Source organism: Lontra canadensis, unplaced genomic scaffold, assembly GCF_010015895.1.
Source record: "Lontra canadensis isolate GAN:19392208 unplaced genomic scaffold, GSC_riverotter_1.0 scaffold20, whole genome shotgun sequence".
Taxonomy (NCBI): domain Eukaryota; kingdom Metazoa; phylum Chordata; class Mammalia; order Carnivora; family Mustelidae; genus Lontra; species Lontra canadensis.
The window spans coordinates 16,013,427-16,085,515 of record NW_022631014.1 but is presented as its reverse complement, the minus strand read 5'-3'; the positions used below and the strand labels follow the sequence as shown (position 1 = coordinate 16,085,515).

At 40.3% G+C, this 72,089-nt stretch overlaps 2 protein-coding genes across 4 annotated transcripts in view; one reads left to right on the top strand and one right to left on the bottom strand.

The window, feature by feature from the left end:
* Positions 1-15,809: 15,809 nt before the first annotated feature.
* CTNNB1 (catenin beta 1) lies at positions 15,810-56,840 on the top strand. Of its 3 annotated transcripts, none has more exons than XM_032861111.1 (16): positions 15,810-15,977; positions 43,205-43,265; positions 43,702-43,929; positions 44,124-44,377; positions 44,503-44,741; positions 44,831-45,032; positions 46,127-46,271; positions 49,600-49,703; positions 49,786-50,124; positions 50,393-50,551; positions 52,246-52,365; positions 52,977-53,127; positions 53,217-53,338; positions 54,464-54,524; positions 55,543-55,763; positions 56,227-56,840. In XM_032861111.1, exons 2-15 carry the CDS (start codon positions 43,253-43,255, stop codon positions 55,749-55,751), a joined length of 2,346 nt encoding a protein of 781 aa, XP_032717002.1. In that variant the 5' UTR covers positions 15,810-15,977; positions 43,205-43,252; the 3' UTR covers positions 55,752-55,763; positions 56,227-56,840. The 3 variants fall into 3 exon arrangements, with proteins under 3 accessions (XP_032717002.1, XP_032717001.1, XP_032717000.1); XM_032861110.1 differs by having other exon boundaries at positions 56,068-56,840; XM_032861109.1 differs by having other exon boundaries at positions 55,543-56,840.
* Positions 56,841-61,646: 4,806 nt separating this feature from the next.
* Positions 61,647-72,089, bottom strand: part of ULK4 (unc-51 like kinase 4) — a 583,110-nt gene continuing 572,667 nt past the window's right edge. Inside the window, exons 36-37 of the mRNA XM_032861108.1 lie at positions 63,795-63,880; positions 61,647-61,800 (exon numbers count right to left, since the gene is read on the bottom strand). Of these exons, the coding sequence (XP_032716999.1) occupies positions 61,737-61,800; positions 63,795-63,880 (150 nt within the window). The 3' untranslated portion in view covers positions 61,647-61,736. The remainder of the gene's footprint in view (positions 61,801-63,794; positions 63,881-72,089) is intronic.

The following is a 72,089-nucleotide window of genomic DNA, read 5'->3' as shown; positions in this document are numbered from 1 at the left end:
TTGGCAGACTTAGGTCAGGCCCCCAAAGCAGCTTCTGGGACAAGAATTGGTGTGCAGGTGATTTGTACAGGACGTGCTGTCAGGGGAGACCTCTAAGGAACTTGGGAAGCCAGACAGGGAAGGAGAGGAAGCTAAACAGGAGTGGCATCCCAGGCAGAATGCCTCGGAGGATGGCCTCACCGGATCCCACGAAGAGCTCTGGGTTATTAGGGACATCTCACAGTTATCCAGGCCTGAGATGAGGAAGTTGGCGTTTTCAACTCTCCCCATCCGCACCCCTCAGTCATGGATTCAAGCCACTCCACGTGTGGGTGGGCACATAAACTGCCAGGTGCTGCTGGCTCTCTGTGCATATAGACAATCTATACCCCAAGAAACTAGGGACAATCTTCTAAAAAGAAATGCAATGCTACCTCCTGTAGATGAACACCAAAGTGTGGAACAAGGTGCCCCAAGTGGTACAGCCTTTCTAAGATGTGGGCAGAGCACATGCCTTGGTTCCATGACATCCTAGCAGACTGACTACCTGCAGCTGCTCTCATAAAATGCTGAAGGATGTGACCCTGAGGTTCCACTGAGCATATTCTTGTGTGATCTTTCCAGCCAATGAATCAGGAAGTAGTGGGTACTGGGCAAGTAGTGACTGGAAGATTCGATCTATTTCTGAGCTTTTATTTACCTAACATTTTTAAAAAAATTAATCTCAGGCTATCTGAGCATATGATGTAAAACTGATATTCCCGATTTTGAAATGAATTATTGCCTCACAATGTTGTAAGAACCGTATGAGCTGCTCAGTCTGTCACAGGAACAAACTTTGTACAAGGTCTGCTCATATCTTTTGACACCTGCACTTAGTCATGGGTGACTACATATTGCTCTTGAGAGATGCATATCATTTGCTTCATTAAGGATGGGCTCCTAGAAGAATAAGTTAATTATTAACAATAAGATATATGAATACATTTTTATTCATTTTGTTGAAGTATAATTCACATACCATACAATTCCCCGCTTCAGAGTTTACATCTCAGCCATTTTTAGTAGGGAAGACAAAGTAGTGCAATTTTAGGAGATTTTCACCACTCCAAAAAGAAACCCCATACCCATTAGCAGTCATTCCTGATCCCCAACCCCAAACTCCCCAAGCAAAAAAGTAGGTAGGGTTGATGGGCCAACCCTCTTGTTCTGGATCTCAGGAACCATCCAGAAAGCCCTATGGGAAAGAATACCTCTGGAAAGTCCCCTGTGATCTACAGGTGCTTGCTTGAGTCATGAGTTTAGAGTGCCTTTCTGATCCCCAAGCTCAGTGACTAAGAAATCAACAGAAAGAAAATAAAGGAGAGGCCATATCAACTCAATCGAGTCAAGCTAATGAATCTAGCCCAGTGTCACAGTCCAAGAGAAATGTGAGTGTTTGCCTACACAGCTATCCTGAGGGCAGCCGTAGCCTCTGGCACACGAAGGAGAGGTGTGGCTTCTTTCCTTCCTGAACACCAAGGTGATGTCAGGTCACTCCCTCCACAGGCCCCGCTTCTCCAGACTCAAGGTTGGAGAAAACAGAGCATTCCTTACCTAGGAAGCTGGCAATGCTGGTTGAACCAATTTATACACTTCTGTAAAAAGTCGCCTTTCATTTTAGGAGAAGGGAAAGGCGAGGGAACACTCAGCTAAGCATGTTAGAAAATCCTTTAAAAATAAGTTGAGAGCATTGCTAAGAGATTTCTGTCTGAACAAACATTTTTTTTTAATTCTTCTAACTGAGGCAAAGAGTTTAGAAAAAATCATCTACAAGACCCAAGGTCATTAAGTCAATTAAACATACACTTGTGTGCGTAGCTTTGCCATAGAAAAATCTTGGCTAGAGTGTGGTGTTACCGAGTTAGATACATTAAGTAAACACTCATTTGAAGACCTTTCCCACTGGATTGTAAGAATAAGGCAGTGAAAAGAATACATTTTCTGAACATCACATCGGCCCCATTAGGAGGGCTCTGTGATCACATTATTATGTGCTTTGTCTTCAAACAGAGACTTCCCTGTCTTTTTCACCCATAAGCAGGAAAAGTCCTCTCCATGCTCATTATCAGGCTCCCGGAGCCCGTTCTCTCTGATGTGCCTCCCTCCCTCACTTTGGAGCTCTACTTCCTTGAGATCTGTCATTGTCACCTTTATTATAATGGAGTCTTACAATCCCACAGCTAGTGACACTCAGAGGAGGAGTATTCTGATGAGGAGGGTGGGGGTGCCTGAGGGAGACGTTTGTGATGGAAGTTTCCGCAGAGGCTACACTGAAAACTCGCAGAGAGAATGGAGGACAGGTAGGAAGATGGGCATTTCACCACCCAGTTCCCCTCCCCTGGTCTCCTGCAAGAAAAGTCAGAAAGGCCCTGGAGAGTATCCATGAAAAGGGATCTTACATTATTCCAGTCACATTACTCTCTTCCCAGGTAAAGCAAGAGGGATTGTATATAGTTGAGTAAACAGGTGGAGATGATGCATTCTTTTTGCATCCTGTGTGGGCCAAAGGAGCGTAACACACCCATGGGATGAAGCAATGAAAGCTGGTTTCCTCTCCTCATGTTCAGTAGGGCCTCTGACTCAATGGTAGGACAGTTAATCAGACCAACAGAGCATGATGAGTCTTTCCTTCTAAGAAGAGACTGTGCCTCCGTGGGACATACTCAACTAAAAGAAAGTCGAAGATCAGTGTGTATGATTCACCCACACTTGGAGGGTAGAATTGGCTTGCACAATCAAAAAAAGAAGCACCAGAGGTGCAGGAACATTTTTAGAAGCATACCTAAGAAATGGCCAAACAGCAATAAATCCGAAAAAGTTTAATTTTTCCAGTTTGTCTGGTTTGGCCAAAACAACAAAATTTAATCAAGTTCATGTGCAGATGTGATTTGCCTGACTTGTTAAGCACTCTATGGATGAATACAGATCAGGCCTATTCACTGAATTTTTTTTTTTTTTTTTTGGTATTTTTCTCCCTAAGAGTGGACTATCAAGACAAAAAAACTGCAACGTGTTGAGCTGCAGAAGGATCCTGAAGATTTACAAAATTGTTAGTGGCCCTCTCAATCTTTTTTTTTCTTTCTTTTCTTTTCTTTTCTTTTCTTTTCTTTTTTTTTTTTTTGAGCTTGCAGTTAAAAACATGCTGCAACCTTAGGAGAGACTGGGTCCAATGCCATATGAAAATGGCACATGAGTTGTTCTGCAATTTTGAACAGAACAAAAGAAAAAATGCAGAGATGTGGGAAAGGAAAAAAAATACGTACTTTTAGATGAGATAAAATACGGGCTCAGTAAAGTGAAACATACAGGGAGGCTATTCCAGATAGAGAAATACTGCAGTGGGAAACTCTTCTGCTAATAAGGGTAGTAAAGACCAAGTTAAGAGGAAAGACAAGATACCCAGAGTCATCTGCAAGAGGAAAGAGGTTAGAGCAGTGAAATATGACACTTTGCTCAAAATAACCCAAGGGCAGTTTCAGAGCAGTGGGTGATCCTGGGAGAGATCATAGAGCAGAAAAAGCACAACAAAGGTAAAAGTTGATGAACATTTACTAGGATAAATTCCAAAGGGATTAAAGATATAATTAAATATTTTAAAAACTTACATGTTATCAGAAGACATGAATTTCTTCTTCTATATCTTAAGATGAAAGAAAGCATTTTACCATGACTCCAAATTCAGAAAAGACAAAAGAAAACATTGATTTGTCTACATAAAAATAAAAACTTCTGAACAGCAAGAAAAAGAAAGAAGAGGAGGCAGAAGAAAAGGTGGAGTGAGGAAAATAAAACAACATTTTACAAACCCCATAAGGACAAAGAACAAACTAGAATAAATATTCGTATCACAAAGAGCTAATCTCCCTGTCGATTTTATAGAAACTGAAGAGGCGGGCGCCTGGGTGGCTCAGTGGGTTAAGCCGCTGCCTTCGGCTCAGGTCATGATCTCAGGGTCCTGGGATCGAGTCCCGCATCGGGCTCTCTGCTCGGCGGGGAGCCTGCTTCCCTCTCTCTCTCTCTGCCTGCCTCCCTGTCTACTTGTGATCTCTGTCAAATAAATAAATAAAATCCCAAAAAAAAAAAAAGAAAAGAAAAGAAACTGAAGAGGCAATAGGCAAAAGATATGACCATCAGCACATAGAAGCAGAAATAAAAATAGTTCAGATATATGAAAATAATATTTGTAAGATAAATGCAAATTTAAATTACACTGAGATATTTCTAAAACTGCAAATGTTTGAGACCAGCTATTAGATTGGGTTTTCCCAAAAGCAGACCTTGAGACAAATAGTTTAGTGGAAGTAGTTTCTTTGGGAGGTGATCACTGGAATGGCCAGCAGGAAAGTGAGGAGAAGGGAAAGAAGTTGTGACTGGCTGTGTTATCAGACCAATTGCCAGGAAGGGCATCAAGAGCTAGACTTTTAAACTAGGAGACAGTGCAGAACACACATCCAATTTATCCCTTCCACAGGTGAGAAAGCAGGGAAGGTTATCTACCAATTGCTTGACCATTGCTTTTGGTGGCTACTTGTGGAGAATTAACTCTCAGGCATTTCTGCCCTTTCTTCCACATTCCCGCATGGACCAACCCAGCTTCCAGAAGCCAGAAAAAAGCCCTGGGGCAGAGCTGCAGCTACAATATAGAGATGACAGTCTAGAAGGGATGGGTGGGGCGAGGCATCCTCCTCCTCCTCCATCGACAAGGCTGCCGGCGAACAGGCACTCTCGTGTGTTGTTAGTGAGAATGGAAATTGTTACGACACCTATGGCAGTTGTGAGTGCCAGTGAGTTATTGGCAATCTGGCAGTTCCTAATAAGGACTCTTTTCTCATGGTGAAGATACCCTTTGACTCAGCAGTCCCACTTCTGGGAATTTGACAGTTAAGATTTGCTCACTTAGCAAGTGGGCACGTGGGCGAGATTATTCATGAAGCACTATTTGCAGTGACAAACTCTTGGAAACAACCTAATGTCCATCAGTGTGAAGGGGCCAGCTAAATGAAGCGACGTACGGTGGAGGGCCATGCAGCTATGAAAACAAACGAGGCACTACTCTGGGGTGTCGATGTGGTGAGATTTCCAAGATATGTTGTTAAGTGACGAAATGAAGGGAGAGAATTTTATACTATCTTTTCTGTAAGAAGGGTCGTGAAGGGTAAGCAACCCAAACTCATATTGACTTATATATGCATAGAGAAACTGGCAAGATACAGAAGAAATTAATAATGCAAAGGTGAGGGTTTTATGGGTATAAGTTGTGGATAGGGTGAAATATGTATAAAATTGTGAATACATTATTTAATTCAAAAACTAAACTTAACAAATGCCGATGAATGTGGATATGGGGGGATATGGAATTAGGCAGCACTTTTTCAGTCTGTGTTATATATTTCTGATTTGGTTCCCTCTGCCATCTTTAGGGGAATGGGAAGTCAGACCAGAAGTTTTAAATGCAGCACGGAGATATGGCAGCTTTTTTTTTTTTTTTTTTTTTTTGAGGGTGTGGAGTAGGTCAGCAGGCAGAGATGCAGATGTCCCAGAATTGGGCACAGTGAGGACATCAAAGGGACTAGATACTAAGATTGGAGGCAGATCCTTGAAGAGGACCCTAAGGTTGTGGAGTCCCACTATGCCCAAGAGAGTGATAGTCAGAGCATTCCAGCAGGAGAGCTGCCAACAAACCCACAAAAATGCCCATAACAGGGCCACCTTTCAACATTGGCCAGACCCAGAGAGCAGAAGCCAGTTTATGACAGTAACCAGTCTGCAAGGAAATGCCTCATCCCTCTTGGCCCTAACCCCAGAAGGGTGAACAACAGCAGCTAGGCAGTGAGGCAGATATGATGGGGAGAGGAAGGAGTCAACCCACTCTCTTCATAGTCCTAGCTGGGATAGGGAGGAGCATTTTTACCTTCAGTGGAAGATAAAATATAAACTGAGACCATGTTTTACAAGTTAATGACCATAGGACTTTGTCACCTGGAAAAGGCCAAAAAGGTCAGAGGCATTCATTTCATGTGGCTTCCAGAGGTAATGGCAGGTGGAGGAGGCTTAAGGGGGGAGGGGGTCGGGTTGGGTGGACAAAAATAAGGATGCCTGTAGGAATGCCCATCACAAGTCCAGCGAAATGATACTAGTGTAGGAGATGGATATTAAATGTGCTGTAGCTTCTTCCTCTCACTCGCTCCCGTTTCAAAGTCCCAAGCAGAAGCATCTTTCTGACTGAGCTGAGACCTCCTGCCCGGGTTCCAGCCACCATGTTGCTCACGATACTCTATGTGATGAATTGGGAAAACGGTTTAGAAGTTCGGTGAAACGGATATATGTGCCTTCTTATGGGAAGCTCTGCATTCACTTTTTTTTTTAACTGAAAATTGATTTTATTAAGGGATGATATGCCAAGCAATTAGGTTTTTTTTTTCCTACATTTTTTAAAAATTTTTTAAATTTATTTTCAGCGTAATAGTATTCATTGTTCTTGTACCACACCCAGTGCTCCATGCAATCCATGCCCTCTCCAATACCCACCACCTGGGTCCCCCAACCTCCCAACCCCTGCCCCTTCAAAACCCTCAGATTGTTTTTCAGAGTCCATAGTCTCTCATGGTTCACCTCCCCTTCCAATTTCCCTCAACTCCCTTCTCCTCTCTAATTCCCCTTGTCCTCCATGCTATTTGTTATGCTCCACAAATCAGTGAAACCATATAATTGACTCTCTCTGCTTGACTTATTTCACTCAGCATAATCTCTTCCAGTCCTGTCCATGTTGATACAAAATTTGGGTATTCATCCTTTCTGATGGAGGCATAATAGTGTATATGGACCACATCTTCCTTATCCATTCGTCTGTTGAAGGGTATCTTGGTTCTTTCCACAGTTTGGCGAACGTGGCCATTGCTGCTATAAACATTGGGGTACAGATGGCCCTTCTTTTCATTACATCTGTATCTTTGGGGTAAATACCCAGTAGTCTGCATTCACTTTTGATGGGAACTGCACCCTGCCGAGTGGCAGAGAGGCAAAAGGAGGACAGGACTCCAAGAAGATTAACAGAGACCCTGCCCTCAGTGAAGTGGAATCCCACTGCATTATAGCAACTACAACACAAGTATCGCACTTTTATCTAGAACCTTACAGCTTGAGAAGCTCTAATGTGTATTGCATTTGCTCTGGACAACACCACAATGAGACAACTCTCCAGTGTCCAACATGGTCCCTGGCAGGTAGTAAGTATTCAGTAGATGTTAGTTCAGTGAATGAGCAAAGGGACGAATGGGTAAGGAGGAGTTAAGTCCAGCAGTGAAAGTACAGGTTTGCTTTGCAGTTGGTCAGTCTAGTTCAGCCCTGTCCAGTGGATCTCCGTGACGATGGTTCTTTATCTGTGTTGTGCACTATGGTAGCCACACGTGGTTACTGAGTGCTTGCAATGTGCTAATGAGACTCAGGAACTGAATGTTAACTCTGCCTAATTTTAATCTATTTCCGTTTAAATTAAAAAGGCCACAAGCAGCTACTGGACCAGACAACACAGGTCTGGAGTTCTAATTCCAGTTCTTGTAATCTGAGCAAACTCTTTAACTTCCCTAAATCTCAGTTTCTCCAAATGTGAAACAGGGAAAATAACGTTCCCCTACCCCCTGTCTGAGATGGCTAAAAGAGGTCTTCTATGTGAAAACGTGAAGATCCCTGGTTTGTGAAAGGCAGAGCTTCGTATCTGGCAGAAGCTCAGCAAATGGAAGCTGCCATTTGGATTCCTGTGACTGCCACTGCAAAGGGGACGCCAAGACTCAGAGAGATTGAAGAGCCCGCCGGGGTCACAATGGCTTGTGCAAGCAGAGTAGAATCTGTGTCTCCTGTTTTCCTTACCACGGTGGTTTTCTCACTACCAAGTTAAGCACGAGCTCCAAAACCCCATAGGGGCTCTTCGAACGGTCTGTGCACTGCAAAATGTGTCTTCCCCATACGTTTGTGATTAGTATTCAAATTCAAGTCGATTCTACTGGGATTAATAAAACATAAATTTGTTTAAAGCATTACTGACTTTATAGGAGCTTTTTTATCACCATGTGGATTCTCAATCAATAGACACTAAAAGGAAAACTATTACCACATGAGGGATATCCGAAGGCACCCTCATCCTCCTGGTTGAAAAGGTTAACACCTTGTTGAAACAGAGTTAAAGGAGACACAGCTGACACCCATACAAAAGAGTTAAATACCAAGAGAAAATAGTGATGCAAGAGACTCCATCAACCAGTATATATTCCAGGTACATTGGCTAGAAACATGAATGGCAGTTTTTACCGGAGGGTTTATTTAAAGCCAGTTAACAGAAAGGATGAGTGTGTAATTCCCTAAAGAATTCTGCAATAATCAGCAACTATGATAAATAAAGCTCTGAGTTTAGTTTTAAAAAATGAATTGCACCCATTCAAATTGGGTGAAATAATGCCTTAAAAGCAGATTATACGAAAGATTTCAGAATTTTAACAAGCAGTCCTGAGTGGAGGGAATAAAACCCAGAAGGTGCACATGAGGATTCACTGGGAGGAAAAAGTAAAATACTGCAACTCTTATATTTACTTTTTATCTTAAAAAAAAAAAAAGAAGTCAAGCTTCACTGATATTTCATGTATGCATTTACAAAAGTACATGTGTTTCATTTAAATAAATATACATCTAGAGGGTGCATACTCATAGTTAATTTAGTAAGAAGACTAAATGCAAAATCATTAGAAATTTTTGTTTTACAAGACAACCCAGGTCAGGATCAACATTAGGAAATTAATCCTAATGATCAGTTAGTGGTAAAAACAAGCCCAAAATGGAACCATCTTAGCTATACTAGTCAGCTTTTCCCTGTGTAAAAAACCACCCCAAAAGGAGTTGGCTTTCAACAACAACCTTTTTTTTTTTTTTTCTGCTCAGAACCTGCATAGTGTCACTTGTCTTGACAATCTAAGAATACAGGTTCCGAAAACTAACTCATATGAGGCAGGGTTGAGAGACCAGCAGTCATTATGCTGTGAAAAGAGAACAGGAATGGGAAAGAGAAATGTGTGCGTTAGACATTTCCTACCTTGATTTCTTACAGCTTAGATTTGAATACAATTTATGGTAGGAGGAAAAATATTTTGAATGGATGATTGGTTGGAGTCAAAGAAATTAAAGCTTTTTTTTCTTTTCCCTAATTGATTTCAAAATCACTATTTTATAGAACGATATGATTTCGGAGGGTTACATTTGGGTGGAGTGACACAGTCAGCTGACATCAAAATTACTGGAAAATCCTGGAGGAGATATATATATTACAAACTTGTCAACTTTTCTCCTTTTTACCAAGGAATTGCCCATTTCTTTCTTCTCATTTAAAAAAAAAAAAAAAAATTCTTTTTTTTTTTTTCCCCCCCCCCAACTCAAATTCTCTAACTATAAATTCAAAATATGAGCAGATGTGAAGATGGCTAGTGAAGAAGCTTTGGTATAAACAAAAGAAAGATGGAATAAAATGCATGTCCGTTACCGCAGGAGAAATGGCAGGACAAACGTACGGCACTTCTGCGTCAGAATGATAGTGACAAGTACTGCTTCTCCACCCAAAAGGAACATGGGAAATAAAAATCTATTTTAAAGAAAACTTGTGCACATGCAATCTCCTTTCTGAGGATAGCTGGAACAGTGTTCTGTTAGAATAATCTTATATTATCTCCTGGAACTAAAATTTCTGCAAAGTCAAATCAAAATGCCATAGCACTCTATCCATTATTTAAGAAACTAATATCATTTATTATAAGATTTAGAATTGAAGCTGAAGATCATCTGATAAAATAGATTTTAATAACTAATAGCCTCGAATACTTAGACCCTGCTAAAATGTATACTTTTTGGCTTTTAACAAACAACGAACTGAGGCTGCAACGACAACAAAAATATCATTTCTTTCATGGCTTTATTGGAAGAAAAGTCAGAAATGACTAGATCCTTATTCAAGAGCATTTTTTTAGTCAGGTAGTTAGATAAAATTTAATCTGTATGTTTCTCCACTTTCCTAGGCCCCAAGTTCTTTTTTGCTGAGTGGTGCAAAAAAGAAAATGGGCATTTGCTTCTGGCACTGTGACCTTCTCCAGGCCCCTGTCCGAGCTGCCCTGACACAGTGTATTTTTGGCACATACTTGCAATATAACCAGCAACCATTCTCCATAAATGCTCAACTTGACAGCAAGTGAGAGTAAAAACAAAAAACAAAAACTCTCTTTTACATCAATGAAGAGTGCCACACTACAAACACATTTCTCTCTTATAAGATAAATGATTTTTTAAAAAGATTAATTCAGATGGGCAACTGCTCAACACTGTTATTTTTTCTTCCAGCTATACTCATGAATTCACCTAATTTTTGTTTTAAAACCAAGTGAGATCTTAAATATTATGAACTATCTCTAATTTTTTCAAAAGAAATCTATAGCTGGTCCATCCATTTTCCAACTAAGACATAGCATTAAACCTCCACATGCTTAAAAACGCCATCTCCTCCACCTCTGTACATACACACATACACACCCGATCCAACTCCACACTTACCACTGATGACTAAACCATTTGAGATGGCTTGATGGGGGCCAGGGGGAAAGTGGCTGGGGAGGATTTTATTTATTTATTTTTTCACAATAGGCATGCATTATATTTACCAAACAAGACATTTTGCTCTGTATTTTGTTATAGTGTGTGGGGGGAATCATAATTGTACTTAGACTTTATATGGCATGGGTTACTCAGTTCACAGCAGAGGCACCTGCAGCAAATTAATTTGTTGTAGCACATTAATTATCTCATAGCTTCTATTTAGGCTGCAGCTGTTGCTATTATGTTAATATTTTTTATCACCACTGTATACAACAGGTTATGGAAATAATAGAAATATCTCTTTTTTTGGTTTCCCCCCTGTCGTTTCCATTTTTCTATGTCAGAAGGGAAGACTGAAAGAAATTTAGGCAAATTAAGCCCCAAAGCGCACTATAATTTTCTATTTCTGAACCGATTTGTAAGAGAATGGGTAACTGAAATTAGCAAAGAATCACCCCACACAAAGATGGCGCGTGCAGAATTTGTGAAAGCGAAAAAGAAGACGAAGGAGAAGCAAAAGAGGGACGGAACACTGCAGTGCTGGGGTGGTGAGTGTTTGGATGGGGGCGGGGAAAATGCTGCAGTTTTCATGAAATAATAAGGTGGGGGAAAAGAGGCATACAAAGAGTAGGTTTTTCATTGTTTGTAAAATATAAACACAGATGAATTCTGTCTTTGGTTTGTTCATGCTTTTCACTCTGCACAGCAGGGATGTTCTTAAGAAGTTGCCCTCTGCGAAATTTCACTAAATGGGAACCGTGGACCCTGCATGATGGGATTATAATCACACCAGCCACTCCTTTTACATAATTTTTTGTTTAAGATCCAGTAAGACTCCCTGTTTTTAATATATATAAAGCAATAGACATGTATATGTCGATAAACTGAGAGTTTGCGTGCCCATAGCCCAGTGCAGGCTAAAACAAAAAACCGGTGATATCACATCTACAAATCTCAATGGATTCAAAAACAATATGAAAATTTTTAGCTGACAAGAACATGCCTGCTGCCTGGAGTCCCTGCAATAGCTCACCATGTTGCCTACTAACCGAAAGATCAAAAATTATCGATTTCATGGCGCTGCGTGCTCTGGAAAGAAAAGCTACTTTAAAATTTGCATTGTTTAAGAAATGAGTTAAAAGAAAAGAATCATTTTTTTCTGAACACTTTGGGATGTGAAAATGGCTTGTTTTAATCTTATCCATGATTTACTATAATTCTATTATTTTTAGCAGCTGGAGTCCAGAAATGATTTTTTTCGATGAATTTAGGATTTTGCCGCAGTATACATCTGCAGTCCCAGAATCCTCCGGTAAGTTAATCCTTCTTGCGATGGGAAACGCCTTTAACCTTCTTGTGAATGAGATATCTGCAACCATTTTGAAATTTTTAATAAAGGGGTATGTGTGTCTGTGTGTGTGTGTGTGTGTGTGTGTGTGTGTGTTGGGGGTGGGGGGAGTATGTCTCCAAAGCGTGATTTCTTTGCAATGCAGTGGTATCTGTCTTAACTCTTAGAAACATTGAGAAACATATACCTTTGTGTTCTTTGAATATCATGGATGATGTCTCCATTGATTTTCCTTCACACTTTGTATGGTAGCCATTAACTGTGCTTCCTTAGTATGGCAAGGACTGTTGTGTCAAACCAAGGAAGGCCTTGAGAACATGTAACTCCAAGCAGGAAGCCTGTTCCTGGCATAACTGAAGCCGCCATGATCATAGCTACCACTGCCGCTGCCACGGCCACCACCATGGCCATCGCCTCCCACCACCTTCACCGCCCCTCCCTCACTCTGCAGTGCACACCAGATGTAAGCTTTCCACAGTGGCTCTCCGCCCGAATTTGCCCAGTGGGTTCCTAGATTACTTCTGTGAGCGAGAATAGCCAACCATGTAGTCTGACAAGAGGTATTTACAACTACTTAGCCTGTTCAGCTGGAAAGAAATCAAAAGATAACACTGAACCCTGAGATGAGGTATTGCAAATCAAAAGTCCCAATCCATAAATAGCCCACTTGATGAGCTGCTAAATGAAAAGCTGATCTGATTTTTTGTCCAATGTTTTCACGTTGTCAGAAAGAAATATTTTTAACAGACCTTCTTAGAGAAATTGGGACTTAATGTTTGTAAGTGCATGGAATATTGTGTAGTCTTACCTTTCTGCTGGGAGAGGTTTCTTCCCAAGGAGGTTTGGATATAGAGTCTAGACGAGACCACACCCTTGCTTCACGGCTCTTATTTTTACTGTCTCTGTTTACTTTTAAGTTAGATTGATTAACAGCTACAATTATACATTAATATAAGGGACCTAGTCAAAAGAAGCCAGTCACTCATTTTCCTCTCTCTAAAGGAAGCTCATTGTCTTAGTGCTCAATAAATGTTTAATTAATGGATTTGATAGTTAACTATCCAAAAAGTGAATGGGCCTTCTTTACAGTGCTGACTTGATTAAGGTTTCTTTTGGAAGTACACAAACAATCTGGGCATTTATTTCTTTGCCTAAAGGTGATTCAAAAGCATGTGTTTTAGTGAAGGGGAGATTTACATTCAAGTTCCGTGTAGTCACTGCTTGATATGCCAATGGTTTAATATCATGACAAGTAATACTTCCTCTGTTAAACCAGCTGGAGACACTTTGGGTTTCTAGGCACAGAGCCTGAAATTTAAAACCATTTGTCCTTTGCAGTTTTTTTGTTTGTTTGTTGAATGCAGTCTTTTGCATTAAAATGGATTAATTTATGTCAAACCCAAATGGCTGGCTCTAGAAGAAAAAGGTGTAAAAAGATAACCAAGTGTTTTTTTATGAAACATATTGCCCAAGGTCAATTTTGAAAAATCATTTTTATAAAATCACTTATTTCAGCAGCTCATCAGGTATTTTGATGCTTGCATTTCTCCTTGGTTTAATGATAGCGTTTGTCTTCATTTCACAGAAGTTATTCACGTCATATTTTTGGTGAGACAATTGGAACAATTTCTGTTGTTTGAGAAAAGTAAAAAATTCTGAGCAATATGTTAAATTCAACAAAAATTTTTTTAAATGGTAGTCACCCAGTAATTCTTCAATACACTTCAATTTGATGGGAAAAACAGCTTACTGCATTGTTGCAAATTTTACATTTCCTTTAATAACACTGTGTTTGCTTAAAGCATTAGCAGGGATTTAAAAATCTTAATTTCAAATTTATATTAAGATATCTAAATGATAGAAAGCACTTCAGTTATTTCGGCATCTGAATAAAGAAATACAAACACAGAAGGGTTTTTATCCTTTAGAGGTACAAATGGTGCAAATTATGTCTTAGCCAGTTTTAACAGTGTCTTATTGAGGAAAGAAACAAAAACAAAAACACCACTAAAACAATATAGAAAAAGGAGACAACCGTAAAAAATTCCTCAAATATTGATTAATCAGTCATCTGATTTTAAATGTGACTCTAATCAATCAACTGTGTATTCTTTAATACTATATATAAGGGTTAAAATGGGGGGGTCAATGCCTGGAAATGCTATTTACACTTTTGAGTTTAAATGGGAAACACTGCTTTGATGAAATAACTTTTTCTGTTTGAATTCTGACTAGCAGAGTTAATCGCCACCATTAGCTTATTTAATTCTACAGAATCACTAGCAAAGGAACAAATGAGAAAGTAATTCTAGACAATGGATCTTACCGAACATCATCTTAAGTGTGTGTACTTTTTCCACTGGTATAGCAGTTAAACGTTACCACTGTATGTAGTTTTAAGACAAGGGGAAAAAACACAATTATTTAAAGAATATCTTGGCCCTGAAGCATTAGCTTGCCTAAAACTACATATTCTACTTCATGAGTGAAGAGTGATTAAGTAGGTTTCCTGCTTGTACCTATGTATAAAGATCTATTGTGTGCATGCATTAATTATAGGCATAAAAGCCTCCAGACAACTTTCACTGTTGCTTTTGCACTCTCCATTGTTTTGGAGGAAAAATAAGCATAAAACAATGGACCAAAGAAACTGAATCAATCATAATTGTTTCAGCTTTGACAAATAAATGCCAATCTTGCTGGATGACAATCATAACATTTCCAAAGGAAATGAAGACCCAGCTCCAGCTATTAAGACGAATTAAAAAAAATGTTTTTGAGGAATCGGAAATCAGTTTTAAAAAATCACAAACTAAATGATAACTCCTTCCATAAACAACATAATCGATTTCTCAAAAAAGTACTACCTTACAAATGTATTTCCTCCAAAGAAACATCCCCACAAATAAATCTATTGATAGCAGCACTGTGAAACCAAATAAAAATGGAATCTGTAAGAATTAACCTAATTGACAGGGCTCTAGAGCTAATTCATTTCCATCAGTCATTTGTTCACAGCGCGTACTCGTAAGGACTTGTTGAATTGCGGACTATGCGCCCCTTCTAAGGAGAGTTCACAGCCTTCGGAAGGGGGGATCGCAGGCGGTACGGCCCAGGGGTTCACTTCCAGATTGAGGCTGAGCAACCGGTCGGGATGTGGGATCCACGACCCGGACAGCGTGGGGCTTTGGGGCGATGTGCCGCGAGCCAGTCCTGCGGGGACTGTGAGGCCCAGACCGCAAACACCGCGGAAGCCCTAGCCCGCCGGAGTTCCCCGACCCGACAGCCGGGCGGCGGCGGCGCCCACCAGCGCCCAGGGCGGGCGGACCCGACCTCATCGCCAGCGCCACCGCCTCCCACCACCCCTGGCGACCGAAGCCGAGAGGCCGCCGCCCGCAGGCAGCGGGAAGCGCGCGGCAATCCCACGTCCGCTCTCACGGTCGGGGCCCGCGCGGGGCGGGGGCGCCGGGCTCCGGACAGTGGTTCCCGGTGCCGCCCTCCCTTCACCCCCTAGCCTGCGGGGTCCGGGCCTCCCCGCCTCGAACCACTGCGTCCTCACGGGTCGCCACCCAGAGCCGCGCCGCAGGACAGCCTCCAGTCTCTTGCCCCGGGAGCTACAGGGGAGCGCGCGGGCGCCCCGCCCCGGCCCGGGGCGGTGGGACGGTTGCGGGCGCTGGGCGGTGCGGGGACTACTTTCCGCCGCTCGTCCGCGCCCCGCCCCTTGTCCTCGCGCGGCGGAACGCTCCGCGCTGCGCCGGTGGCGGCAGGATACAGCGGCCACTGCGCGCCTTATAAGAGCTCCTTGTGCGGCGCCATTTTAAGCCTCTCGGTCTGTGGCAACTGCGCTAGCCCGGCCCTGGGAGCAGAGAGCGAGGGGAGGCGGAGACGGAGGAAGGTCCGAGGAGCAGCTCCAGTCCCCGCCGAGCCGCCACCGCAGGCCGAGGACGGTCGGACTCCAGCGGCGGGAGGAGCCTGTTCCCCTGAGGTGCTTGGGCGCTCCTTTCCTTACCCTTCCGGGGCTGCTCCCGCTCCTTCTTCGGAGCCAAACTTCGTCGCGGGCGCGCGGTCCCGGCGGCGGCTGGGAACCGGGCCCGGCGCGGCGCGGAGGCCCAGGGTGGGGAGCGGGGGGAGGGTGCGGGCTGGGGGCGCCGAGGAGGCGGTGGGGGCGGGCCTCCCCCGGGGGGCGGAGGGCGGCGGCCTCGGCCGGGTTCCGGTCGCGGTGCTCCTCGGGGCCCCGGGGGCGCCGCTGGCGGGGAGGGGGCGACGCGAGGGCGAGTCCAGGAGCTTGATGGCCGGCGGGGGCAGGCATGGGGGGAGGCTGTGGTTTCCGTCCGGGGCTCCGGCCGGGGCCGAGTTTGGGGGAGGGACTCTGCGCCTCGGGATGCTCCGGACCGGGGTGGGGGGCGGGGTGGGGACGGGGGTAGGGGGCTCCGCCTTCCCAGCACCAGCCGGGAGTTGGGGTACGGACTCTGGGCCTGGGACGCCACCCAGGTCCCATCTGCTGGATCGATAGGGCCAGTAGACTTTCTGTTCGGATTCCCTCTTTCGTTCGAAGGACGAATTAAGAGAATTCTTAAGAGATTTGCTTTTTTTTTTTTTTTTTTTTAAATGCCCCCTTATGTGAGTTTGGCACTGGCGCTTGTTTAGATTCAAGCAACTTTAAACCTTAGAGGAACCAAACTACTAGTGCAGGCGGTGGGATGCGTCAGTAGGGTTTGCACATATAAATCCATGTCCTACACCTATATTTTCTTGTATCGTGTGGGTGAGTGAAAGCGGCATGCAACGTACTGGGAGTCTTGGATTTATGGCGGTGGGTGTGAGACCCTGGTCAAAAACGGGGGCGGGGGGGCAAGGGCGACTGGCTTACGATTTCTTATCAAGTGAGCCTCGGGATTCAGCTCCTGAGTGCTTCGAGAATCTTGTTGGTAGAAATGATTTATTCAGATACTTTTATGGCAACTAAACATGATTTTTAGAGCACGTTTTCCTTTCCACGTTTTTCAGCAGAGTGAATTTTTCACTCGCCACGAAATTTACCAAATAAAATTCAGGTGTTGCAACTTTTTTCAGTGTTTTGTCTCGGGAGAGGATTTTGAACAGAGACTTTGGAAGTTCTCAAAGCCTGCTTCAGAATCCGCGAAACTTAAAAGCTTTAGCAGTTGGGTGTAGTTGTTCCCTTCATTTTCTGTTCCCTTTTGGAGGGAGCATTGTCTCCATACTTTCTATCTTCCAGACATCTGTGGTCTCCCCTCCCCCCTGAGTTTGTGAGTGGTGAATGAAGAGAGACTGGCCTGCTGGTATGCAGAGGTCGGCAAAAGGAAATCGAGGAGTGGTTTTAGTGAAATGAGAGCTTTGTATCATGAATAGTGGTGGTTTAGACTAGACATCAACTTGAAGAGACGGCTATCCTTTGATAAAGTCTAGGCTAATGTTTTTCAGATCGCAGAAGTTACAAAATATTTTATGTGGAATTTAGGAAGCCGTTTCATATTGTATTTGGTGAACATTGAGTACCTTTAGTTATGTTCGTGTTAACTCGTCTTCATCCTACAAAACAGTAGACATAGCTTGAACTGTCTTTACATAACGCTTACCGTTAATTATCTGCTTAAATAGTGACATAAACTTCTACTTTGGAGGCTGTTTTGGGTCTAAACTAAGGCTTTGTAGTATTTATTTTAATTTTCACATTTAAACCCACACATTCCCTAGATTTAAAAAGAGTACCATTAAGGTTTACTGGAGAATATCGTTTTTCAGAATTTGCTTAATTTGCACCCAATATTCATTACGTTGACCCAGTCTTTGTTCTGAAGGCCATGTACAAGGACAAGGCCCTAAAGTGATTGCAACAGTAACTTGAAAAACTTGCAGAAGACTATTCTATAGGATTAAGGGAATCCTGAGATTATTCAAGCCTGAGGTCCTTGAGGGGGAAATAAAATGCACTAGGAAGTTTAGTATAGCATGCAACTTAGAGTCCTTGTGGAGTCCTAAGCTTGAGACTCTCCCAGAGACTGCAGCAGTCATTTTAAATAGTTTTCAGGGAAAGCTAAATTTTTAAAATAGGGTGGTTAATAAAAAATAAAACATTTACCAGTGTTCAAGTGTCAAGTATTCAAGTTTTCTTTCTTTTGAATTAATTGTTGTTAGTTATCCTTTGCTGATTATTATGTAGAATAAATGTATATTCCAATATTAAAACTCATCAGATTGAATTGAGCTTCCTATTAGTCATGACGAATAAAAATTGATCATATACATAAAGTTTTTGTGCTTGTTTTCATAGATCCTTCCCTCCCCAAATAGGAAGGGAAGACATGAAGTAGGCAAATTTCTCAAAGGGTATTTTAGAACGTAGCACTTAAAAAACTATGTGCAGATACCTTTTTTATTGTTGGGAGGGTGGGAAGAGTAGCATAAATATTATTGAAACTAGGAAGGTGGATAATTCAAAAGTTTGAATATCTTTTTTGTAGTTGTAAGTTAGCAGTGAAATTATAGCCCCCCCCCAAAATGGACTATCTTAAGTATATTTGGCCAAATGAAACTTTTTTTGTTATTCAAATGAAAGACTACGTCTGTTGAGTTATAACATCATTTTGTTTCTCTTTCATGGTGTAGTAGTTGTTGATATAATCAATAACTGCAGATGAGTAGGTGGTAAATTTTAAGTTTGTACTTTGAACTTGGTTGGAATTATACTTGATTGCTAACCCAGGGTGGAAGGGGGGTGAATGCTTTTTGTATAGCACAAACTTCTAATAAAAAATATTACAACTCTTGTGTAGTGCTTTGTATTGACTTGTGACATTGTTTTTAAAAACATTAGTTGTTTTAACGTTTTTCTTGGCAGTTCTCTTCTTGTTGGGAGTATGATAGCTTTTGTTGAAGTAGCTTGACTAAAAACATTTTTATACCATAAAAGTAAATAGTAAACATAGCCTAGGAATTGCTTCTGATTATACCAGAGTGTTTAACTATTGTCTCCTCCCTTGTACCCTCATATAGAGGATACTGATTTGCAGAATGAGTTTTCATTCTTTAACAGACAATTGTTTATGTAATATATTCTAATTGTGTGATGGGTAACTAAGCTAATAAGCTAAAATAAGCATATACTTCTCAGGTTCCATGAAGAGAAAATAATGTGGTTTGTGTTGCTTGAAAATGAGTAGGAATTAATTTATATAGCTTTTATCATTTAAACTCAGGAGAAAGTTCTTTATTTCCTCTGTTTACCTAAGAATGCTGCTTGTGTTTTTGTTTCATGCAAGACAGAGCTTGACTCAGTTTGAAACCTAGATGCATCTGTTGAGGCCTGAACCCTGCTATCCTTAAAAGTATGTATAAAATCTACTTTCCCTGAAGAAAGATGCTCTTAACAGAAAAAGTCACCTTGGAATCTTTTTTTTAGCGTTTAACTGCCTTTCTAAATTTGTTAATTGTGGGCATCTCTTCTAAGAGACATTCCCTATCCCCCAGAGCCTCCCTCAAACCTTATCCAGCAGCAGAATGAGGAGTGTTAGGGCATATTTTCATTGCATGCTTTGGCCATGTTGAGTGCCCTCCAGTGGATATAATGTAATGCTTGTGATGTCCACCCCCCCTAGCAAGTTTATGTGGAATATTTGAATAGTTCTGTTCAGAAAGCATCAATCAAGAAACTCTTTGAATTCTAGAATAATTTATTCATCTCAATACCGGTCATTAAAAGATTGTCTTGAGAAAATGTCATCTCAACCAATATTTGTAGCAGAAAGATCAAAGTTAAATTAGGGATTACATTTAACGTAAGCCCCTTTAAGTAGGTTAAATATATCATGATGATAAAACCAAAAACTCACGGTAATAATTTGGGGGTGAGAAAGCATGTATTTAACTGTCCTAATGAATTACAGAAACTTAAATTCTCAGGAAAAAGTCAATCAGATTGTCAGTGTGTCTAAAATAAGTGACACAGTAAAACACCAGTTAAGTGCTCAACTGAGTTATATTATCAAGGAATAGGTCTGTGTTAGGAACTAGGTAGAAACAAAACTAGCTCAGTCACTGTGTGTGAACTCTATACTGTCCTGGTTACTATAGACTCTTGTCATATAAGGCTGTGGGTGGTAATGCACTATGCCAATATTTTGCCCTTTAAATTTTTCAATAAAAACCTTTCTCCCTGCTCCTGTATTAAAGTACTTACATTTCTGCTAGTAATTTTTTTTTTTTTTTAATGAATATACTTGTTTCAGTCTGGATTCTGATTAGTAACAAGAGTGAAGTGTATTCTCAACTTTTGGAAGTCGAATGTTAATTTTGTGGAAAATTAATCAATTTAGACAAACTTGAAAGTGTTGCCTTTTTTACATAATGGGTGATTGAAGTGAAATAGAAAAGTGGACAGTAGGGAAGAAAAATGACAGTATCACTTACTGCACCATTTTGCTCTTGGAATTCATAGTAGTTTTTTGAAAATACTGATAATAATTATTGACTAAGAAATATTGTTAGGAGTTGTTTTTGTTTTGGTTTTTAAACACAGCAAGAATGCCTTGTTTTACACAAATGATTTTCCAGAATGATTGTGTTTTTTTGTAATGGATCATTTTTGGAATTAGTAATGTTAAAGTTGATTCTTGGTATTTGCATCATTTATTTTCTCTTAAGGTCAAATAGCTGCTGTTCGAGTTTTCCAAGATTTTTTATGAGAAATGAGAGTGGATTTGAAAGTTCTTTTAAAGAGTATGTGCATACAGCTTACTGGAGAAATTCTATTAAGGACTTAATTTATCTCTGAAATTGGCTGCTTGTCTTCATTACTATAACATACAACCTTTTGACATTCAAGATAAGTGACTAAAGTAAGATTGCTTTCATAAGCCATATAGGATTGGTCTTCTGTTACAGTGGTGATGGCTACTCAGTGTTTCTAGGACCAGGTGGCATAGGATAACTGGAACTCTGGAATACAACAAATTGTAGAATACAGATCCCTTCTAAGCAGACAGTCTTCAGCAGTTCCAGCTATTGTGTGGGAATATAGTTCATGTTGCCACATCAATTGATTTTTTTTTTCTTGAGAGAAGCAGGGAATCAGATTAATGTACATCCTTTGGTTTGCACATGTTAGTGAATAAAATCCATGTTTTAAGACCATATTCAGCACAAATTAAATACACCTACTGGCAGGATACTGCCAGTTTGTACATCTGCAGTGGTCCCATTTAGAGTACAGTTCTTTATGATAATATTTCTATTATATGACAGGATGATATGAATCTGTGGGTTCATACAACATAGGAAATAAGATTGTTAAACTGTTAAGGTCATGTTTAGGCCCTTAGAAAATGCCTTCTATCACTTGATTATACATTGGGAACTTAAAAGCACTTTTGTGTTATTTGTGAAATCTGGGAAACTCACACTTTAGTTTAGGAATTATAGTTTTGGTGAAGGAAAAGGAGAAATAACAACTTGGTTATTTAAAAAGCATTTTTTTAAAGATTTTTTTCTAATTTATTTATTTGACAGACAGAGTTCACAAGTAGGCAGAGAGGCAGGCAGAGAGAGAGGAGGAAGCAGGCTCCCTGCAGAGCAGAGAGCCCGATGTGGGGCTCGATCCCAGGACCCTGGGATCATGACCTGAGCCGAAGGCAGAGGCTTTAACCACTGAGCCACCCAGGCGCCCCCAAAATGCATTTTTAAAAGACATTTCAAAACTTAATCTTTTTTTTTTTTTTTAAGATTTTTATTTATTTATTTGACAGACAGAGATCACAAGTAGACAGAGAGGCAGGCAGAGAGAGAGAGAGGTGGAAGCAGGCTCCCTGCTTGAGCAGAGAGCCCGATGCGGGGCTCGATCCCAGGACCCTGGGATCATGACCTGAGCTGAAGGCAGAGGCTTTAACCCACTGAGCCACCCAGGCGCCCCTCAAAACTTAATCTTTGAAGACACTAAAAATGCTGGACATGTTCTGACTGCATGTACGTAATCATGTCAGCCTGAAATTTTATTGATGTCTTTAGATCATGTCCTGGTTTTTGTCTGAAGTCTACACTTTTTAACGTACTGTTATCAGACCAAATCCAAAACTTAAAAGCAAAGTTTAGATAATGAAAAAATAATTGAATATAAGTTTTACTTAAATTAATGGCATGCTGTTACTTGGTTAGAATATGTTTATGCAGGCAGTTAAGTAGATTTTGGTTAAATCTTTTGTCCTAGGGCAAAGTTTTTCATTTCTAGATTTAGAAAAGTTGGGTGTTTAGTCCTCATGCTACGTGTTTAAGTGACAAGCTGTGTCTAGACTGAAAATGCAGTGCATAGGGCAACATTGTTTATAAAACGGAGTATCTTAGAATAGTGCTAGGGTTATATGATATGGTATAGAATACAAACAACTGATCTTTGGACTTTTCACAAAAACATTTATCTCAGAGGTGCTTACTCCTTGCCCTGTCCCACTGTTCCCCATTTAACTTTACAAAGCCACTGTAAAGTTTCTCATATAATATTCCAGAAATTTCCTGCCTCTGATTCCTTATGAACTTGTTGGAAAGGCTGCTCCCGCCCCAGCAGTTTAAATAGTGTGAACAGCTGGATGATGCTAGGGTGAAAATGCTTCATAGCACTTCCCATTTTCTCCCGTATTTATTTCTGTCTTTTAATTTCTTCACTAAGGTTTCCACAGTTTTACTCATGATTTCATAATTCACGTGTTGCTGTACAGATATTTTCCTTTTAGCTGATTTGTAACAGATAGGTTAAACAATTAGTTAAAAAGTTGGGTGAGGGGAGATATTTTTAACCTGTTTAAGTTCTGCCAAATTCATCAGTTCTCACGGCATACAAACCATATCTGTGATAATAAATCTTAACCTGAAATGCTGGTAGCTGATCTGACTTGGAAGTAAAAGATGTGCAAAGGCTGAAGGGTTAGTTTAATAAGCTTCTTTTATTAAAAGGGTTTTAGGATAGCTGAAATAATTATGTATGTATTTATATACATATGTTTTATTGTACATTTTTCATATAAAAGTGAGAAGTTAGACTTAACTGCAGAATTTCTTGGGAATGCAATTTGAAGATGATCTTAAATGATTGTAGTCATTTGCTGCATTAAGGGGTGATTGTTGTAAACTTTTTTTTTAAGTATAATTAAGTGGTTTGGGGGTAAGAATGTAGGGAGTGAGCCTGTCTTTGAAGTTTTCCGTACACTAGATGAGTGCCATATGTGTAAAACAGGAACAAGGGTTTCTTGGAAATATTTTCCAGTCTAACTGTGGAGGTTTCCAAGTGGTGTTCTGTTCTACTGTATAGAAAGTGCTGGCTTAGACAGTTAAATTCTTTTTCTGAGCTACTGAAAGATTGCAGCAATGTCACACATTACTTTTATCTACCTAATAGTTCATTTAGATGCAAAAGTAGACATTAAATGTTACAGGAAACCTAGTGTGCATGGGCAGAGAATAGAACTCTTTGGATAGATTAGTAAGTTTAGTCTATTTTCTGGCATTTTGCTTAATTCTACAGTTTGGTTTTTAAGTCCAGCTATTTTATTATTTTTATTATCTTCTGTTGGAAAAGCCACGTGAGACTATGAAATTAGGTTTATATTGTTATAAGTTCTAATTACAAATATTTTGTGTGCTCCATTCATGTTGTGAAACTGTTATTCTTTATCTGATAGTTTTCCTTTAGGTCACTATTTCCTGCCTTAATTCAGCTGTCATTTTTCGTGGGTCCTGAATCAGAGTGCCAGTCTTTCTATTTCCCATAGAATAAGAAATAAGAGGCTAGAAAGTTTAAGAGATTAAAAGTCTGGAATACCTCAAGATTTGGGGGGGGGGTCACTCATGAGGCAGAGAAATGATAGTTTAATTGGTATTGCTCAAAAGTGGAAGCTGGAAAGTACTAATTTTTTTTTTTTGTAAGAATACTTAATAATCATGCTTGAAGAATAGCCTGACTATATGCTAAGGGGCCTCAGGTTTCTCCCTTTGCCGTTATAACCCAGAGCATATTACATTTCTCTAGAAAGCTCAGAGACAGGAAGACTATTTAACCTTCTCCGTTCTTCAAATGAGTCCCCTCTTGCCCCTCAGAACCTAAGCAGGAACTCCTTCACCACCCTATCAGTCTGCATCTTTAAAATGGAGGAAATAGTATATCCTGGTCAGAGGCCAGTCCTGGCTCATGCCTTTTCAAGAACTTTGTTCTTTTAGTTATACCTGACTTGTTTATATTAGTCTTATCCCTCCAGATTCTAATCCCATTGCTCTTTTGGTTTCTGTCCTACCTTTTATCATCCTCCTGAAATTCACTCACTATGCCTTCTATAACTCATAGTCATCAGCATACCCTTTTATTTTCAATATATTCTGGGTATGTTGCCTTCTCTTTCTTAATCCCACTGTAACCTAGCCTCTTTCTTGATAATGCTACTTCTCTTGGAGCTCTCTCAGTATCTTTTCACACCTTTTACTACTAAACAGAGAGGTAGAGAAAGTGTCTCTGTTTCTCATTGTCACATCTTGACCATTAGTTTCCAGAATTTCAAACTTTTTACTCTCATCCCATCAAATTATGCTACCCACTACCACTCTTTATTTTAGTCATCTGCCAACTTTCCTGGGGAGGTATTGAGATGTCTGAGAAAAAAAGAAAAAGTAAAGAGGGTCATCACCCTCCTTCCTTGAAACACTTTTTTTTTCTTTAAGATTTTATTTATTTATTTGATAGAGATCACAAGTAGGCAGAGAGGCGCGGGGGGGTGGGGGATCACGACCCAAGCCGAAGGCAGAGGCTTTAACCCATTGAGCCACCCAGGCGCTCCCTTGAAACACTTTATTAGCCTGGTTCACTTTCTTCTTTTTTCTGTCATAATTCTTGGTGGTAATCAGTGTCCAAGTAGAATAGTGCTACTCAGAATGTCGTCTGATCTGAACTGTTCGTTACTAGTATGGATTATGATAAGGGATTTGTGCCAGAATATAAATCACCTGTCACTAAATTCAATGGTTTCGTGCAGCTGACTTTTTGTAGCAAGTCTTTTTTGATAAAGGACGAAGGGTGTTGATTTACAATCTGGCACAAGCTCCTTATGGTGTCTGGTCTGGCTCTTTGAGGAACATTGATATAAAAAATGCTTCCAATATTCTGGCGTATTGGTTCCTTGATTTCTTTTCCAGTGCTCTTATTTTTCAGTCTTAATTCATCCACATGTTCCCATTTCATATCCTAGAATACCTTGTCTTTCACCAATAACTGTATCCTCCCCAATCTCTTTTCAGGTGTCCCACTGTTGTATTCCTCTGGTAAATACTTCCAGTTCCAGCAGCCCTTCACCTCTACCAGAACCTAAAATCTATCCATCTAAATAAGCTTTTCAGTATCCCTCACCCTCACTTATACCCAGTTGAAATTTCATGTTGAATCATAATCACTTTCTTATACATACTCTCAACAACTTTGTCCTTCTCTGGCTTTATGCCCAATGGTCCCTGGTCTATTAGTTCACCCTCTTTTAGGACTTTTTCTTCTTCTATTACTCAGACAACACAGCACCTCCTCCCTATCCTCTCTCATCTAATGCCATTGCTTTTCTGTTTCACTAAGCATACTGAATAATTGAAAGATTACCTGCATGCTCCTGGATCTGTGACTGTGCTCTTTCTCTGTCACTGTGGATGAACTGTAGTATTCCAAAATAAGGACAGACCAGTTCATTTGTGTACTAGATCCCATTCCCTCTTGGTCTCAAGAGTAATACTACTCTTATCAGTCTCCCTTCTTTTGCATCTTTGGTTTTTCCTTCTCTACAAACTCTTCCCATGAGCATACAAACATGATTATTTTGTTTATCTCATTTTAAAAGTTTTCTTCCTGTCTCCCCTTTCACCTTCCACCTACACAAAATACCTTGAAAAATACGCTTATATTCACTCTCCCTTTTCTTTAAAACCCCTACCAGCAACCACTGTCAGAAATTTCCAGTCCTCATTTCATTTAACCTATAGTAGCATTTGGCACAGTTGGCTTGAAATGCTTTTTCTTTGGCTTCTAGGCCTCCGTGTCTGCTAGCAGTTTTCTTCATACTTCACTGGTGGTTCCTTCTTAGTCTCCTTTGCTTTTTCTGTTATTTCTCTGATCTCTGTTGATGTGGCTGGGAGTTTAGCTTTAGGACTTCTCATTTTTTGTTGTCCGAATACCCACCAGTCTTACCGCTTTAAACAGATAAGTTTGTTTGTGGATAACTTCCAAATTTATATCCCTAGCTTGAGTTTCTCCCCTGAACTCTAGATGCTAATATCCAGCTATTTTGAAAAAAATTTGGGGTGTCTAAGAAGCATTACAAACTTAATACATCTAGAACTGAGCTCCCAGTTTCCTGTAAGACTGCTTCTCTTAGTTGTTCCTAAATGTACCTGATTCTTTCCAGTTACTCAAACGTCTAACAATATTGTTCTTGACTCATTTTCTGTCACACAGCATCTCCAGACTCTGTTTACAAGTCATGTCTGCTTTCGCTTTCCAAAACCTATTTTTTTACCATAGCCATGCTGTTGTGATCATTTGCCCAGATTACTGCACAAGCCTTCTAACGGGTCTCCCTGCTTATACCTTTGTTCCCCTAAAGTGTATTCTCAACACAGTAGCTAGAGTAATCCTTTTAAAGCAATAGATATGTAAATTTTCTGTTCAGAAACCTCCAGGTGCTTACCATCTCTTTCAGTAAAAGCACAAACCCCTCTGTTCAGCACTCTCTTTATCACTTAACTACTTTCCTTCTCTTCTTCTGTGACACTTAACGCTTTTCCTCCAACTGGTCAAGCATGCTTCCGTATCATGGCTCACTTCCTTACCTTTTTCAGGCTTTTTTTTGCTGTCCTGTTTGAAATTACAGTCCTTGCCTAACTTCCTATCTCCTTTCCTGCTTTATGTTTCTCTTTAGCCCTCGTCACTCTGTAACATAATAGATAACATAATATTTTATTTGTTTTGTTATTTTCTTCTTTCTTAGCCTACTAGAATGTAAACTCCAGAAAGACAGGGATTTTTGTCTCTGACTTTGGCTGTTTTCTTCCCATTGCCTACAGTCATACTGCATAGTAGTGGACTGGTAAATATGTGTTACCACATCATTTGGTTCATTCCCAATAGCATATAGGTATATTCCAGATCTTTGCAGAGATGGTTTCTTCTTGTCAGTTACGGCTCATGTTTAGATGCCACTTCTACATTGAAGTCTTTTCTGTTCACTCATTTTTGTTTTATCATATTCTCTTACTTGGTTTGTGGCACTTATACTCTGAAGAAACATTGTTTACTTATTTTTACTTCCTCTCCTGGTTTTGTCTTAATTTTATATCCCTGGTATCCAGAAGTGTGTCTGGAAGTTATAGGTGGTCAGTAAAGTTTGTTGGCCGAGTGAATGTTCTTGAATTGGACACCCTTTGCTTTCCTCCAGCTAATGCCCCATTTATTTGTTCCATTTCACAGTGTGTCCCTATCTTATGGATATGTCTCCACTTTCCATCTCCCTTTCCAGTTCATGCTCTGCTTGAGCTCACTGTTGGACCTGCATGTGGACCAACCATATGGATACTTTTCAGCTTTATTCTTGCTGGACTACCCAGCATTTGATACTTTATTTTTATTATTTTTTTTCTTTATTCTTCCTATAACAAGCACTCGCCAGTAAAATTTTCTGTAGTAGTGGGAATGTTCTGTATCTATGTTGTCTAGTATGGTAGCCACCAGCTACATGTGGTGCTTGAGCATTTGAAATATGGCAATCTGAAGAACTACATTTTTAATAAAATTAAATGTAAATGTGAATAACCACATGTGACAAGTAGCTATTGAATTGGACAGTGCAGTTCTATAAATACTCCCCCCCCAGCTGTTTTTCCCTTCATTGCTCTAAACGCAGTATTAACAACCTAATTGCTCAACCCAGGTACTTAAGATTCTTCTTGAATTTCTCTTACCCAACTTCAATTCCTCTCATTTATTACAGCCAGTCTGTTGTTTCTATTTCCAGAGTATTTTTCCAGTGTAGCTGTTTTTTGTGCTTAGTGCTACTGCCCTAGCTTAAGCTATCACCATCACCTGGACTATTTGCTATAATTTCTTTACAGGTTTCCCTGCATTATTTCTTGTCCCCTTTTCAGTTTTTTCCCATTATAACCCAAACCAGCTTTTAAAAACTCAGTGGGATCTCGGGGCACCTGAGTGGGAACTCAGTCATTTAAGCATCGAGACTCTTGTTTCAGCTCAGGTCATGATCTTAGAGTCCTGAGATTGAGCCCTGCCTTGAGCTTCATGCTCAGCAGGGAGTCTGCTTGAGAATATTTCCCCATCCTTCCTCTCTGCTCCTTACCTCCCACCCCCTGCCCTTGCACACTTGCACGCGCGCTCTCTCTCTCTGTCAAATAAGTAGATAAATAAAATCTTTAAAAAAGTGGGATTTTGTTATTCACCACCTTATATTCTTTCATGGACTTTGAGTAGCACTTAGGGAAAAAATGCATTCCTTACCAAAGGCTAAAGAACGCTACAGGATCTGGCTATTTTCAGCCTCATCTCATTGCACTCACTTTCCCATTGTAATTAAACACTGGTCTCAAGGTTTCGTTCTTAAAAGTGATCAGGTCTTCATGACTGGGCTTCTGCACATGTTACTTCTGTTTCTGGAATGACCCTGCTTTGCTCCTCATATTGCTGTCTCTTTTGTGTCATTCTTCAGATCTCAGTTTTTGAAGGTTACCTTCAAGTAGCCTTTGGCCACTATAACAAGGACCTTCCACTTGTCCTTAGGTCATTCTACTCCCTTCTCCCATTTGTTGCTTATACACATAGTTCTTTTTGTAATTGTTTATTCAGTAATCTGTCTCTCTCCCTATCTAGGATGCAAGGACCATGTCTGCTTTAATTGCTACTGTCTAACCAGAGTCTGTTACACCTTCTCACATGTAGCATTTGCAAACATTTGTTGAATAAATGAAATCTAACCTATGTTTTATTTATACCATTGATATTGCTATATCCTTGAACTTATCAGTAAATGAAGGGATTGTGGGGGAACTTTCTTGTGGCACAGAAAATCTTGATTAACATCACAAATTGGCAAATTGAGAAAACAAAGAACATAATAGCCAGTGAGGCATTCATATATACCTCCAGGTTATGACTCATTTGTTGGTGTATTTTTGGGCTTAAAGTAGAACAGAGATTTAGTGCTATTCCTTAAGTTTTTTTGTATTGAGATAATGAAAGTAGTCACATCTTGAAAATAAAAGCTTCCTATCTTACTGTACTTTCTGTAATACTTTGCTATTCTTCTAAATATGAGAGCCTTATGATTATGAAACCTGTTACTACAGTAAGGCTGCCAAAAGCAGCAAAAATACCCTTCTGTTTGGGAGAGTAGTATAGAAGGTTGCTAAAGATTATTAAGAATCGGGGGCACCTGGGTGGCTCAGTGGGTTAAAGCCTCTGCCTTCGGCTCAGGTCATGATCCCAGCGTCCTGGGATCGAGCCCCCCATTGGGCTCTCTGCTCAGCAGGGAGCCTGCTTCTCTGCCTACTTTAACTCTGTCAAATAAATAAATAAAATCTTAAAAAAAAAAAAAAGAATCGGGGCACCTGGGTGGCTCAGTGAAGGTTAAACATTGACTCTTGATTTCAGCTCTCATCATGATCTCAGCATCCTGAGATCAAGGGCTTCATGGGGCTCTGGAGCTTAGTCCACTTGAGAGTCTCTCTCCCTTGCTCTCTTCCCCTCCCTGTTTGTGCTCACTCTTTGAATAAATAAATAAAATCTTTTAAAAAAAAAAAGTTACAGTAAGTATTCATGTTGTCCTTATGAAAATTGTTTCTGAAAAGAGCTAACCCTGTGGTTATTCTGTGGAGTCCCATTTGTTTTATTATTTAACTTGAGTTGCTGATGGTTATATACATCAGTTGGATCATATGATTCATCTACGGCTGTAGCCCCTTGCTGGCAGTAGCATTGTTGGCAACATGTATGACACATTAAATATTTAAAAATGCTATGTCAGTGTCGTATCCCAGCCCTACTGGGTTACGGAACTGTGGGGATGAGTGGAGTCCCCCCCCCCCTTTTTTTTTCAAATTTCCGGGTTAGAATCCTAGCAAAGATCTGATAGCCAGTTTAAAGGGTTCTTCAAGCAAACCTGGAGATCTTTATAGTAAAAAAGATTTTAAAAGGCATACATATATTGAGGCCTAATTCTGGTTTCATCCATACCTGGAATTAATGGCCTGAAATATTTTTCCCAAATAAATGGTCTTGTGGCTTTCATATGTCATTTGCTCCAGTTTTGTTTTTCACATAACCTGTTTTCTGGAGGTACAGGCAAAAAGCAGTATGTGACCTCTCAGCAACCTGTTAACTTACTTAATTTAACCCTTTCTGGTACTGGTCTTCACATTTAGGATTAATTTACTTAATTAAAAATGTAAATTCAGGGGGCGCCTGGGTGGCTCAGTCCTTAAGCATCTGCCTTCAGCTCAGGCCATGATCCCACAGTCCTGGGATCGAGCCCCACATCATGCTCCCTGCTCTGGGAGCCTGCTTCTCCCTCTCATTGCTGCTCCCCATGCACACTCACACTCTCTCTCTCTATCTCTCTCTCTCTGTCAAATAAGTAAAATGTTTAAAAAATAAACTCAGTTGCATTTGGTTTGTTCTCAGTGAAAGTATTTAATTGGTGAGGGAATGGGCAACTACTGTCCTCTACCTGTTTTTGTATGGCCTGAGGACTGAGAATAGTTTTTACATTTTTTTAATGGCTGATTAAAAAGTCAAAAGAAGGATAACATCTTACGACATGTGAAATTACATGAAATTGCAAATTTGCGATTTTCATGAGTAAAGTTTTATTGGAATACAGCCATGCTTGTTTGTGTGCACATTGTCTGGCTGCTTTCATGTTATAATAGAGTTGAATAGTTGCAACAAAGATCTTTTTTAAGAAACATATTTATTGCTGGAAGTATAGCTAACATACAATGTTGTATTAGTTTCGTGTGTACAACGTAGAGATTTCACATCCTATACATTACTCACTGCTCATCATGATAAGCATAAGTCACCATTTGTCACCATACAACGGTTTTACAGTATTATTATATTATTGTCTATGTTTCCAATGCTGTGCTTTTAATCTCTGTGATGTATTTATTTTATGACTGGGGAAAAAAAATATATATATATAATAAAACTGGGAACTTGTACCTCTTAATCTCCTTCACCTATTTCACCCATTCTTCTCTTGTTCCCTCTGGCAGCCACATGTTCTCTGTATTTATAAATCTTTTCTGCTTTTTTTTTTTCATTTGTTTTTAGATTCCACATACAAGTGAAATTATATGGTGTTTTTCTTTCTTTGTCTAAGTTTGCTCTGCATAATTCTCTGTAAGCGGTCCTTCCATGTTGTTATGAATGGCTCCGATTCCTTTGGGTTTTGTTTTTTTTTAAATGGCTGAGTATGTCCCCTTGTATGTATATATATACCACATCTTTATCCGTTCATGTATGGATGGACATTTTGGTTGCTTCCATATCTGGGCTATTGTAAATAATGCTGCAGTAAACATGGGGTGCATATGTCTTTTCCAATTAGTGTTTTTGTTTTCTTTGGATACATACCTAGTTTTAGAATTACTGGATCATATGGTATTTCTATTGTTAATTTTTCGAGAACCTCCATTCCATAGTGGTGCTCCAGTTTCCACTGCCACCAACAGTGCACAGGGGTTCCCTTTTCACCACATTTTTACCAACACTTATTATTTCTTGTCTTTTTGATACTAGCCATTCATTCTGGTTTGGGTCAGGTGATATCATGTTGTGGTTTTGGTTTGCATTTCCCTGATGATTAAGGATGTTGAGCATCTTTTCATGTGTCTGTTGGCTATTTGTAGGTCTTCAGAAAAATGTTTATTAAGGTCGTCCGTCCAGTTTTTAATTAGATATTTGGGTTGTTTTGGTGTAAAGTTGTGTAAGTTCTTTATACATTTTGGATACCAATCTTTATTTGATATATCATTTGCACATATTTTCTCCCATTTGGTATATTGTCTTTTCATTTTATTGGTGGTTTCCTTTGCTGTGCAAAGCTTTTTATTTTGGTACAGTCCATTTTATGGCCTACCGAGGCTAAAATAATTATTATCTGGCCCTTTACGAAAAAGTTTGCTGACCTTGGTTTCAGATGAGATATGTTCTTCATAAATGAACCCTTCATGTTCCTTAAAGGCATTTAAGAAGTCTCATAGGTTTGTTTGTTGGTTATCTAAGCCTTTTTATTATATCTCATTTGTCTTATTGTCTAGTTTTTGAACATCTTTCTTATTGGCACCTTTAGTCCATCAACTATTTAAAAGCTTGGTATGTGCTAAGCACTTTCAATACAATGAGAAAATAAAGATACAGCCCCAGCTCTCACTGAGTTCACACATTGAACTTTTTTTAAGTGGAAGGTTATTGCTAAGGGGTATAAAGTAACACATTAATTACTTCTAGAAGTCTTTGAGTCCATTGTTGCTAATTCTTCCCTTAGCCGCATCTTAGAGGTTAACATCTGGAACCTTTCTTGAAATAAACTATTTTGTCTCCTTGGCATAATAAGCTTGTGTTTGAAAATTTTGCATTTTCTTGTCAGCCACAATGCCATCTAGCTAGGCACAGAATCAGTATGAAGTAGTAGTGATTTGCATCTTAGTTTTATTTATTTATTTATTTTCCTGTAGTCACTCTTCAAAGAATGTAGTTCTTTTTGCTGACCTTTCTCTTGCATTGATCTGCAACATTGTTAAATACGAATTTAACCTTTAGCTTTTGGGTGGGATATATGATATGATTAAAAGGGCTGGAGCGCCTGGGTGGCTCAGTGGGTTGAGGCCTCTGCCTTCGGCTTGGGTCATGGTCCCGCAGTCCTGGGATTGAGCCCCGCATCGGGCTCTCTGCTCAGTGGGGAGCCTGCTTCCTCCTCTCTGTCTCTTCCTGCCTCTCTGTCTACTTGTGATCTCTGTCAGATAAATAAACAAAATCTTAAAAAAGGGGGAGGCACATGACTGAGCTTAAACATTAGACCTGGATTTGAATTTTAACTGAGCAGTTTATTAGCTATACTCTTAAATTAACTGCTGCTCATCAGGCTTTTAATCTGATAATTTGGGGGAATGTTGCCTACTTCACGAGGTTTCTGGGAAGATTTCAGTGGGGTAACATTAGACTCAGAACTCAAGTTACTAAGTGTTGCTAAGTATGTCAAAGGCAAAATTAGATGTTTACCTGATGTTACAAGGCAACATCTTAAAATAATGCTGTAAAACAATATTCAAAATAAATTAATCAGATCTGGCATTACTTTGTGGTGTAGTTGATTCTTAGAGTAGTGCCATTTTAATAGAACAAGAACTGAATGAAAATCTCTATTAAACTATTAAAAACTGGAAAATTACTTGTATAGTTAAATAAAATGTTACTTGTCTAATTATTAAAAAGCGCAATGTTTGATTTTCTTGCTTTTAGAAAACATTATTTTTCCAAAGAATTTGAGGGTTTTTTTTTTTAGTCTTTTTTTCCCCCTTGCGGTACTAACGGTTGGCTGAGAAGGTTCCACATTCTTTTGCAGAAAGTCTTTTATAGGCCACTTACCTTTCATACATAAGAACATTTCCTTAATGTTAGTATCACTGGCTAACACATATGGGGCTAAATGATATATTTTCTTGGACATGTATCATTTCTAATACATTGTATTACTTACATAAATTTAATTCTGGGAATGTATGCCAAAAAATCTTAAAATATACAAATGCTTTGCATAACAAATACGTGTTGAATTTTTTTTCCCTAAAAAAATTCATTATTTTTAATGGCTACATACTATCCCTTCTCACTTGATTTAGTTTATAGTAGCTTCCTGATTGATGTCCCTGCTTTTCTTTTGGCCTCTCACCATCTTTTTTATCCATAGAGATACTAGAGTGAACTTTAAAAGGCCTAAATCAGGGGCGTCTGGGTGGCTCAGTGGGTTAAGCCTCTGCCTTAGGCTCAGGTCATGATCTCAGGGTCCTGGGATTGAGCCCCACATCAGGCTCTCTACTCAGCAGGGAGTCTGCTCCCCCGCCCCCCGCCTGCCTCTCTGCCTGCTTGTGATCTCTCTCTCTGTCAAATAAATAAAATCTTTAAAAAAAAAAAAAAAAGAAAAGCATAAATCACAGTACGTGCACCTCCAGTGGCTTCTTAGTGCACTTTGGATTTTATTTTGTATCCTAATTGACCTGGCCGTTCCTCTTTTCATAGTTCCCTTCTTGTTACACTGGTGACCTTTTAGTACCTTTACCAAATAGCTTACATTCCTTTCTACTTTTTCTCTGCATGAAATGTTCTGTCCCATCTTTAGTTGACTGGTTCCTCCTCCTCTGCTCAAATGTTATTCCATCATCCCTCACTCTTACCTAGAGTAATCATCCTCCTCAACCCGTTATTCTGTTCTCACCTTGTTTATTTCCTTTACAGCAGTTCTCGCTCTTTTAAATTGTTTTGTCTTATTAACTTTCTAATTGTAGAGTGCAAGCTTTACTAGATGTGTGACCTTGACTCTCCCACTCTCTAATTCACTGTTATTGCAATGCCAGTAACATGAAAGGTGTTAAATTTGTTCAGTGAATGAAAATACATCCCATTTAATAGATAAATTATTTTTTACTCATTCCCTTGTTGACGAGCATTTGTGTAATTTCCAGCAATTTGTATGACTGCTTCACTGTGCAGACTTTTTAGCATACTTCTCTGAATATTCCTGCATAATACATTTTTGTTTTAAAAATGAAATTTTAAAGTAAGAGAGTATTTACACTTATATTTAATGGGTAGTGCCAACCTACCCTCCAGAAAATTTCTGCCAGTTTAACTACAGTTAACTCTTGAATAATGAGACTAGGGGCATCAGACCCCACACAGTCCAAAGTCTGTGCATAACTTTGACTCATCCAAAACTTAACTTGCTAATGGCCTACTGTTGATAGGAAAAAAAAAAAAAAGCCTTACTAATAACAGATGATTAAAACATTTTTATATGCTGTGTGTATTATATACTGTATTCTTACTGTAAAGTAAGCGAGAGAAAAGAAAATGTGAAGAAAATCATAAGAGAAAATACTTTGATTACAGTACTGTACTATTAAAAAAAAATCCATGTATACAAGAAACAGGTGTTGGCAAGGATGTGGAGAAAAAGGAACCCTCTTGCAGTGTTGGTGGGAATGCAGAGTGGTGCTGCAGCCACTGTGGAAAACAGTATGGAGTTTCCTCAAAAAATTAAAAATAGGATTACCATATGATCCAGTAATTCTAGTACTGGATATTTACCCAAAGAATACAAACACACTAATTTGAGAAGATATATGCACCCCTATGTTTATAGCAGCATCATTTACAGTAGCTAAACTATGGAAGCAGCCCAAGTGTCCATTGACCCATAACTGGATAAAGATGTAGTTGATATGTGTAATGGAATATTACTCGGCCATAAAAAAGAAAGAAATCTTGCCACTTGGAACAATATGGGGAGAGCATAATTCTAAGCAAAATAAGTCAGAGAAAGACAAATACCATATGATCTCACTCATGTGGAATTTAAAAAAAAAATGAGCAAAGGGGGTAAAAAAAGGACAAACCAAGCAACAGACTCTTAACCATAGAGAACAAACTGATGGTTATCTTTACCAGTCTGATAAGCAAAAAATAAATGAGTTTCTATTTTGTGTACATTTATTGGTTGCTTTTTATTTTTCCTTTGAAATGATGGTTCTTGCCCTTTCCCTAATGTTTTTTTCTTACTGATTTTCTTCTTAGTTCTTTGTGTACTATGGATATTATCCTTTAATCATATTTCACCTGTCTTGTGTCCAGCATGTTATTTTTCAAGTTACTTTGTATGTTTTTTTTTGGCCTGGAATTTAGAAATTTTATGTACACACACTAATGGTGCTGCGAGTTTCAGAGTTTCAAGTCATGCTTCTATTTGCTTTTTTACCATCGTTTATTTCTGTGTATACCACCCTTACTTATATATACATTGTTTTATCTCATTGTGTATTATTTCTTACATGTAAATATTTGATGAATGTAGGCTTAATTTTAATATAGTGAAATGAAAGTAGATGAAAAAGGATAAAAGAAATGATTTTTAGATGACAAGCCCATTTCCTAATACTGTTAATTGGATAATCCACTTGCCTCCCACTACTTGAAGTATTACTTATTTCATTAATTAAATTGCCAGATTATATCTTGATATTGTCTGATTACAGTAGTCTTATCCATTCATATCCCAATTATACAACTCTTTAATTGCTGTGGCTGGTGATTTATGATGTATTTTAGTATCAGATAAAATCGGTCCCTTCTCATAGTTATTTCAGTCTTTTTTATTATTATTACCATCTTTATACTTCTATTCCAGATGAACTTAAGAACCATTTTCAGTGCTAAAGAAATCTGAGAATTTTGGGGGGGATACATTAAATTTATAAAACTAAGTCAGAGAAAACCAACAATAGCAAAAGCTTTCCAGTCCAAAAAATGTAATTCCATTTAATCTTGTATGTACTTTGTTTTTAGTGTTGCTTTTATGAATGAGATCTTTTTGTGATTATATTTTTCTCACCTATTTTGTACATAGGAAAGTAGTTTGTACATAATGGTCCCTTTTTATTAAAAATCTAGTTGAACTGTGAACTATTCTCTGTGCAGCGTTACCACACTGTACCTTAAAATGGGTGTAAAAATGTCTCTAGAGTGTTAACAAAGAAAATCCTCAAGTTAAAAAGTATTTATTTAATCGTCATTTTGTGAAACAGAGACCCTCCCACATAGCTTATACTTTTTAGCCTTCTAAAATAGACTTGTAGCCTGCTTATTAGCTTTTGTGACTGCTGCCTCTAAGGAGACAGGAGTATTTATTTTATCCTCATCTTTGAGACTTGAATTTGTTAGGTTTAGTTGGTTTGACAAAAGTGTAATGAAATACTTATGTCTTTTATGAATAGTTCCACTTTAATTGTTTGAAAATATTAAAGTACAAAGATTTTCTTATATTTTGAAATCATATTTGGAGTTTACCTGAAATAGCAGTGTAGAGCTATTTCCTTAGTTTATTTTTAACCAGTTAGTTTTTGCTCTGCAAGATATAGAGAATGTAACAAATAGTCATGTATTCACCGGTGACCCAGATTAAGAGATGTATGTAATTTTGCTGTATTTATTTGATTTTTGAAAAATGCTGAAGAGTTGAAGGCATCTTTAATACCCTTCATTCCTGATTCCATTTGCACCCACATATTAAGAAGCTAGCATGTAATCATACTTTTACTGCATCAACAGTCTTAAACATTTTGGTTTTTTAACTTAACTGGCATAAAATTATATTTGGAAATTATAAAAATGTGTCTGTGGCTATTTCTTACGTACTTATGTACTTTGGAATAGCTCTGTTTTAAAATATCTTTTTGCTTCCTTAGTTTAATATAGCTTAATATAGGCTCATTTTTGTAGTGATTTGTTCAGAGTGGATAAAGTGAAAGTGTGTTTTAAAACATTCTCTTTGGGGTGCCTGGGTGGCTTAGTCATTAAACATCTGCCTTTGGTTCATGTCCTGATGCCAGTCCTGGGATTGAGCCCCAACATGGAGCTCCCTGCTCTGCGGTGAGCCTGCTTCTCCCTCTCCCGGTCACCCTGCTTGTGTTCCCTCTCTCACTGTCTCTTTCTCTCTCTCTCCCTGCCAAATAAATGAATAAAATCTTTAAATAAATAAAATGAAACATTCTTTTTGAAGGATCCAGATAATGTTACTGACCAAAAGTTCTGTGCAAAGCTATCGGTGAGACTAAGGATATATCAGAAGTGTAAAGGATATTACCATAGTCAAATTATTTTTAGTATAAAGTCATATTTTCAGATATACACAGGAAGCCTAAATATGCTGTATCAGTTATTATTCAAGGAGCTTTTTATAATAACATCTGCATGTATTTTATAAAAATATAAAAGGACAGCATTAAGAATCTGGCAAGCCAAAAAAGCTACATGTGGCGAACAAACAAATTAAGCATTTAATCTCAAAATTTAGAAAAACTTGCGGACTTGGGTGGTATGTACATTAGTTGGATGGACATGGCTATAACAAGTTGTCTTGAGGTAACAGTAGATGGCTGCGCACCTTGCTTGGTAGGCTGGCCACTTATACAGGGCCTTCTGTGAAAATGTCTGCTTATGCTCCATCAGTATTATGGAGCTGTGTATCAAAGGCCTTACAAATTCTTACCCTTTTAACCTAGTAGTTGGAACAGTGGAAGGGAAGTGGAAGAAACTAAGAGAATCATTCATATGCAGAGATTTTTGTTCAACATTGTTTGAATAGCAAACTAAATGGGGGAGGACTAGATATTCAAGAATGGGAGATTTGGTTATGTTATACTACAAATATATGATGCAGTATAGATGAAAATATTTTGTTAATGTGTACAATATGAGGAATTCGGTTTTGCGTGTTTATATTAAAAGAATATCTAATAGTAAATTTATAAAATGCTAAATATACCAAATGTCGTTAATGGTGTATCATTATTATGCGAATGACAAAGAAAAATATTTTATACTAAGCATATATATATGGGTATATATATATATAGGGTAGAGAATAGGGAAGACAATAAAAAGAAGAGAGATCATCTGGGAAATGTCCTAATTTTTCCTAATCACAGTTCATATTCTGGTAGCCATTTTTATGCCTGTGTTTTAAAGATAACACAATGGCCATTAATATTAGGAGTTTTGGAGGAGCAAAAGTGTCGTTAGATACTTGTTTTTTATTGGCTGGTGTAGGAAGACTCCTCAGAATTCTAAGACATAGCTGAGGAGTAAAAATAGAAAGGAAACTGGAGCAAGTTGTGATTTAGAAGTGTTTCTGATGAATAAAAAGTATGCAAACGAAGATTTGAGGAGACTATAAATTTTTTAACTGGCAAGGTATTAGTAGGGATGGTTAATAAAAATGCATATGTGTGTGCTTTTAGATTTACAAAGCAGATTTTACTTGGAACTATCCTTAATCCCTGAGGATTTTTCATAAGTTTTTTATGCTCCTGAAGTCAAGTTGTGTTCTTATTTAAAAACAGAGTTAAGTGATTGGCCTTGGTTCTTCCAGTACGGGTTATTGGAAAGTCAATTGTTTGCATGAAATGCCAGTATAAAAATGTGGCTTTATAATAGATCTGCTTTATTTTTATATAACAAAGTTTTTCCTAGTTAGTAATAAATTTTGTGAACTCTCAGGTAATTAAAATGATTTGTCCTGAGGGGAACTGGAGAAGTAAACTTCAGTGTGAAACCTGTGTCATATTAAGAATTCTCACATAGACTTTGACAGAAGGCCACTTAAAGTACACAAGGTGAAGTAGAGGCTCCAGTTCACTTCTTGTGAATCGAGTAGCAGCTAGTAAGGCTAATCTTTTATAAAAATTTTCTGGTTTGCAAAAAAATACCCTTTTTGTAGCCACATGATGAACTAATGTATGTGACGTACTTTGAAATTATTCTGTGAGAGGACACAAATCCTGAATAATACCAACAGTCATTAAGTATAGCTGACGTTGGTGTTCATTGTAGAGTTGTGTCTACTTTCCAGAATAGTTGAAATTTTTCCTAATAAGAAAAAAGAAAAGCCTAGAATGCTTAAGTAGTCCTGTTAGAAAAGCTGAAGGAAAATGATTATGGTAATACTTTGACCATATACTTTGACCAATACTTTGAAGGTCTGGATCAAGATGAACTTTCACCTAGGTAGAAATTATTAACATATAAAGGATATATATTTTTAATTCCATATCTTATTAAAACATTATAGATTTTTAAATCGAAAATAGATAAGTTTAGGGATAACTGGAAAGAGTACATTTTTAAATAATAACAACAACAACAAAAAGAAGGATCCATGAATCCGTTACCTTACTAAACTGGAAAAATTGGCGATCCTGGCAATTCTCTTTGTTAAAGCACCACTTGGTGGTGGTAAAGCTGGCAGGACACAAGGCATTGTAATGTAGTCTATAGTTAGTGATTACTTGCATCTGGGAACATTTAATACTTCATAATTCATTAGCACTATCCCCCCTTCATCTTGAGTTGGAACTTAATGGGTTTTTCCCTATTTTTGTTTCTCCTAATTCTTTCTGAAATGCCCATTAGTTGGAGCTTTGATCATCTAGGTTGATCATCTTGTTTCTTCTCTTTTGTATATTGAGCAGCTTTCTCCTTTATGTTCTAAGAGGTTTTTTCCAAAACTTTGGTTATCTAGTGAACTTTTTATTATCTCTAATCTTTTTGAGGATAATAAATTGAAACGTTCTGTTTCCTTTCCCACCCTTAACCCTTTTTTAAAATTCTGTGTTACTCTGGAGTCCATTTTTCTGTTGATTTTTCTTGAACTTTTTCCTTTGATACTGGAGGGTTTTCTGATGTGTTTGGTAATAAGCCTCGGTTAATTGGGATCTCTAGAATTGGGCCCCTAATGATTGGCAGGGTGTGGTGGAGGGGAAGCCAGCCCTTGGGCTGGAAGGTCTGTCCAGAGGAAGACTGAGGAAGGCTTTCCTTTTGGGCAAGATTCTGGACTAGTTCTCTTTAGACAGTATATTCAGTTTCTAAAGAAATTTCTAAAATGAATAGTTCTCATATTTTTGGAAAATTTGGATTTGTCTGCAGAGTAATGTAGGAGTGATTTGGTTATACTGTTTCTTATGTAGATCCCCATTTTCCTTCCTGCTTTCTATTTCTCAGCCTGCTGGATTGACACTTGGCCTCCTTCACACATAGGATTGTAGTGAAGAACAAGAATAATTTTTTCATATGCTGCATAAAATTTAAGTGCTATAAAAATAATAGTATTTACAAGTCCTCAACATACAAATTGATATTGTAAGTTTGGAATATCAGCTTGCTTTTTTCCATAAAATCATTATAGATTACGGTCAAATTACAGATCAGCCCCTATAAACAGATTTTATGCAGTAACATGACTTAATGTTTTGTCTTTGCATCAACAAGGAAACAGTACTATACTATAAATGTTTTTTTTCCTTGAAGCCATATGCACTAGATCCTTGAAGAACAGCATATAACTGTTGACTTGCCAAAAACTTAACTATTAATAGCCTGCTGCTGACCAGAAGCCTTACCAATAGCATAAACAGTTGATTAACACATACTATTTATGTTTATTATAGTGACTATTTTGTTTCTGAGCCCTGTAGCATTCATTAGCCAAAGGAGGAGCTCAATGTAGAATATGTGTTAGGTCGCCTTTCCCGGAAATACACAGGGAACTGGACTGGGGAACTCAGTTTCCAGAGAGGCAAAAGAATAAAAGCTAAAATGCAGCATTGATTAATAAAGAACTTGGTATTTCTCAAAGTGTGGTCTGTGGATCACTTGTGTATGCTAGAATGTTCATAAAAATTCAGGTTTCTATGCCCCACTCTGAATCAAAACCTTAAACACATAATCCCACTTGGTATCTTAAAAGATTCTTATTGACAGGAACCACCTTTATTATTTTCTGTCCTTCATTTTGCTGTGTACAAAGATTGTCAGTTGTTTCTGCCATGGACACTAAAACAATTGTATCCACAACTCTTGTCATCTTTATGTGTCAGGTTATCTTTGTGGTTACGAAAATCTAGAACTAGAAGGGCAGTTTCAGGAATAATTAATACACACTTCCTTTACATAGATCAAATAGGACTTTAGAATGTAGTTTCCAACTTTAGACTCCTTTTTACATTGATAAAATACACACTTCACACTTAAGTGTTTTTTTTAACTCTATTTTTCATTTTTTAAAATATTTATTTATTTGACAGAGAGAGAGATCACAAGTAGGCAGAGAGGCAGGCAGAAGCAGGCTCCCTGCTGAACAGAGATCCCGACACGGAGCTCGATTCCGGGACCCTGAGATCATGACCTGAGCCAAAGGCAGAGGCTTAACCCACTGAGCCATCCAGGTGCCCCTCACACTTAAGTATTTTAGTCCATATGTCTACATATTGGTAAACCCAGTATGTAATTGTAGTACAAGATAAACTTGTTTAGGGGAATCCTTTGTGATAAAGGAAATTTTTTATTAGGAGTATCTAGTGGCCATGAGCCTTTAAACAGTTCTAATTTGCAGGTAGTTTCCCATGTGATTCAGTGTTCTTTTGACTATTACACAATAAAGCCAAAAGGCAAACATAGATGCTAAGATTTTTTATATATATATATGAGTGATTAAGTTTTTTATAATGATCAAAACAGCATTAGTCAGTAATATTTATAATACATCGTTGCTATAAATTTGAGCTAGAAAAAATTTTAACCAAAAAGGTGCTTTTTGTGTTGCACACTTGCATTTGAAAAGTAATTTTACTTCTTAGTAAAAGATCTGAAATTGAGTGTATGATCCAGTCACTAAAACCTGCTGTGTGAAGGTATTTTAGATGGCATTGTATTATATCAGGAAAGAAAAACCATTCAGTGAAAATCTAGTGTTTTTTTTTAAATCCCGTGTCCAATTCCACTGTCTAGAAAGATCTCTGAATTTCTCAGTGAATGAAGTTAAAAAGGGACAAAGGGCTTTTGGGAACTCATGGAGGAGTTGATTTTGAGTGGTACCCCCCCCCATCTTGGCTTTCACTATAAATTTTCTTTATCTGCAAAAATAATTATGCTTTCTGACATACTGAATAACAAATTTGTATTTCTACTTAAGAGGTTCTTGTTAAAGAGGAATTTTTACTTCAAGAGTTTCAGCAGTGGTGGAGCTGTGGTTGAGGGTATGGAAGAGACTGTAGAGTCTGGGTTTCATTCTCACATTTATGATAAAAGAGGATTTGGGGCTTTTCATGGATGTAGTCCATGATGTTTAGGAGGCCATCCTAGTGACTGAAAAGTACTAAAAACAAACTTTAAAATAATAAAATACAAATATTTTATATTAATATATGTTTTTATTTTATATTTAATTTATATTTTATTAATAAAATAGAAATTTTATATTAATAGTAAAATATAAATAAAATTTATAAGGTTGTAAATAAAATTAATTTAAAACTAAATCCTGATGACATGATTAACTCTTCTAGGGTATCTGAAGCACACCATACAACGGTTTTGAAAATCCTGTCTGGGCAATGGCTACCCAAGGTTTGTATCATAAGTCTTTAGTTCCTGAATCAGGGCTCTGCTTCATTTCCATTAACCCAGTCTGGCTCAGATCCCCCTGCTTTACTCTCTCCCTGCTTACTTGTCAGGCTACCTTTTGCTCCATTTTCTGCTCACTCCTCCTAATGGCTTGGTGAAATAGCAAACAAGCCACCAGCAGGAATCTAGTCTGGATGACTGCTTCTGGAGCCTGGATGCAGTACCATTCTTCCACTAATTCAGTGAGTAACTGTTAGGTGGTGGTCCCCTAAGAGTGTAGATATTTCATCACTGATCTAATCCTGGCTGTCGTTGTTGTTACTAGCTGTCTTTCAGATTTGACTATTCCTAACAACATTTCAGTGGGTCATATGAACAGATTTTTAAATGAAGATAACATTTCTGTGGTGGTAATGCTAATGCTGTTTGATTTTTATAGCTGATTTGATGGAGCTGGACATGGCCATGGAGCCAGACAGAAAAGCAGCTGTTAGTCACTGGCAGCAACAATCTTACCTGGACTCTGGAATCCATTCTGGTGCCACTACCACAGCTCCTTCTCTGAGTGGTAAAGGCAATCCTGAGGAAGAGGATGTGGATACCACCCAAGTCCTGTACGAGTGGGAGCAGGGCTTTTCTCAGTCCTTCACTCAAGAACAAGTAGCTGGTAAGAGTGTTACTGCCTTAGTAAAAGTCAGAAGACAATTTTGAGAATGATTCTTAAAACAGCATATAATCACTTAAATAAAATGGTGTGGTAAAAGAGGGGAGTGATTGCACTCTTACCTTACTACTTAGGGTAGCACAAATTCAGGTGAATGCTGAATTATGGATTGTGAGTGCTGAATTTATCTTTCCCAGATATCGATGGTCAGTATGCGATGACTCGAGCTCAGAGGGTGCGAGCTGCAATGTTCCCTGAGACATTAGATGAGGGCATGCAGATCCCATCTACACAGTTCGATGCTGCTCATCCTACTAATGTCCAGCGTTTGGCTGAACCATCACAGATGCTGAAACACGCAGTTGTAAATTTGATTAACTATCAAGATGATGCAGAACTTGCCACACGTGCAATCCCTGAACTGACAAAACTGCTAAACGATGAGGACCAGGTAGGTAACGATATGGCTAGCTTTTAATCTGCTCTGAAGGAAGCTCTCAAGGAAGGAGCCTCTGAATGTCCACCAATATCAGTATTTGAAAATTAATGCTGTTTCTTGATTCCTATACATTATAGGTGGTGGTTAATAAGGCTGCAGTTATGGTCCATCAGCTTTCTAAAAAGGAAGCTTCCAGACACGCCATCATGCGTTCTCCTCAGATGGTGTCTGCTATTGTACGCACCATGCAGAATACAAATGATGTGGAAACCGCTCGCTGTACTGCTGGGACCTTGCACAATCTTTCTCATCATCGTGAGGGATTGCTGGCCATCTTTAAGTCTGGGGGCATTCCTGCCCTGGTGAAGATGCTTGGGTAAGAAAAACATGGTCACAGTGCTTGAAGCTAAGAAGGAGAAGAGTGCCATCACAGCGTTTCTGATGAGGCTTTTTTCCTCTTCCTAGTTCACCAGTGGATTCTGTATTATTTTATGCCATTACAACTCTCCACAACCTTTTGTTGCATCAAGAAGGAGCTAAAATGGCAGTGCGTTTAGCTGGTGGGCTGCAGAAAATGGTTGCCTTGCTCAACAAAACAAATGTTAAATTCTTGGCTATTACAACAGACTGCCTTCAGATTTTAGCTTACGGCAATCAAGAAAGCAAGGTAAAAGTATTTTTCTGAATGTGGTTCATGGAGCATCAGGGAATCCAGTGTCCTGTCCTTCTGTGGACTCTTGCACATTCTTTGTATGCTTCACCCTTTGTATATATACTAGGAAAAAAATTGGACATCTCTTTTTAAGTATTTGTCTGTATGAAGCTAGGTGATAGGGATAAAGTGGGCAGACTTAGAGCTTTCATTCCTAGGTGGGTGACAGCCACTGAGATAATAACGTAATTACTATTTAATTCATGTATTCCAAGGAAATAGAGGGGCTATAAGAGCATATATGTGAACCAGACCCTGTTTGGAAGGTTCAGGGAGACCTGTAGGAGGAAATGATAATTGAGTTCAGCTCTCAAGGATGAGGAGAGACTGATTAGGTGAAGGTCAGAGAGAGGAGATGATACCTTGGAAAGTCCTACTGATGGAGGAGAGGGATGAGTTTATGAAGCATGAAGAGGAAAGGTTTGAGATGAGACTACTGAGGTATCAGCAGTGCAGGTTCCACAGGGCCTTGTGGAAAATGTTCAAAGAGTAATGGAAAGCAGTTCAGTATCAGCAGAGGCATGAAGTGATGAGATTTGTTTTTCAAAAATCAGGATAGTTTAGAGGTGGGAGTATGCAGGGAAGTAAAGGACAAGAATGAATGATTATTTGATGGTACCTCATTTTAAGTAGGTGAATAATGATTAGGAAAAGCTAAGAGCCGAATCATTAGGAGTTCTAAGTGCCTATTCTGGTTCAGATTTTCAACAGATCCACTTCGATACAGCATCACTATCTGGGCATTACTGTTGCATACCAACATGGTTTCTCTTGGTTTCTTTTGCTCTGACCAGTGTGGGAGGAAGAAAATTGGGGCAGAGTTGCTATTTCTTGGCAGTACTGGGATGCTTGAATTTGAGTGGAATGCTGTAGAAGGAGGGGTTAAACATGGCTCCAGTTTGGGGATCTGGGTTATGGGGTCCAGGAATACATTTAGGTCAGTGGCAAGCTGGCTGACATGCTTCTATAATAAAATAGGTTGGTAATGTGGCTTTTCTTCGTCATATGGTGAAGATTCCATAGCTAACAACATATATATGTCTTTCTAGCTGATCATTCTGGCAAGTGGTGGACCTCAAGCTTTAGTAAATATAATGAGGACCTACACTTACGAGAAACTACTATGGACCACAAGCAGGGTACTGAAGGTGCTGTCTGTCTGCTCTAGTAATAAACCAGCTATTGTAGAAGCAGGTGAGTATTCTGAGTGTCATATGTGCAGCATCTTGCAGTTCTAATTAGATTACTTGTATTAGGAAAAGGGTAATATAACTTGACCTTAATGGGCTGAAACTGAATAGAACCAGTTTGCATCCAAGATTACATTCAAAGGATATGTGCTGCTTGACACCTGCATTGGTGCTGTTTAAGCCTAGTTTAGGCAGAGTTCTTACTATCCATCAAAAATGATGACTGATACTTGGTTTTTATATTGTATGCATGTCAGTAGCAGAGGAAAGGAATAGGTGGACCAACCAGGGCCTTTTGTTTTTTTATCATGAGGCTACAGTTATTCTTTAGCTACCTAGCATCAGTTCTCCTTTTTGTAACCCACCTAACAGTATCTACCTGGACTCTTAAACCAAGCTTTATATCACAACTGGAAGAGGGAAAAGATGAAAGCATTTAATAGAAGAAAATACTGGGAGTAAAGCATAGGGTTGATAACACCTATTTTTCTCACTTGTTGAGAATAATTTTACTTGAGAATTTGTGGGAGAGAGGGGCATTATGATTACCCGGGATGGCAGCTGACACTGGGATGGACAGGTGTGGCTGCATTCATATTCAGCAAGGAGATAAAATTCTGCCAGCTACTCCAGAAATATGAGGAGTGCTTGCAAAAATTGCAGAATTTTGGACTTAATCACAATTCTTGGAGTGCAGTGACAGGTGGGTAGCTGGAAATATGTATGGGACTGAAGACCTAGGTATCTTCCATTTTAAGAAGTTAGCCAGGTTATTCTGATGTTCATTTGTGTATTCTGAAAACATTCAGCATCTGTGTCTCAAGCACTAAAATAAGCATGTGGTATACCTGGGATAACCAAGCAGATACAGTCCTTATATTTACTCCATTATGGTGAGGGTGACAAAAATAGGCAAAAGATGGGGGCATTACAACTTAGAATGAATTCTGTGTCTGGTGAGAAAGGAACAGCAAATACTGATACAGAATTAATGGGGAGGGAGGTACTTCCCTGAGAAGGGGACATAAAATGGGAATGCGGGCTAAGAAGGCACCTGTTAGGTATATGAGAAGTGGGGATTAGATGCCTTCTAGGCAGAGAAAGGAAACATGTGCTATGTCCTGAAAGTGAGAAAGAGATTGTTAATCTCTAAGTGCTAAAGAGGAAGTGTGTGTAACTAGAATTTAATGAGTAATGGGTGAGTAGCCCAGAATGAGATTGAGAGGCTAGATAAGGGCCCATATCTTATAGGACTTTCTAGACCTTTACAATGTTCATTTATGCTTTTTTTCCAGCTTTAGAACCACAGATGTAGAATATTTAGTTCAGTTTGCAATACTAGGTGGGATCCAAATTCTAAAGGGTACCTACCTTAAGGTTATGCTGAAGAATTTGGCCTTTGTCTTAATAGAAAATGAGAAGTTACTGATGGTTATTAAGCAGTGGCACAGCATTCACAGTGTGGTGTTTGGAATACTAATACTAACAGTGTGTGACAGTTTGAATGACCAAAGGCAAGCAGACCAGGCCACAGAGATGTGTTACAGGCTTCTAGGAATGAAACAGTTTGTTATTAAAAATACACCACAAAATGGGGTGCCTGGGTGGCTCAGTGGGTTAAAGCCTCTGCCTTCGGCTCAGGTCATGATCCCAGGGTCCTGGGATCGAGTCCCACATCAGGCTCTCTGCTCAGCAGGGAGCCTGCTTCTCACTCTTTCTCTGCCTGCCTCTCTGCCTACTTGTAATCTGTGTCTGTCAAATAAATAAAATCTTAAAAAAAATACACCACAAAAGATGACTGTTTTGAGGTTTCCAAAAGAACCCATAGAATATAATAACTTAGTGGTTAAAGGTGCGACCAGATGTGGTTTGTGGTGGGGAGAACATTGGTACCATTAAGATAAATGCAACTACCAGAATGGATTGGTAAAGATTTGAAACAAGATAATTTAAGAAGCTGACAGAAACAGCAGTGGGTAGGTAGAAGCGTATGATCCTAAAATGCAGGGGAAGACTGGGCTAGAGATTTTCGAGTTGACCTGTCAGCTTACGAGGAAAGTGGATGTGTGCATCAGAGGCATCTGCAGAGGACTTTTCCCTTAGACCTGCTGAATACAGTTATGTGTTTTTAAGGCCTATAGGCTGTTCTAATGGGATATTTGGAGTTAAGATACAACCTGTGAGAGTGAAGAGTAAAGGGAGGGAATGAAATCTGTGTGGGAAAGAAGGTAGTCATTTAACAAGTACTGGGCATCAGCCTTTTGCAGGTCACTCTGTTTGTTAGTAGCTGGAGCTGCTGTGAGGAAGGAACCAGATGGGAATGATCCTTGTCCTGTAGTGGAGGTAGAGGAAGTAGTGTTTTAAAATTACAGACCTCGAAAGGGGCACCTGGCTGGCTCAATTGGTAGAGCATGCAACTCTTGATCTCCAGGTTCATGAAATCAAGCCCCATATTGGTTGTGGAGCCTACTTATGATTTTTAAAAAATAATAAAATGAAAAGTAAAACAGACCTGAAAAGATGAACAGGGAGACAAAGGAAAGTATCTCAGAACATTCAGAAGTGACTTCAGTAGGAGAGAGATGGGTGAAGTTAGGCCATTATGTGGGGAAGTGAGCTGCTATTTAGGCTTCACCGCTATAAGTGTCCTTCCTTAGGCTCCTAAGTGGCGAAAGGTTGCAAACCTTTCGGGCACATACTTTTGGAGTCAGTACCTTTCACACAGTCCCTCGTGATAAGCATTCCAGTGCGTTTTTGAATTGGTCTCACATAGCTGCTTCAGGTCTTTGCTCAGACGTCAGTTTCACACTGAGGTGACCTAATTACACTACTTGAAATTGTAGCCCCCACCATCTTGCATTATTTTTTTCCATAGCACTTAATACCATCTCACATACTATGTAGTTTCAGTTTATTAACTGTGTATTTGTTTATTGTCTGCCTCCAACTAGACTATAAACTCTGTGTGAGTAGGGACCTTAGAGTATTTTGCTCACTGGTACAGCTCTATCTCAAAATAGGTGAATATTTTGAGATGATTGAATGTTTGAAAAGAAATAAACAATATAAGTATTGCCTAAGAAGGACAGTGGAGATAATGCTTTCTCCACATAGAGAAAGAACAATAGATACTCAACAGAAGTTGTCACTAATTGAGGTGAATCGGAAAAGAAAGGGGGAACTGAGCAACATCCTAGCAAATGAAACAAAGGACTTAGGTGGAGGGGATAAGCTTTGGCAATGAAGAGGGACACTCTCTAGCCTAGACAATACAGTGCTGATTGGAATTACCAGCTAATGGCCATCACCTTAGATCTTTTTTCACATTCTAGGTGGAATGCAAGCTTTAGGGCTTCACCTGACAGATCCAAGTCAACGTCTTGTTCAGAATTGTCTTTGGACTCTTAGGAATCTATCAGATGCTGCAACTAAACAGGTAAATTTTGAGTATGCCAGTGCCTTGGTGACAGAACTAAGTAAGATGAATAGGTACTGAGCATTTGTTTTTATGTCCATAGGAAGGGATGGAAGGTCTTCTTGGGACCCTTGTTCAGCTTCTGGGCTCAGATGATATAAATGTGGTCACCTGTGCAGCTGGAATTCTTTCTAATCTCACCTGCAATAATTATAAGAACAAGATGATGGTCTGCCAAGTGGGTGGTATAGAGGCGCTTGTCCGTACTGTCCTTCGAGCTGGTGACAGGGAGGATATTACTGAGCCTGCCATCTGTGCTCTTCGTCATCTGACCAGCCGACACCAGGAAGCAGAGATGGCTCAGAATGCTGTTCGTCTTCACTATGGACTACCAGTTGTGGTTAAACTCCTGCACCCTCCATCCCATTGGCCTCTGATAAAGGTAAACTGTCAATCAAAATAGAAGGTTGCAGAGTTGAAAATGAACCACCTCTAGCTATTGGATAGCTATCTAAGCATAATAGATTGTCAAGTACGAGTCTGTTCCTTAGTACTTGGGAGGTATGGCCAGGATGGGGTTCCGAAGTATTTGTGAAGTCTGTGCTACTTTCAGGTGACACCAGTAGATTTAGTGTGGTGGGAGTTTTAGGCTAAGATGATGATTTTGTTGAGTTACAGGCCTGTTATTTATTCTTCTTTCTTATCTACAGGCTACTGTTGGATTGATTCGAAATCTTGCCCTTTGTCCGGCAAATCATGCACCTCTGCGTGAGCAGGGTGCCATTCCGCGACTAGTTCAGTTGCTGGTTCGTGCCCATCAGGATACCCAGCGCCGTACATCTATGGGCGGAACACAGCAGCAGTTTGTGGTAGGTAGATCTGAATAGTGACACTTGGCTATTTAAAAGGAATGCATAAATTCATAGGATCCTGAACTTCCTTGGTCATTGGTTCCCTCCATCTTCCTGGCTGCAGGGCTATTTGCTAATGGTTTAAAAAAAAACTGACATGTTTCTGTGGCTGCAGAAAAGAATGAGGAATAATGTGGCTCATAGTGAAGACTTTGACTTCTCCATCGCATCATCAGTCTTAGAAAGAGTATAGTTGTGATGTACTGCTGTGGGGTTAGGCACTTCTTAGAATGTTTTCATTTAATCCATGGGGAGGTTCATCTTAGTAGCAGAACCGTAATTTGAATCCAAATCCATCTGATTTCAGAGCCCTTATTCCCCATTAGAAACATGAGTTTGCCTGTAAGTATGTAAGACACTTAGTTTACTGTCTCTTCCAGGAATGATTGAAACCTTTCTTACAGACCTAAGAATACTAACGAATTTCAAGAATAAGTAGTAGCATTTCTGATAACTTGACCCATAATCTCAGCCTAGAGCTTTGATGTCAGGTTTGCAGGCTTTTACAAACCAGCTTCATTATAAGTATCTAAAGACACTTCGGGATTTATTCCTCCGAATTTATTTCTGAAGATTCAGATCCTCAGAGAGTTTTCTTTTTCTGAATTAGGTTACTTTAGAAAACAGGAGCCTATCAGAACAGATTTTGGGCATCTCTTCTTGGCTATTTGTTATGTGTACACACTCATGATAGGGCCTTTATCCATTTGTTACTCTTGGTATTGGCATGTCTCCATGATAATGGCTTTAAAAGAATGCAGAAGATACCTTTTAACTCTTTAGAAAAAAAGGAATATTTGTGTCTTTATAAAAAATCAAGTTGTTTATAAATGTCACTAAAAGTAGCAGAATCATTACCTTTTTTAAAACTCAGGAACAGGGAAAAAGCTGTGAGTACCTACATTAACAAAAACTAACGTCCTTCTCCCATAGAGACCACCAGTCAGACAGTCTTGGAGGTGGAGAAGAGTGGATCTTCCACTTGACAGCTCAATAGAAATTTAGCAGTTGGTGATAAAACTCTGCTTGATTTTCACCTGATACACATAGATATACAAAACTAAATGGAGCATATGGAAGAAAAGCACTTGTCAGTCTGTGCATAACTTTGCCATATTTGTGTATCTTTATATATATTCCTTTTACCGAAAGTGGTTGGTGTCTTGGGTGCCTGGGTGGCTCAGTTGGTTAAGCGACTGCCTTCGGCTCAGGTCATGATCCTAGAGTCCCTGGATTGAGTCCCGCATCGGGCTCTCTGCTAGGCAGGAAGTCTGCTTCTCCCTCTGACTCACCCCCTTCTCATGCTCTCTCTAATAAATAAAATATTAAAAAAAAAATTGGTTGGTATCTAGACTGTAAGAAAGTTATCTTTGGGATTCAGAGTATGTCAAAGCTCTATTTCCTGTGTGTAGTGTGTGTGGGGCAGGGGGGGAAGGGTGGTGCAGCTAGGAATTAGTGCCATCAGGAGGTTTCCCCCACCTCAGTAACGTTCATTTGCATGGAATCCTTCATTCCTAAACCAGTTGCAAATTCTGGGGAATTTTGGATGTATAATGGGAATAATTAGTCAAAGAATTGCTACAGAAAGCCTTTCTGTTTATAAAGTTTAGAGAGGAGAATGCCCTATTTGTTAACCATGTTTCTTTTGGTAGGAGGGGGTCCGTATGGAAGAAATTGTTGAAGGTTGTACTGGAGCCCTTCATATCCTAGCTCGGGATGTTCACAACCGAATCGTAATCAGAGGACTAAATACCATTCCATTGTTCGTGCAGGTATGTTGGTTTCATGTGAAGTGTTCTAGATTTTATGAGTCTATAAGTAAAATTTCAGGGATTTTAATGACAAAGCAAAATTTCAGAAAATTAGGGAACAAATGGGGCAATTGTTCATCTTTCCATTTATAAAATGACAACACTCTGCTCACATCCCCTGCCAATAAATGACAAATGGAATCTCAACGTGTAGTGTCCTTTTAGTCCAGTATGTTTTAACTTTATGAAAAGTCCCTTCATTTTCCCTGGGTGGTAGGAGAAATATTGGGGCTAGAGCCTGAAGAAGAGGGATACTCCACTTTTGAGGTGTGCTGAGCTTTGGAGGTAGGAAAGATGGTTTCAGTTGCCAGAGCACAGATCTCCAGCCACCTCCTGGTTTGCCACATCTGAACTCAACTAAAACTGTTGCTGAAGAAAGGTTTTATAGCCAGAAGTGGTCTAGAAAACCAGTGCTCCAGAGCATCACATACCTGAGCAGTTAGAGAATAGGATTTAATACAAGTAGTGCAAACGCCTTGCTCTCTCTGCAGTGGGAGTGTTTGCAACACAGTGCGGCGCTTGCTGTGTTTTTCCTTTATTTAAGTAGGTTTTGTTTGTGTTTTTTTCTTTAGCTGCTTTATTCTCCCATTGAAAATATCCAAAGAGTAGCTGCAGGGGTCCTCTGTGAACTTGCTCAGGACAAGGAGGCTGCAGAAGCCATCGAAGCGGAGGGAGCCACGGCTCCTCTGACAGAGTTACTTCACTCTAGGAACGAAGGTGTAGGTAAGTGCAAGAGGAACCAGAACCTTCAGCTGGTGTGCATAGGAGAGCCTCGGCTTTTCCTCAGGGGCCTTTTTCCTTTCCTCTTCCAGCAACCTACGCAGCTGCTGTTCTGTTCCGTATGTCTGAGGATAAGCCACAGGATTATAAGAAACGACTTTCGGTTGAGCTGACCAGTTCTCTCTTCAGAACAGAGCCAATGGCTTGGAATGAGGTAGGCCATGTGGACACGTGTGTGCCGTAGTGTGGTTTCCCCTCAAGTGTTCGTACACATTGATTTGCATTGACCGTGTCCTTGGTTTGAGTATTCATCCTTTCTGCTACCTTAGCAGCTGCTATGAGGAAGAAGCACAACTTTAAACAGCCTATTCAGAACAAACAAGTAATGCTGCTTCACATTAGAACTTGTGAGGGAGATGGATGAAAAAGTTACCAGGTTAAAGCATCTTTTCCAAAAGGGAATATTTTTCCTTTTAAGGAAAGAAGCACTCTATTAAGGACTGTTAGTTGGAGGTCAGTTTATTGATACTTTGTTTGAATCCTCAATTTTTCATCTGCTTTTCTATTTGAATTTCTGTGAATTTGTCTTCAGTACAGAATTATTCTTGAAACATTAGAACCACCCTGAATTTATTGTTATGCTACATAGTCATACAGTGGATTATATGAATGGAAAGAGATGCTGTAGATTGTTAGGTGAAAAAGAAAAGTAGATTGCTAAATAGTAATATGTTAGTTGGGTTTTTAGTGGGCAGTCTTAACATGTTCCAGCTTGGGCTGTGAACTTCCCCAAACCTGTTCCTCTCCTAGTCTTCCCCTTTCACGTGCTGGGGCTAAAAATCTTCTTTGGTAGGACATACCCTGTTTGTCAGCAACTCCTGTTGGGGGCAGACACTTTGCCCATTTTGTTGATTGTTATATTTACTGAAAGAATAAATTAGTGAATTTTGCTTTTAAAGATTTATTTATTTATTTGACAGATCACAAGTAGGCAGAGAGGCAGGCAGAGAGAGAGGAAGGAAGCAGGCTCTCTGCTGAGCAGAGAGCCCGATGCGGGGCTTATTCCCAGGACCCTGGGATTATGACCTGAGCCGAAGGCAGAGGCTTTAACCCACTGAGTCACCCAAGTGCCCCAAATTAATGAATATTTTTAATACTGTGTACAGTGACAAGACAAGTTGTTCTAGGTATCAGGAGTTAATCTCTGAGGGGTGGAGTTTGAAGCATTTCTATAAATTCTTTGTTCCTTCTATAATCTGAAAATATGTTTTCAGAATATTAGTATACTTGAGAATTTTCATTTTCATTTTGCTTCTTTGCATTGTACTTGTTTATCTAGACTGCTGATCTTGGACTTGATATTGGTGCCCAGGGAGAACCCCTTGGATATCGCCAGGATGGTATGTGTCTCAGGTTTCTCGATTAATTCCAAGTCAAGCTAAGGTTTCAGAGCTTTATCAGGAGAGCTGGTTTGCTCATCTGGGAAACCAGTGTTGGCAGGAAAGTAGTGGCAGCAGTTAAAGGCACTTCTGAAATTCCAGAGTCAGCAACAGTAGCTCTCTTGGAGCCTAGGGAATTTGGAGCCGCACACCGAGCAGGCGGCAGGATCACACCAACAAATGTGTGTCATGACTACTGGGCCTCTGCAGTGCAAGAGCATGACAAGTTGCTTTTGTAGTCCCGTTTTTGGTCAGAGAACCTATCATCTCTGTATCTGCAACCCACCCAGGAAATAAGAGTATGGGGAACTCTGGCTCCAGGCTCAGATCTGGGGTGGATCTGCATAGTTCTGCTATTAGGGTTTTCTGAAAAGCTCATTCAGATCTGGGTAATGGAGATGGAGCATGGGGTAGACTGTGAACAAATAGAACTGTGAGATTATAAACGTAAGTATTAGGCAGGCCACCGAGGCTCATAGGTGTCTCACATGACAGATACATAAACGTCAACCCATAAAGGTTTCACTGGAAATGGCAGCTTGCGTTTTCTCAGTACCTTTGTATCACTGGACTTTGCAACAAATAGGTTATATGCACCAGACCACCTTGCTTCTTCTGTCTCTTGCCCCTGACTTGTTGATGCTTGGGCAGTCATACATACAGTAGACTGCTTGCTGCCCCTCCGCAGTGATTTTACATCTCTACCGAAGCAGACACACAATGTTCAGTGGTAAACGGGATGGTGTGGTTAGAACCGGCTGGTCTGCCTCTCATGAAAACAGACTTTGTATAGCCTTGTGGGTGGCCTGACACTGAGTAATTACTTCGTTGAAGAAAGCTAGAAGTTGAAGAGTCTAGAAAGGCCTGCTTTCTGAGACAAGTTTGATGCCATTGAAGACCCAGCCTTAGCGTTAACTTTAATGTCTTTCTCCTCTTTCCTTCTGTCCCTTGCCCCTTTTGTCCACCCTGACTCCTCTAGATCCCAGCTATCGTTCTTTTCACTCTGGTGGATATGGCCAGGATGCTTTGGGGATGGACCCCATGATGGAGCATGAGATGGGTGGCCACCACCCTGGTGCTGACTATCCAGTTGATGGGCTGCCAGATCTGGGGCATGCCCAGGACCTCATGGATGGGCTGCCTCCAGGTGATAGCAATCAGCTGGCCTGGTTTGATACTGACCTGTAAATCATCCTTTAGGTAAGAAGTTAAAAAAAAGCCAGTTTGGGTAAAATACTTTTACTCTGCCTACAGAACTTCAGAGAGACTTGGTTGGTAGGGTGGGAGTGGTTTAGGCCTATTTGTAAATCTGCCACGAAAACAGATACAAACTTTGAAAGGAGATGTCTTAGAACATTTGACTGTTCTCAGATTTCTGGTTAAGTGGTCATGTGTGGAAGTTATTAACTTTAATGTTTTTTGCCACAGCTTTTGCAACTTAATACTCAAATGAGTAACATTTGCTGTTTTAAACATTAATAGCAGCCTTTCTCTCTTTATACAGCTGTATTGTCTGAACTTGCATTGTGATTGGCCTGTAGAGTTGCTGAGAGGGCTCGAGGGGTGGGCTGGTATCTCAGAAAGTGCCTGACACACTAACCAAGCTGAGTTTCCTATGGGAACAATTGAAGTAAACTTTTTGTTCTGGTCCTTTTTGGTCGAGGAGTAACAATACAAATGGATTTTGGGAGTGACTCAAGAAGTGAAGAATGCACAAGAATGGATCACAAGATATGGAATTTATCAAACTCTAGCCTTGCTTGTTAAATTTTTTTTTTAAATATCTGTAATGGTACTGACTTTGCTTGCTTTGAAGTAGCTCTTTAATTTTTTTTTTTTTTTTGCAGTAACTGTTAGTTTTTTAAGTCTCTCATAGTGTTAAGTTATAGTGAATACTGCTACAGCAATTTCTAATTTTTAAGAATTGAGTAATGGTGTAGAACACTAATTCATAATCACTCTAATTGTAATCTGAATAAAGTGTAACATTGTGTAGCCTTTTTGTATAAAATAGACAAATAGAAATGGTCTAATTAGTTTCCTTTTTAATATGCTTAAAATAAGCAGGTGGATCTATTTCATGTTTTTTGATCAAAAACTTTATTTGGGATATGTATGGGTAGGGTAAATCAGTAAGAGGTGTTATTTGGAACCTTGTTTTGGACAGTTTACCATTTGCCTTTTATCCCAAAGTTGTTGTAACCTGCTGTGATACGATGCTTCAAGAGAAAATGCGGTTATAAAAATGGTTCAGAATTAAACTTTTAATTCATTCAATTGTGTCACCTTTTTCTGCTTGTCATTAAACAGTTTGTGAAGATAGTTATTCAGCTTCATCCTGAGGAAAACACACATAGTGAAATAATTTAAGTTGTAATGAGAGAGTGAGCCTTACATCCAGATGGGGTTGTTGCCAACTTTCTTTAACAGTGGACCCTGGGTTAAGTTGCACCAGAAACCTCAGTTCAGAGGCTTGTCATGTGGTCTTTGGGCTCCATAGAACCAAACTGAAAGCCAGATAGGCTTACCCCCACTCCAGACACCATCAGATGGTTCCTTTCTATTAAGGTATTAATGAATTAACTACCCGGATTTGGATTTGAAGCACTTTCACATAAATGTGACTCATTTGGAGAGGGGAATTCCTTCAACTCCACTTTGAACTGAAAATTAAGATGGTTTAAGTGATGATGTTTATCTTGAACATAATCAGACCAGAATGAGCCTTCTTCCACCTGTCTGCCAGGTAGTCCTGTCATCCTGGCGGTAGGTCTTCAAGCCTTAGTTCATCCCTCAGGGCAGAGTCAGTAGACCTGTTAAGACTTGTATTTTGGTCTTTAGAAAAAGTGAAACTGTTTTGTGCTTAGGGAGAGGTGTTTGAGTTACCGGGTATTTTTATTTAAGATCGTGACTTAGATAAACATGTTCACTTCCTTTTGGTTGAAGTTTTGTGAAAGCCACTGTGGTCTAAAGTATAACTGGGATGGGAGAGGAGGTGGTTGGTTTCAGGTTCCTTCCAGTGCATGACAGAACCATGCCAGTATAGCAAGCAGCCTCACACAACGTACCACAGCAGGGTGTTGTACTTAAAGAACTTCTTAAAATTAGAAGACATTTTCAGGGCTTTGCTTAATATCGTTTTTGAAGTTCTACTTAAGTAAAGTTAATCTGATTCAGTAAGGTGGTTCTGTAAGTATTCAGTAATACAAAGGGCCAGGAGAATAGCCAAGACACTTGGAAAGAATGAGGGGGGAAGACTTGTTCTCCCAGTGGTCCAGGTCTAACTAGAAGGGTACAGGTAGCTGACAGTTACTGGCACAGAGACAGGGAAGATGTGGAAATAGTACTTGAGAGGAAGCTCTGGAGGTCAGTGTGAAAAGAGGGACTTTTTAGTAAAGGTATGGAACAGTTGGTAGCCATTTGGGAAAACAAAATGCAGAAGGAAAAAATCCATGACCCACAAAATACCAAGATTTAAAGACAAGTAGGGTCAGTATTAATGATTTTTCTTTTGCCTCGAACTCCATTACTATGCCTTGGGAGAACACAGCTTTCGACAGCCCATGTGTGTGATAACCGCCGTCCTGCAGTAGAGACTACAGCTTCACACGGCAGGCAGTGTGTAGATACAGCCAACAGTACTGACCAGAAGCAAGTCACAGATGCATGTTGTAGGACTTCACTGATCAAATAAAAGGGAATACTGTTTGGGGGACATCACCCCTGGATGGTAAAAACAAAAGGAGGAGATTGGATTACTACAGAACTCCGAATAGTGGTTACCTGGGGATAAAGGGCGCCTAAGACATTTGGTCCCATTGCAGTGACCACACTAAGCTGAAGAATGCAGCTTCCACGTGGGAGCAGATGTTTTAGACGTGAGGCTTCAGTCTGATTGAGTCCTTGACAGTGAAAGATCCTACTGCTTTTCAATTTTTGTTTTGATTTCTGTAGCAAAAACAGGTCTCAATCGTGCTGTTTGGTTTATAAAGTGGAGAGTGCCCAGTTGATTGCAGTTTCTTTGTTCCGATAGATGAGAATTTAAAGCGCCCTTACCTTACCTTGAGTGAATCACCCACCAGATGTAATTGCAGAGCAAGGGTCAAAGCTGAGAAGATGGTGCTTCCTTTTCCTCCGTCTCTGTGCTGGGGGGAGTCCCCTGCCCCTCCCCACCACAAGGGAGCTAGAGGGAGGGGACAGGCTGCCTCTACCACCTCAATAGTAAGGGCCCTAAAATGGGCTTTAAAAGACTCCAGGTCACATCAGGACTCCACACCTTCGTGGTCCTCATTCGGGGCTGTGACTTGTTTCTCATCCCTATACTTCCCTCCTCAGGAAGGGAAGGCTTGAGGCTTTCAGGGCCTCCTAAACTTTGGCTGGTCTTGTCCCCACACGCCCCACTTCCCTACCAGTTCCTCGCTGAAGCTCCTATGTCAGCTCCTCTATATATCCATAGATTCTGCCAGCGTATTTTTCTGCCACCAGGGGAGAGAGAAAAAAGGGGATCATGGTTCAAGCCAAGACAGGAGAGACCCAGTTCCTCTCTCACCTTGGCCAAGAGCCTTAGCCCACAGAGTTCCCGATTTGAGAGCTGGGTCAGGGATAAAGCCTGCGTGTGGTCACAGAATTGATCTGAAACCTCATGAGAAATCTGAAAAGTCTCAGGGAAATAGGGGGGCCACGAAGAGCTAGAGAATACAGAGAACTGTAAGAGTAGATTCTGTTCCTGCATCCCATAGAACCGTAGCCTCAGTTGCCCCGATGATTGCCCCCTGCTCTCAGGTGTAAGTTAAGGTCTTAAAGCTTTGGTCCTGCTCATGATGCGGGGAGAGGTAGTTCTGTGCAACCATTCGCGGTCGTCTCCTGCTCCCTAATTGACTCTGCAACTTGTGACGCCGTTTGTCCCTGAAGAGGCTCAGCTGATGGTTGTAGCCAGTTAAAGAGCAAATAGCTGAAGCACGAAGGTAGGGGGAATGAGGGCCGTAGGTGCCTGAGTCTGGGCCCCTTGCCGCTGCCAGAATTCCTGGGAGCTCAAGTGGGTCAGGAGCCAGGGGCCAGCTCTTCTCATAGAACTGGAGACAGCCTGAGAAGCCAAATATGAGGGTATGGGCCTCACACGGGGAGGGCAAGGAAGGGTTAGGCTTCCTGCCCACCCAGCCAAGCCTGTTCTTATCCCCTATATCTGAGCTCAGTGGGACCTGGGCTGCTGCTTTCCACTTAGCACCTTCACGAGAATCATAAAAAGGATCCCCTAACTCCAGGACGACAGCCTCACGTCAGTGTGAAGTTTGTCATGTGCTATCCTCTGTGCCCCGGCACCCTAGGCCAAGCAGTAGCCCTGCTTGTCCCTTACCTTCTCAGATAGCTTTTCCTGACAAAGGCAATGCTGAGGGGCCCCAGGCCAAGAAGGGTCCATTCAACAATATCATTCTAGAATATTAAAACTTGTGTTTTACCTCAAACGGCAAAGATTCCCCCATGCTCAACTAAAAAGAGTAAAGCAGAATCTTCCAGTGCTCTGAAATACCTTCTGGGAAGACTGCAGGCACAGAACTCCAGGGCAGTTCCCCCAAGAACTGAATGAAGGGAGGCAACAGATTTGTTTCCTGCGAAAGTAGGGAGACCTGTGCCTGTTCCCTGGACCCAGCAGGCAAGGCAGCTGGACCTGAGGGCCAGGCCTCGGCTGCTCCCTCACCCCAGGATCACAGGCAAAATCAGTGGGAGCCTGGAGCCTCTTCACCATGGGCGGTGAGTAGGCTAGGAGAGATGGGAATAAGACTGCCTGCTCCTGGGTAGGCCACTCTTGTGCTGTAACTAGTCCAGCTCAAGCTCTGGCTGCCCTGCTAAGGGACACACAAAGGCTGTGGTCAGGTCCTTAGTCCAACTAGACTCTGGGGCCTTGGCAATCGGACTGGCTCCTCTGAGCCTGTTTTCTTTCAGGAAATGAAGCTAAGGTGACCTGCTTTGCAGGTTGTAATGGCAAGTAAATAAAGTAACACATACACGCCCTTTGTGGAGTTGGGCACAGAGCTGCTATTTTCATTACAAAGCCACATGGAAGCTGGCAGACTTCCATATAGTAGTCTCCTGGACCGTGATAAAGTGGGGCTGTTGGTGACAACATGACCAGCTTCCCGTGATGCAGTGGATGGGGCCACCTGTGTGCCCCCTTGTGCTTATCCTACCCATTCCCCCTGTGCATGGTGGCTGCCATCTGGGGCAGGATCCCATCTGGGCTTGGGACAGTTTCTTTTTACAGATGGGAGATACAGGCCCCAGAGAGGCTGAGGAAGGGCCTCAGCTTGCTGATGTGGTTTGAGCTGCCCAGACCACCCCCACCTTCCAGGCCAGACTCCAGAGTAAGCCTGCCTCACTACCACAGCCCCAGCACCTTTCTGCAATGTCCACCGAATATTTCCACGGGCTTCTTACATACGTAGAAGGTTTAAGAGCATATGTGTGAGGGAACATAGGAAGAAGCTGAGAAGGTTCTAAGGGTAAGGGGGTAATTGGCAGGAGTTAGCATCAAAGTAGAACCCCCCCCCACACACACACACCCACCCGGCCATAGCCCTGATCCCAACACCTAAATGGGCAGACCTTCAAGGACGCTGGGATTTCTAAAGCATTTTGCATCCTTTCGGCAAACCGCACTGCCTGCCTGTTGGTGGAGCTTTGCCCAGCCCTTCCCAGGATTCTTGGATTCAGTTTGTCCCTGAAATGAAAAGCCAGAGGTAAAAGTGGGAAGACGAAACTAAAACTAGCTTTCAGAGGCTTGCTCTGGAGCTGTAGCTGGGGGAGCATTCACACCTAGTCCTGTCTTTTAAATCTTCTCTGGAGAGATGTCCAGACACCGCAGGCCGAGGACTGTGGCTTCTCATCTCCCTGATTAGCATAGACTTTTGTGGAGGCTACCTAGCACACAACAGAGCAGGAAAGCACATTCTCAGAACAGCCAGCAAACCCATGGCTTCTAGACGCATCCCTCAGGAATGAAGGAACCACTCTGTTCTCAGTGGGTTTCCCGGCGCGCAGGGTGAGTGAGAACACCTCAACCGGAAGGTTCTGGTTCAGCCAACTTTATTAGGTCCAGAGCTACGGGCGGTGATGTGGTGAGTGTGCACAGCCAAGGGTGGGTGCTGCAGAGCAGGCTTGTGCCCAGTGCCTTCTTGCCTAATGTCCAACAGCTTGCAGGATTTCCAGGGCCAAGGAAGCCACCACACTGTCAGCAGACGAACTGTGAGAAAAATCAGAGCAAAAACACTTAGCCACCTCCAGGGCAAAATGTGCCCTCTTCCAAAGGGGCCAGCCTCTCATACTGGAGTACCTGATGGGCCAGCCCTGCGTATCACCTTGAGGCGCAGGAACAGGACACTCAGGCTTCAGGGCCTCAAGGTGAGAACCCTTCAGCCCCCTGGTCCCCCCACCTGACACTGAGCTGTAAGGGCAAGTCAGCAGCCAGCCCCTGCCTAGCCCAGGTCCTGCGACGGGCCTGCCCAGAGAGCCGGCCTACAGCTGACTTGAGCACGAGGGCCAAGATCCAGACCTGCTTCAGACACTGGCTCTCCCTGCTCCATATTGCCGCTTCCGGGCCAGTCAGCCTGGAGGCTCTGAGTTTCTTACTCTCATGTGTGTGGATGCGCAATCGAGCTTAACATGAAAAATTTGCCACTGGAGCAATCTGAGACACATTTAAACCTGTGCCTTCACAACTGTTAGCAAGGAAAAGGAGGACAGACAGCACTACCTTGAAGTATAAAATTGGCTCATGACAGACTCCTGACTACACACAGAGATAGAGCTCTGGCCAATAACCAGGGGTGGGGGTGCTGCGTAAGAGGTGGGTCACAGTGGACAGGACTGTGGTGTTTGAGCTCTGCCTGATCCCGGCTGTGTCAACTGAGAGCCCAGCCTGTGGCCCAGCTTGGGGAATCACTGTCCATTCCTTACCCCACAGGGACCCAGCAGAGCGAGGAGGAGCCCCCTCAAAGCCAGCCTGTTCCTCACCCCCTCACCTCAGAGAAACCACAGATAACCTACCTCTTTGGCTTAAACTTGAGAGGGACTGGGATAGTCTAGGAGATAGCATCCCTTCTCCACAGACTGCTTCTCAGCAATGTCCCAGCCATGTACTTTTTCTTCCAATTAATACTGAGGAAGTATTAATTGGAAGAAAAAGTACAAAACACCAGGAAGCCGAATTCAGAGAACACCGTGGTTCTGAAAACCAACCACCAGGAAACACTAGCACCCATTCCATGTCTTGTGTGCCCAGTGATGGCCCGGTACCCCTTAGGATGTGGCTCCTTCTCCCCAGGACCCAGAGAGCAGCTTAAGTTCAGGGCACTGTAGCCCCTACCACTTCCCTCAGCTCTGGGGACAGTGGCCTGACACAAGCCCAGCTCTGGTACTGTTATGCACAGTGAGCAGCCATCAACATGGTCTGACTGCAGGATGGATGCCTGGGTCACTTTGCTCCTGCTTCCATGATTTTTCCTTTGGTCACTTGGCATTAACAACTCAGTTCTAGTGTAACAACTTGTAAGCCCTGCCCACCCCACCCCCACCTGCTACCACCTCTCAAGTTTAGGCGGTGTGCATGGGTGGTGTCACCGTGGGATGAACCCTTCCTGCAGCCCTTACTTCACTGAGATCCCGGTTCCCACCTTCACAGTGTGTGACGTGCTCCCGGGCGACAGGGCAGCCCCAGGCTGTGAAGCTCACTTCTAGGACATACTGCACATACAGAGTGGAGAGCTGAGGACTAGGAGGCTCACCTCACTGTCAACTTCTGGGTGTCAAACAGTCTGGTGCACAGGTTCCCAGTTTTCCCCGAAGACATGGCCAAGGAAAATAGACTGTGCTGTCAGTCCTGCCCCAGCCCTGCCCAAACCCCTGCGAGGTGGTGACAGTGGAACCATGTGTGCACGGACTGGCCACACCTTCCTGGTAAGGTTCATCTCATCACATCCCCCTACTCCCGGCATCCCTCCTCAGCTCTCTTCCCTACAGATGGGACTATGCCTCCCCCACAGGACTAGAACATTCTACTTTTCTCCCTCCCGCTGTTGACCTCCCCAAACTCCCACCACCAGCACAGTGGGAATTCCCGGGGGGAGTGCAGGGGCACAGCAGCCCCTCACACACTGGCAATGGCAGGCTGGAAGGTCTGGGTCCTGGGATGTGGGGAAGCCCAGTAAACTCTGCACTGCTCCTCCTGGGCCTACTTACCCCCCAGCTGGGGCCAGCCACTCCAGAGCCTGCAGAAGGCCGCCCGAATCCTTGAGGCTCTCCAGGTGCTTCTCATTAGATGTGACCTACAAAGGAGGGAGAAAAAAGTGGTTGGCTGGCCCATCCCATTCCTGACTCAGGCCCCATTGGATGGGCACCCTGGGTCTCAGGCTCCTGGTGGTGGTAGGGAGCAGCCCGAAGTCCTACCCCCAGGGCACTGCTGACCAGAGCATTAGAGGCAGATAGTGGTGACCTCTGGGGGTAGTGAGCTGGAGGGAGTCCTTTGGGGCTGGAGATAGGCCACTTCAGGGTGGGGAGCGTCCTGTGGGTCCCTCAGGAGAGTTTGTGTTCTGGAAGCCTAAACTGCTGAGTTAGAGCAAATGATGGTGAATGAACTTCCAGTTGTTAGAGACAAGACTCCTTGGGGCCTTGAACCCAACACAACCTCTTTCATATGGACAAAAGAATCAGTTCTAGGTGCCTGGAGACGTGGGGGGTGGAGGAGCTGAGGGGAGAAGCACTAATAACCAAATCAGGGCACATACCCCTTCCTGAGTATCCTGGGGAGTGGGACCTGGCTCATTGTCATAGTCCTGGGAGGAACAGCAAAAACACATGGGAAGCTCTGACTCTCTGGCTCCTGTGAGCTGAATCATACACTCACAGGGATGGAAAGGTCTAGATGGGAGTGGACCCAACCTGGGCTTCCAGAGACAACCTCATAAAGCCCTCCATAGAAGTCCATGTCTGTGAGGCAAGAAGAGAAGGCTTTAGGAATGAACCTTGATGCTAGTATTAGACTTGCTCCTCTTAATTCAACTTCTGTGTCCTATTTTTGTCTTTGTTATTAAAAAAAATGTATAATAAACATTTGCATGGTACTTTACCTTTCAGAAGGCTCTGCAGTCTTCTGTCAATTTTCTCATCTACTTTTATTTATTCACCTTGCAAGGTAAGCATGTAGGATATTTTATAGATGAGATCATTAGGAGGGCAAAACAGAGGTACACCTGGAGCCCAATCCTAACCCCACCATGAAGCTGGAGCCAGGCTGGCCTCAGCTGCCCCCCAGTGCTTAAGTGGTCTTTCCATTTGATCATTGTGACCAGGGCTGGATTATCCTTTCTCAAGAGCTGAACATTTCATAATCACTCATGGTGATACGAAGGTCATAGGGGTTAATTAGACCTTAATACAGACTCTGAATTTCATGTGAGTTTGTACCTCCACTGAGATCCTATCCCACCTTCTGAGTGTGCCAGCGACCAGCTGCCAAGGTCAACTGCATCAGGTGTGATTTCTGCAAAGATTTACATCTTAAAAGGCCTGCATGTAAATTTGTCCTGAAATTATACCCAACTTGATGAGTTCAAAGGCTGCTATTTGAAAACATCAGCTTAGTTAAATTAGGTCTAAAGTAAGCACAAACTTACACTACAGGGGTCTTCAGGGAGGTGTCCCACCTGATTTTTCTAAAAACTGTGCAACACACAACTCAGTTGAGCTATGTCCACAACCACTGCCCTGACCAGCCCTACTGTGGGACTATGTGTAGAGGCTGTGCTCCAAGGCAATTACCCAACAAGCTGCAAAGAAATAACAAGACCCAAGGTGAGTTAGAAGGTACAAATAGAAAACTACATGAGAATGAAGTGATGAAAGGAAGAGATCAAAACAGCATCATGTGTGGCTGACATAAATGTAGCCATAAACGATGCCAAAAGAATTCTTTAAAAACTATGTGATTCGGCCATTTAACTGAACTCATTATTTTTTTTTAAAGATTTATTTATTTTAGAGAATGTGCAGGAGTAAGGGGAGGGGCAGAGGGAGAGAATGTCCAGCAGACTCCCCACTGAGTGAGGAGCCCAAAGTGGGGCTCAGTCTCAGCAATCCTGAGATCACCAGCTGAGCCAAAACCAAGAGTCAGATGTTCAACTGACTGATCCACCCAGGTGCCCCTTAACTAAACTCTTATTAACAATATCAGTTGTCCTGTATATAAAGATGAGTTAATCAGAAGATAAATATTGTAAATAAATCAGAGGTTCTAGTTCTGGGTGAGACCAAAAAAACACATGCCACCCTTTTTCTCCCTCTAAATGCAGTTATAAAACCTGAACAGAGTGCGCAGCACAGCTATTTGGGAACACTGAAAAGTGAACAGCAACAGGTAGACTGGAGAAATGAAGTGAATTCAAAGCACCACTAAATTGGTGTAGAGTTGACCACTTCTCTCCCTCCAGTATAGCCTGGCTTGAAGTCAGCACTATGGGGCAGAAGAGAGAGCTCAGGGGAAACCAGGCTTGAAGAATGGGAAAGGAAACTCCCAAAAGCTAACAGAGAACAGATAAAACCCTCCAGGTTTGTCCCCCCTCTCCTTTCCTTCAGTTCTTTTATCCCAGGCCCCAGGCAATTCTGTGGAGGCAGCGACAACAGCAACAGCAGCCAGTGACAGGGGCCCCAGCCAAAACTGCCCTCTCCCTCTGCTCTATTCTCACCAATGTTTAGCCCAGACATGGCAGTAAGTGAGCAATTTATGGCCAGACAAAAAATGGGAGATTCAAGAAACCAGTAAAGTATTGGGGAGATAACAAATCAGGAAGAGCTTGAGAAAAAAAAACAAAAAACAAAAAACACCATAAAATTGTTTATAAACTCATAGGCTCATGCATGCATGGAACTGATCCAAATGGCATACCAAAAACTTAGGGAACTGAGCTAATAAACCTCTGTCCAGACCCCAGACTGACCCCTAGAGGAGAGACACACAAGATAGACCCAAATGCTGAGAAACTGATGTAACATTGAAATTGCTATTCTAATCTGCAGCCTGATCATAACCAACATAATTGCTTGCTCGAGTTAAAGTATCAATATTCTCTGTAGGGTTCCAAGTAGGCACATTGTCTCATAATATAATATTAAAATAGCCAAGATAAAATCCAGAATTGCTCAGCATCCAACCAACCATGAAAATCTCAACTCACATGAGAAAAGACAATACAAAATAAATAACAGGATGACACAGATGTTGGAATTATCTGACAAAAACTTTAAAGTCTTGTAAAAATGCTAAAACAAGCAATCACTAATGCTCTTGAAACAAGTATTAAAATAGAATGTAACACTCTTAAAACAAGTATTAGAATAGTATTAAAGTACTAGAATAGAATGTAAAAAATTAGAAGATATAAAGGAGAACCAAACAAAAATTTAGAGGTAAAAATATAACCCTACATTTTTAAAAACCGTGCCAAATGGATTCATTAGTATAATGAAATTTGCATAATGGAAAGAGGCAGATAAATAGAAATGATCCAATCAGAGCAACCAGAGGTGGGGGGAAAGTTTGAAAACACAAAAAGAGCCTCAGGGATCTGTGGAGCAATAACAAAAGGTTTGTACCACTGGAGTTCCAGAATGAGAGGGTAGGGCATGAATGGATGAGAAGTATTTGAAGAAATCATAGCTAAAACTATTTCAAGTGTGATAAAAGACATAAATGTACATAGTCCAAAAAAAAAAAAAAAGTGAGAGGCTCTCAAAAAAGATAAACCCAAAGGATCCATATCCAACACATCATAATCAAATTTGCTGAGGGCAAAGGAAGAATTGTGAAAGCAGGCAGGGAAAAAAAAAAAAAAAAAGATACATTACCTATAGGGGAACGCTGATTTGAATTACTGTGGATTTCTCATCACACTGAGGTCAGAAAAGACTGACATAATATTTTTAAATTGCTTAAAGAAAGTAGGTATCAAACTAGAATTCTATATCTCGCAAAAATATCATTCAGGAATTAGGTAAAATAAAGATATTCTCAGGTGAAGGAAAACTAATGGAAGCGTAAGTTCTCTAAAAGAATCACTAAAGGAAACCCTTCAGGGGCACCTGGCTGGCTCAGTCATAAAAGCACGTGACTCTTGATTTTGGAGTTGTGAGTCTGAGCCCCATCTTGGGGGTAGAGATTATTTGAAAATAAATAAATAAACTTAAAAAAAAAAAAACAAAAAAAAAGCAAAAACCTCTTCAGAGAGAAAGGAAATAACACCAGAAGGAAACTTGGAACATAGGAATGAAAGAAGAGCAACAGAAATGGTAATTATCTGGGTAAACATAACAGACTATTCCCTTTCTTCAAAATACATTTGACAGTAGGAAAGATGAACATATAATATTGTCCAATGTAGATATAAGAGAAATGAAACATAAAGGGGGGAGAACAGAGTAATCTATAAGATGGTAAGGTTTCTATATTATAATTGAAGTTGTAAAATACTGATTATAAGTAGATTGTGAAAAGTCAAGTCTTTTATAATCCCAATAGCAACCACTAACAAAACTTATACAGAGATAGTAAAAAATACAATCATAAAAGAAAACGTACAGAAATCTTAATAAATACAATAGACAAAATGTTAAAACATTTTGACATTTTAACATTTGACATGTTAAAATATAAAGACAAAAATAGCTTAAAAGAAATCAGGAAAGAAAAAAATGAAAACTGAGGGGATAAACAAATAAAAACAAATCAAGAATTACATTAAATAAATGTAAATGATCCAAATGCAGCAAAAAAAAATTTTTTTTCTACATGACAAAAAAAATGACCCAACTATATGCTGTCTACAAGAATCTTAACTCAAATAGAGTGAGATAGGTTGGTAAAAAGTAAAAGGATGAAAACAGATATACCATGCAAACATGAATCAAAAGAAAACCAGGGGCGCCTGGGTGGCTCAGTGGGTTAAAGCCTCTGCCTTCGGCTCAGGTCATGATCCCAGGGTCCTGGGATCGAGCCCCGCATCCGGCTCTCTGCTCCGCGGGGAGCCTGCTTCCTCCTCTCTCTCTGCCTGCCTCTCTGCCTACTTGTGATCTCTGTCAAATAAATAAATAAAATCTTAAAAAAAAAAAAAACCAGAATGACTACATTAATATCAAAGAAGACTTCAGAACAAAAAAATTATCAAGGATAAATTATCAAAGGACATAACATTTTGATAAAAAGGTTTATCATCAAGAAGATAGAACTATTTTTTTTTTACTCATTTAGCAATATAATTAAAAATACACAAAGCAAAACTGATACAAGTGAAAGGAAAAACAAGTAAGTCTACAACTGCAGTTGGATGCTTCAAACCTACTTTCATAGTAATAGACAGAATGAGCAGAAAAAAAAGATCAGCAAGGATACAGAAGAGTTGAACCACACCATCAGCTAACTGGTATTGACAGCTACCATTGACATTGGTAGAGCACTAAACCCATCAATAACATAATATATATTTTTTTCCCAAGAACTCAGGAACATTCACCAATCTACATAACACTCTGAATCATAAAACAAATCTTAACTCATATAAAAGAATTGAAATCATATAAATTATATTTTTGATCATAAACTAGAAATCAATAAAGATAATAGGAATATCTCAAATCCCTTGAAAATTAAACTTATTCCTATAACCCAAAGATCATTTTCCCAAGGAAAATTTAAAAATTAGAAAATATTTTAACTTAATAAAACTTAAATAAAATATTTTAACTTGGTAAAAATGACGATATATCTAAATCTATGGGATGCTGCTAAAGCAGTGGTTAAGGAGAAATTTATAGAACTAAATACTTAACATTAAACCTGAAAAAAGGTTCAAATTAATAATCCAAACTTTCATGTTAAGAAACCAGAGAAAGAAGAGCACGACAAACTGAAACTCAAAGAGGAAAGGAAAAAGGAACAGAAATAAGAGTAATGTGGTACACATAAGTCCAGGTATTATCAACATGTACATTAAGTGTAAATTTAACAAATACTACAAGTAAAAGACTAAGATTTGCAGTCTGGATATAAAAAAGAACACAACATAACTACATGCTGCTTATGAGAAATGCACCTTTTTAGATATAAGGGCACAGAACAAATGGAGGGTAAAGAATGAAAAACTAGGGTCACCTGGGTGACTCAGTAGGTTAAGCCTCTGCCTTCAGCTCAGGTCATGGTCTCAGGGTCCTGGGATCGAGCCCCGCATCTCGGTCTCTGCTCAGCAGAGAGCCTGCTTCCTCCTCTCTCTCTGCCTGCCTCTCTGCCTACTTGTGATCTCTCTGTGTCAAACAAATAAATAAAATCGTAAAAAAAAAAAAAAGAATGAAAAAAGATGCTACACAAATACTAGCCAAAGAAAGTTTGTGTAGCTAATATCAGTTAAGGTAGACTTTAAGCCAATGATCATAACTACAGGTAAAGACGGATATTTCGTATTTATAAATAAATCAACTGACCAGGGATATGTACACCAAGTCTAAATTCTAAATGTACTTAAAAACCCGTCTAAAAATAAATTTTAAAAAATGATGAAACCAATATGAGCATTAGATACCATAATTATATGGGGTACTTTCAATCTCTCCCAGGAACATGCAGACAAAAATCAGAAGGAATGCAGACTTTATTTTGGTTTTTGTGTGTTTGGTTTTTGTTTTTAATATTTTATTTATTTATTTGACACAGAGAGAGAGAGGGAGAGAGTACACAAGCAGGGGGAGTAGGAAAGGGAGAAGCAGAGGCTCAGCGGGGAGCCCAATGCGGAGCTCCATCCCAGGATCCCTGGATCATGACCTGAGCCAAAGGCAGACGTTTAACCGACTGAGCCACTCAGGTGCCCCTGGATACAGAATTTTTATACAAGATTGACAGACCTGACCTAATTGATATATAAGGAAAAACTCATCTAACAACTTAAGAATATATATTCTTTTCAAGAGTACACGGGAAGTTTTCAAAATATACCACATATTGTGTTATAAAGCAAGTTCTAATAAATTTCAAAGGTATTAATCCAACAAAATAGGTCAGGATCTATATGCTAAAAACTACAAAATGCTGAAGAAAGAAAAAAACTAAATAAATGGATATGTTATGTTCATGAATTGGAAGACTCAATATAGTAAAGATATTCTCTCCCAAAATCCCAGAAGAATTTTTTTTTTTTTTTTTTGAGAGAGAGAGAGAGAGCATGTGGGGTGGGGAGGGGGAGAGAGAATCCCAAGCAGACTCCATACGCAGGACAGAGCCCAATGTAGGGCTTGATGCCAGGACCCAGATATCATGACCTGAGCCAAAAATCAAGAGTCAGAATCTTAACTAATTGAGCCACCTAGGCACCCCTCCCAGAAGGATTTTATGTAGCAATAGACCAGCTGATTCTCAATTTGTATGGAAAGGCAATGGAACTAGAGTAACTAAAACAATTTTCAAAAAAAAAAAAAAAAAAACAATAAATTTGGAGAAACCACACTACACAGTTTTAAGATTTACTATATAGGTACAGTAACCATGATGGCATGGTATTGGCAGAGGGAAAGACATAGAGTCAAACAGAAGTGATCGCCCAGCAATAGCCTCACACAAATACTATCAACATTTTGACAAACGCGCAAAGGTAACTGAATGGGGGAAAGATAGTCTTTAGAACAAATAGTGCTACAACAAAGAATGCCTATATGTGAAAACATGAACCTAGGCACCTATTTTATACTTTAAATAAAACACAATTCATTCGGCTGGCCCCTGACTATGATGCTTTGGATGTTGCCAACAAAATTGGGATCATCTAAACTGAGTCCAGCTGGCTAAATCTAAATACAATTTTTTCATGATAAAAAAAAAAAAAAAAACACAATTCAAAACAAATCATATATCTGAATGTATAAAATGTAAAACTATAAAACGTGTAGAAGAAAATATAGGAGAGAATCTATGTGATGTTAGCTTCATTGATGAATTTTTAGACTGAAAACAAAAGCACAATCCCTGAAAAAAAATTGACAAATTGGATTTTACCAATATTAAAAACTATATGCTCTTTGTAAAATACTGGTAAGAGAGTAAGATAAGCACAGATTGGGAGAAAATATTGGCAAATCACATATCTGATAAAGGACTTTTATCCACAATGTAAAAAGAACTTTAAAACTCAGCAGAAAAACAACTCGCTGGATCGTTAAAAATGGGCAGAAAATCTGCCCAGATACTTCACCAAAGAAAGTCTTATGGGTGGCAAAGGAGCACGTGTGTTATTAGGGAAATACAAACTAAAACCACAAAGCAATACCACTACATCCTTATCAGAATGTCTAACATTCAGAAAACTAACATCAACAAATGCTGGCCAGGAAGCAGAGCAGCAGAAACTCCCATTCGTTGCTGGCTGGAATGCAAAATGGTACAGCAGTTTGGAAGACAGTTTGGCACTTTCTTATAATAAATGTGGTCTTACCATATGGCCACTC

What these genes read in the sequence shown, in the direction of transcription:
- CTNNB1 (XM_032861111.1), top strand. An exon ending in CACTCAAGAACAAGTAGCTG is followed by an intron (nt 43,930 to 44,123) that starts GTAAGAGTGTTA and finishes TATCTTTCCCAG; the next exon opens with ATATCGATGGTCAGTATGCG. An exon ending in CCCATTGGCCTCTGATAAAG is followed by an intron (nt 50,125 to 50,392) that starts GTAAACTGTCAA and finishes TCTTATCTACAG; the next exon opens with GCTACTGTTGGATTGATTCG.